This window comes from Tursiops truncatus, chromosome 16 (assembly GCF_011762595.2).
Source record: "Tursiops truncatus isolate mTurTru1 chromosome 16, mTurTru1.mat.Y, whole genome shotgun sequence".
Lineage (NCBI taxonomy): Eukaryota > Metazoa > Chordata > Mammalia > Artiodactyla > Delphinidae > Tursiops > Tursiops truncatus.
In genome coordinates, this window is record NC_047049.1 from 5,473,481 (window position 1) to 5,545,569 (window position 72,089).

General features: G+C 45.8%; 1 pseudogene; it reads right to left on the minus strand.

Moving 5' to 3' along the window:
* Positions 1-7,006: 7,006 nt before the first annotated feature.
* Positions 7,007-14,894, minus strand: LOC101336207 (zinc finger matrin-type protein 2 pseudogene; annotated as a pseudogene).
* Positions 14,895-72,089: the final 57,195 nt, after the last annotated feature.

The following is a 72,089-nucleotide window of genomic DNA, read 5'->3' on the forward strand; positions in this document are numbered from 1 at the left end:
CAATCCTCAGGCTTCCAGAACTTAGAGGACACGGGAGACCCAGGCATGGGGGCCTGGACGAGCCCACCTGCCGTCTGTGTGTCATTCTTGGTTTTGTAGTATGGCCGGCTGAGTGTGGTGCAGTGTCTTTTATGTCTACTTATTGCATTTTCACATGTGTGTAGTGCTGGGTTCCAGAGGGATATATTTCCCCCCCTTCATATAAATATGAGTTGCTTCTTTTTGAAGAGGTTTTCCTTTCATTAGACTTAGCAGGTTAATAGAATCAAATCGTCAGTGCCAAAACGATTCCAAAAAGCATATCCTTCTTTTGTCCCAGTCTTTACCTTTCCAGGTGACTCTGATTCTGTTGGACCAATGGCCTCTGGCCTCTGCCGGTTTATTCGGTATAGACAGCCTGCATCTGTCAGTGGATTGTGAATAGCATTGCACTGATGCCCATCACGGGAGAAGCACATTTTCTCTTTCAGATGTTTCACATCCAGAAGGAAGTGGGGAATTCCCATCCACTATATAGTCCAGGGCTTCCCCAGATGAAGGAATCCTTACAGGTGTAGGTGGGCAGAACATCAGGTACTGCTGAGACTTTGAAAGTCTCTGGTTTTACCCTCTAGAATAAGTAAGAGCTCCCCGCCCCTATTCCCACCCACACCTGAAGCTTCCCAGGGACCATAACTCTGTAGGATCGGATGTCTGCAAAGGGTAGGATTCTGGCAGGAGCCTCCCCAAAGCTGACCACATTGACCAGTTGATGGGAGTGGCTGGTGGGGCATCCATGCTCTCTTATGAGAGCAGTTCCTCACGTCACGCAGGGAGGAAGTGAGGAAGAAGTGAGGGGCGTGTGGGCCCCTTAAGATCCGTCCACATTCTCTCTTCTTACAAATGTTAGGACTCACAAAGTAGGGCCTTGCCGAGCTCCGTTTGCTTTTGGTGAGAGGGTCCGACTTGTTTTATGTGAATGATTTGAGAACCTAAAGCAAATTAAGCACCGAAACTATTCAATCCAGCTCCAGAGGGAGAAACCAGGGGCAATAGGAGGCTGGCCCACCCTCCCTGTCTAGACTCAAAATGGCAACAAATCGACTTACTTCTGATGCCAGTTCTACCCCCCCAGCAGTGTGTGCCTGGGAGAGTGACTGACGATTGTGAGGCCGCATCCGGGGTGAGTAGAAGCTTTGCCTTGATTGACTCAAGAGGTCTCCACGGGTCCTCAGAGGAAGTGGTGGAATGTGGTGGGTGAGACAGAAATAACCACAGGACAAAACTGTAAAATGTGCTTGGAAGAAAACTCACAGAATATCAGAGGGTTGAGAGACAGAGAGTTTGCATTGAGTTTGGGGAATCATGGAAGACTTCGTTTGAAATAAGACCTTAGTTCTTCCTTCTTGTGTTTGTAAGGGTAGCTGGTGACGGCTGTTGGGGCATCCAAAGTCAATGGCAATTTTGAATTCCCCAGCGACACCCGAACAGGCATTTCCATATCTATAGGTGTTCACTTTGAGAAGGTAGAGGATAGAAGCCCTGAAGTAAAGAAAACGTGTGGTTTATTGGGCAGAGGAAGAATGGTCCAGGTCTCAGGTGTTCACATCTGCGTGGTCTATACTGTGTTGTGTAGGACTGTTGAACCAAATGGTCTTCCCTTGGTCAGATTTCATTTGCTTCCCTGAATCCTCGGTTCTGGGTCTTCTAAGTTCATCTGCTGATATACTTCTGGGCACACAGCAGAACTCTCTAGAGGCATAAAAGTGCATGTAAATGCAGCATGGCAGGAGAAGCCACCCACCTGGCCGGGGGATCCTTTTCCTGGCAATGTCTTAAAATCTGTGAAGCAAATTTAAGCCCCCTCCTAAAATCCTGGCAGATATTAAATAGCAGTCTCTAAAATCATTAGAAAGACTTGATACATGATGAGAACGTTCCTCTCTGAGTTGTTTCTTGGATACTTTTGTTTTCCCCCAGGCTGGAAGTACAGGATCGATTAGCACAGCCCTTTGTGCCACATCCCAGCTGTGCAGTGGGAACCATCCCAAGAGTCTCACAGGCTGCTGGCTGGGCCCATCACTCAGATGCCTGATAGGTCCAGCCCCCAGACGTCCATGGACTGCTTGGCCATTAGCTATGATGGTAGTGAAAAAAGATGAGCCAGATGGTCATAACATCATTGGCTCCTGGACTCTTTGTTTCTCAGAGTTTCCAGAGCCTGAAGATTGTGTATTTGGTTGGATTAGAGTTGAAATGCCAACTGTGTGGTTTTTTTTTACCAGCTATTAAACACAAATTATTTCTAAGTAATTTTCATAGCCAATGTCTGTAAGGGATAGAGACAAAAAAAAAAGTTATGTAAATTGTTTGTTACAGTTTTCGAACATGCAGGTTACAGAGTATCTTTTTTGATTCTGTGGCTTGACAGACACTTTGTCCTGGACCTAACTTTACCCTCCTCTGAGACATCTTTTCCTCTAGGTCTTGACTTTGGCCCTTGTCCTATCTTTGGTCTGCCCAGCCCATCATAGCAATAACCCCCTACTTTTGATATCTGATCAAACTTCTCATCTCCCATTTTTGATATCTGATCACCTCGGCTTGCCTTTAGCAAGAATCCCTCTGACTCTTTATGTTTGCTATTTTTTTGACTGTACCACATGGCATGCAGGATCTTAGTTCCCCGACCAGGGATCGAACCCATGCCACCTGCAGTGGAAGCATGGAATCTTAACCACTGGACCACCAAGGAAGTCCCAAGAATCCCCCTGACTCTTGATGTCTCCTGTTAGGAATTTTCCATCCATTGAGCCCCTCACTCTGTTCCTTGGCTATAAATCCTCAACTTGCCCTTGAGCTTGGTCTCTCTCCTATTGCAATAGTCTTGAATAAATCTTCCCTACCATTGTAACAAGTGTCAGAATCATTATTATGTTTTTATTAATTAATTAATTTTATTTTTGGCTGCACGTGGGCTTTCGCTAGTTGTGGGGAGCGGGGGTTACTCTTCGTCGTGGCGCACGGGGTTCTCATTGCGGTGGCTTCTCTTGTTGCAGAACATGGGCTCTAGGCACGCAGGCTTCAGTAGTTGTGGCTCACAGGCTCTAGAGCGCAGGCTGAGTAATTGTGGCACACGGGCTTCGTTGTTCCGCAGCATGTGGGATTCTCCCAGACCAGGGCTCGAACCCGTGTCCCCTGCATTGGCAGGTGGATTCTTAACCATTAACCAAGTCTCATTATTATTTTTTTGTCCCATTATTTTTTAATAATTATTTTTAATGGGCTACTATCTAAGGTGAGTAAGGCAAACATTGCCTCTGTTTTACTAAAAAAGACACTGAAGTTCCAATTGTTCAGTCCACAGAACAAATGGCCGTGTTGGGACTAGAGCTGCAGGACCCTGACCTCTGGTTGGTGGGTCTGGCTTTGCAGATCACACACTCTGTGCTCATCCCATCAAGCCAGACATCTGAGTTTCTTTATTTGGTTTTACTCCGTGTGGACAGAAAACTCCATTCAAGATGTGCAGCGGGAAGGGACCCACCCCACAAAGGGTGCAGAGGGGAGAGAAGGGGGGAGGAGGGTACCACTTTGACCTCTGGGTCCCCCAGAGACCAGGCTTCCTAAAGCTGCTGGTTTAACCAGTTTTCACCAGTTTCTGCTTCTGCTCCTGGAAATAACCTTCAGGGTAGAGTCTTTTTTTTGCGTTATGTGGGCCTCTCACTGTTGTGGCCTCTCCCGTTGTGGAGCACAGGCTCCGGACGCGCAGGCTCAGCGGCCATGGCTCACGGGCCCAGCCGCTCCGGGGCATGTGGGATCCTCCTGGACCGGGGCACGAACCCGTGTTCCCTGCATCGGCAGGCGGACTCTCAACCACTGCGCCACCAGGGAAGCCCAGGGTAGAGTCTTTAGCTCCTATTTAAGATTATCCCCAAACGGCTTCCATTTTGAATAAATGGGCAGGACACCTCGAGCTGGCTGTGTGGTGTCAAGAGAGTTCTTAACTCCTTTATGCTTTGCTTTTCCTTGTGTTCAACCTAGAAGGCAGCCAGCACGAAAGCTAATTACAGTTACAGAACTCGGCGAGTCTAGTGTGCAAGAGCATTGATTGTGGAAAAGAGGGTGAAAGATACAGGGAGGGGAGAGAATCCAATTAGTGACAGAATTTGGAATGAGGGGTTCGGCTCCCTTTCTCACTGCTCTTTCCTCTCTACCGTCCGAGTCAGCTCACTGTGTGTTGTCGCTAAATCTGACCCCGTGGGTGGAGTGATGGCCGCAGTTGGCCCTTCTGGGATACAGGCTCAGGACCGGGAGGTTAACGTCCCCAGGAAGCTTGGCTCCTGAGCTGGTGCCTCCGCTTAGCATCATACATGATATGTGGCCTGTAGTGCATTTGCTGATGAAAGACGTTCAGATCAGCAGGGTGCTAACCCCATTTCAGGGGAGGATGGCAGGTAAATCAAGGGAGGATGCTTCTCTGGACTCTGTGTTAAACTGAATCTCTCAGGAGTGCCCCAGTCTGATTCGCGGGCCACAGGCCTCAAATTCAACAGGAGAATCGATGACCATATGCACACCTGCAACAGACACTAACTGGCTTCTTTCCTTATTTCCTGGGCCACTAGGGCACCCTCCTGGGTCTTCCATGGAAGATCTTTAATCTCATACCTATCACCGTAACAGTCATGTCGCATGCTGTGATTGTGCGCACGCCCACATCCCAGGGGATCTGAGCTCCTTCAGGCACGGATGTTGTCTTTGGGGCCCTGGTGATTAGCCCCTGGGAAGTACCTGATAATCCCCTGCTGAATGTGCTACTGCATTTCCTGGGAAAACCCCTGGACCGAGGTGGGCCGAGCAGAGTTGGAATCTCAGCCATGGGATGGGAATCGGGAAGGAGGGACCGCATCTGTGCTCTGCCCCTTCCCAGCTGTGCACCTGTGGTCTGGTTGCTTGACTTCTCTGAGACTTGGTTTCTGCACTTGCCCCAGGACCCTTATGAGAGCTAAATGAGCAACTTTTGTGTTAGTTTTAATGGAGTGTCTTACTAAGTGGGATGAGCTTTGACGGGGTGACTTTCTCCCCTAGAGGTCTAGAGGGTGGGCTCTGAGTCAGACCCAGCCCACCTCCACGTTGTGTCTTTAACCCAGGGACTCACACGTTTCATGCTTCACCTCACCCTTCACACCCACCCCTTGTGGGGATTAGATGAGCACCTTCTCTCCATTAAGCCCCCTGCTTGGCGCCTGGAATACCGATACCCAGTAAGTGTCAGTTATGCACCTAATTTATGCTCCAGGTACTTCTCATCAAATATCTGTTTGATCTCCCAGGTACCACTCTTCAGCAGTAAGAGAAATCATTTTTAAACATTTCCCTAAAATTGTTTTTAATGAAGAGTACTGCAGATTCATTGCTGAAAAGAAATGCAGCAAGAACAAGTGGCACCCCGCACAAGCAGACCACTGGTAAGACTTTATCACGTTCCCTTTGTACCGCTTTCTGTGTGTGTACAACTTTATGTTATATGATGGGTATTGAAATAATTTGCTTTCTTACCTGGAAATTTCAGTTGTTTCTTTTTTATATTATAATCAGCACCTTTGCCATTTAAAAAATATCTTTTTCCTCACTTCTGATTATTTCCTTTGGATCTCTCCTCATCAGGGCACTGGTGACACCTCAGCTAGGGATGGTGAGAGCAGTTTTGTCCTGGGTATTTTAGTCTCCTTGAATTTGTCTATGTCTAATCTACTAACCAGTATCAGCCCATGGCAGTTGCTCTAAGAATGCTCACTTATTTTTATTTAATTTTATTTTTTAATAAATTTATTTGTATATTTTTGGCTTCATTGGGTCTTCCCTGCTATGCCCGGGCTTTTTCTAGTTGCAGCGAGTGGGAGCTACTTTTCGTTGTGGTGCACGGCTTCTCATTGTGGTGGCTTCTCTTGTGGCGGAGCACGGGCTCCAGTAGTTGTGGCACGTGGGCTCAGTAGTTGTGGCGCACGGGCTTAGTTGCTCTGTGGCATGTGGGATCTTCCCGGACCAGGGCTCGAACCCGTGTCCCCTGCATTGGCAGGTGGATTCTTAACTACTGAGCCACCAGGGAAGTCCTCACTTATTGTTTTTTGAAATAGGCCCAGTCAATGCCATTTATTATACATGTTGAACAGCCTCTGAGACCCAAGAGCTCTCATATGAGGTTTTCTCCTTTTTCATTTTTGCATCAAACAGGTTCGTCCAAGAGCCTGCTTACAAGGAAGACAAAAACAGAGTAATCCTCAGTAAAATGAAACAAATAGGAAAAGCTGAACAGTTTACATATAAAGAACAAAGGTTAAAAAACTCACCAGACAAAAACCACACCGAACACTCATCCCATTTAATTTCCTGTTACATGCTCTGAGGAAGCTGAGAACACCAGGCCCCAAGGCAGCAATGCTCTTGAGGCTGTAGTTCAGGCTCCCTCTATGTGACAGTTTCATGCACACACACCCACACATACCAGTGACCCAGGCAGAAGTACACACGTGTGCACAGGTGGCCAGAGAACCACGGGGTAGGGTTGGGGGAGAATGGGGAAAGGAGGGGCCAGTCAAGGAGATGCTATCAGCTGGAAACTGGGGACCCAGAGAACCCTTCTGCTGTAGGCTAAGCAAGAGTAAAAATTAAAACAAAGGCAGAACACAGGATGAATGTATGATGCTCAGAGGAGATGGACAGATGAAAAGGAAAAGATGCAGGGGGAGTTTCGGGAAAGCAGCCTCAGAAGCAGAAGTTTTTCTTCATTGGGAACTCAGATGATCAGAGGTCCTCTGTCCCCAGTGAAATACTGAGGCTGAAGGAACATGCCACAGCACGTTCCTTTGCATCCTGTGCTCTCTCTGAAGGCAGAGGGAAACCACAAGCACCCACCCTCTAGCCCTCTCCATTGCCGCTCTTGAGGACTTTCCCCAGTACCTCCCCCAAAATGACATCCACATACACAAAGTTAGGCCTGGCAAAAAGCCAAGCATAGAAAGCCTCAGTAACTCTTCTTGGTGGAAGCAAAGCCAGAGAAGCCCATCACAGCTGCCACCTCACCTTCCTCCTCCAATGTCAAGTCCTCCTCTGCCCTTCTTTTCTTCTCCTTCTGTTTCTCTTTCTCGTAGGCTTTGGCCTTTTCCTCCTCTTCTCTGAGTTCCTTTATCCTTCCCTCCAAATCATAATCCTTCTTCTTCTTTTCCATTTTCTTCTCGTTGACTTCAAAACATTTCTTCACCTGATCCAAAGTGGAATGTTCCACACGTGTAGACATGCCCAGGTTTCACTGATGTTTCTTTCCGCTAATGTGATCCAGGAAGTTGATGGAGTCTTTCAGCACACCGTCACAGACATTGCAGTAGTATCCTCCCGTCTCAGACTGTGGGGTGGTCTTGGTAATGACAGTTGTCCTCCCGGGTTTGGATTCCAGGTCCACCTTGGAGTCCCTATGCCGGAGAAGCTCTCGCTTCCCTGGCCGCACTGGTTTTCCATCCTTCTTTTCTCTCTCTTCCGTGAGCCTCTTCTCGGCGAGCTGTTCATATTCACCTTTGTCCCACTTTCAGCAAAAATCCAAGTTTTTTGTCCCACTGCCGACGCCATCTTCACTGCCCCTCACTTATTTTTAAATCAATACTTATATCCTAATTTCAGGGTGTTTTCAGTCTCTCTGAGTCCAAGTTCATTCTTGAATCTACAGCGATTTTCTGACTCAGTTCCATAAATGCTGTAAATACATTTCTATTTTTCTAGCTCTAGATGTTCCATTTTACTTATCTGTGCATTATTTAGGAGGGGTGGTTTCTTTTGTGATACGGCTTTCTTCGAGACAATTTCTGCAACTATCCTGGCAGGCAGAGATGTTGAATACGCCTCTCTGGTTTTTGTGAGGAGAGGGTATCTCTGTTGGACTCAGAAATGCCTGCAAGATTCTCTCCAGTGACTCCAAAGTTCCGTTATCTCTTCTTTTCCTCCCTTTTCTCCCATTGTCCATTTTCCATTACACCCCACACAAAGCATGTCGGGTAACACATTGTATGTCCTTGGACTCCATTACCGTGAGACGCCTGTAAGGGGAAATAGGGAAATTTATCGAGCTCCTACTAGGGGCATCCTCCTAGGCACTTCTCTGAGGTGTTTAAAATTTAATATTTGTTCTAATCCTGTACGTGAGATAATCTCCTCCCACCCATTACTAAGTAAACTAAGCCTCCATGGTAGAGGCAGAGGGAGAGGCCAGATGGAGGATCCAGTTGTTCCCGATTCCCAGTAAGTCCTTGCCCTTCTGGCACTGTGATTCTTTGATCCATCCATGGATTCCTTGAGCCAGTGGGTTCCTCTCTTTGTCCAGCCTGGTGCAGGTGGGTTTCTGTCACTGGCAACCCCCAGAATCCTAACACACTGTATATATTTGACCTTCCACAAGACTTCCACTGTATATGTTTGACCTTCTCAAGAGCTCCTTGAGATTAGCTACTGGGTCCATTCTTACTCTCTGATCCCCAGCAGAAGAAGGAAGAACATCTTCTGAAACCAAAATGATCGATTGATTGAAAATTGAACAGAATCTTTGAAATCAGGATTATTTTGCAAATTTGGTCAAAATTTGGGCCACTTGGTCTTTTAATATAAAGTTCCTTTCAACATGAAAATTCCGTTAGTTATAACCAAGGCGTGAGTGTGTAAAAACTTGGAAATTCCCATCATGAGGACTTGAGCGTCTTCGAAGATCATTGACAGTGTTTCCCTGAAGCCCTCTCCAGAAGCCATTCATGAGTGAGCAGCTGGTGAATTCGGAAGGAAGAAGAAAGGAAGGCAGGGCAAGGGAAGCCGATGGCCTGGGAGAAGCCTCTGGTGTTGAGAAACGGGGGGTGGATGAGAGCTTCCCTGTGCCCATCCTGCAGAACCAAGTGAATCCTAGTCGGTATGACTGCTTGACTGCAAGGTACAAACGTCTGCTCGTGTAGGTGCAAGTAATGTGGGATTTGTGGTCAGAATAAAAGTGTATTCCTTGGATCCCAAATACAGTGAGGACCGGCCAGCCAGACCAGGGTGCCCTGGCAGCTCTCTCTCCCCTTTCATCTTTAGTGCCAGTCTGCTTTTTTTTGCTCTCTGCAGCCCAGCTTCTCTGGTCATCCCCTTGCACACGGTCCTGGCATGGTCAGCCTTAAACAGCAGAGTCCTCAGCTAGTTGGCTCATTCTCTTGTTCCCGATGACAAAGCTTCTCTGAGGAAATTTGATTGGCTAAGCTTGAATCGAGCTTCCACCTCTTAGCCAATCATCTGCAGTCAATGGGGTCATGTGATTTAAGGAGCTCTCTGATGGAGAGAGAAGCTCTCAGTCAGTACAGCCTGCTCAAGAAAACATTGCAGCGACTTAAACTTGGAGCAACATTTGCAAATAATTAATAGTTTAATAAGCATTGTTAACTGTAGAAAATGACTCACCACCAGTTCACTAAAAAAGAAAACAAATCTGGATCCTTTTGTGTATTTCAAGAATGACCCAATTACAGTATTCTTGACATACACTGGGTTTTCCTGGAAGACATCTGCTGTGTGTGGCGAGGTAGCCTTGAACTTCACGTTTAAGCCCTGTCATGTCTACAGTGGCTTGCTTACAAGGCTGTCAGGTGGCAGTATTTTATGCAAATGATAGCTCCCTCTTACAAGGTTGTATATTTTTCTAACTTAACACACGTGCATGTTCACGTAATCCTCGAAAGAAATAAGGTGAAAGAGCCACAGCAAGATAAATGTGGGAACATGAATCGGGATACATGAATCGGGGGTTACATGAATCGGGGAAGAATAGCTACTGTTATGCCACTTTGATTACTTTTTACATTGTGACATGATGGATAGAACAAAAGCAGGACAAGACAAGATAAAATAAAGATGGGACTTAAGCCTATTAATCAGATTAAAAATCACAGTGCAGGAAGCATCCTGTGAACACAATTGGCTGAGATATAAGAAAACATAAACATGTCCCTCTTTCCCCTAGTAGACAGGTAAGATATGAAGAAAATGAGGCAACTATGGGGAATTGAGTGAGAGTAACAGAGATGCTTGAAATCATGGCGCTCGGCCCTCCCCTTTGCTCCAAGTCAATACACAGGGTATAGTCTCTCCCTTCTGTGATTTGTCTTTTGTGGGTGGGCTTGGGTCCATGTGTGGAGAGAAGTGGTGTTGAAGTCAAAAGGATGAACAGAGACCTCAGGATGAAGGGTGGAACTCACTGGCTCCTGAGAGTGAATGGAGCACAGAAGCCATCATCCGTGTCCCACCAGAAATAGCTCCAGGTTGAGTGAAGTCCAAGGAGAATCTCTTGGTCTATCAAAGTCAGCAATAAAAATGAGGTAGGGCCACATCAACAGATGAATGGATAAAGATGATGTGGTATATGTATATATGCACATTCACACATACATACATACATGCACACAGTGGAATATTACCCAGCCATAAAAAAGCATGAAATAATGCCAATTTACAGCAACATGGATGGACCTAGAGATTATCATACTAAGTAAGTCAGACAGAGAAAGGTAAATATCATATGATATTGCTTACATGTGGAATCTAAAAAAAGATACAAACGAACTTATTTACAAAAGAGTAATAGGCTCACAGACATAAAAAACAAAATTATGGTTTTACCAGTTTTCTAATTTAACGCAGTGAATGTGTGTGGGGGAGAGATAAACTAGAAATGTGGGATGAACAGATGCACACTACTATATATAAAATAGGTGAACAACAAGGACCTACCATATAGCACAGGGAACTCTACTCAATATCTTGTAATCAACTATAATGGAAAAGAATCTGAAAAAGAATGTATGTATATGTACAGCTGAATCACTTTGCTCTTCACCTGAAACTAATACAACATTGTGAATTCACTATACTTCATTTAAAAAAATGATTAAATAAAATGAAATAGGACCAAACCAGAGAGCCCTTGTATAATTAGGATGCATTGGGTCATGAACTCAAACCGAGTTTAAACAGCGTTTGGGATTAATTTGCATGTGCAGCTGGTCAGTCTAGAGCAGGGCGGACTTCAGGGATGCTTTGATTTGGCTCCTCCGTGTCATCAGGGGCCTGATTGCTTTCTGTGCATCCACTCTGGCTTCCCTGCTGTCAGGCTCTGTCCTCAGGGACAGGGACAGAGTTCCAGACTTCACAGCCCCCTCCTCCTCCAAGGCACAAGGAGCCAGTGTCTCCCAGCCTGCCCAGACCAGGGACGAGCATCTTCCTTGGAAACCTCAGCAAATTCTCCTCCCTCCAGAGTGGAACTGGAATTTACCCAAGACAGAGGGTGGTCAGTGGCGGGGCTGCCGTAGGACACTTCTGAGGACTAGCGGGAAGAAGTCCACCCTGGACAGTGCCATCCACCCAGTCCCGGAGAAGTCTGTCACAAGTTCCTTGAGAGTGGGGCTGTAAGAAGACCAACCACAGTGGGACCTCTAATGGCAGGCTCTTATTCTGTCAGGGAGAGCCCCCCAACCCTCTCATTTTGGGGCAAGTGGGTGAGCTCGGCCCCGAGATCAGAAGTGGAGGTGACACAGCAATGGTTTTGCAAGGCTCAGCCATTCACAGTTTTGAACAGTGACAGGCAGTTCCCAGAGCAGCAGAAAAAGGTCCCCAAGGAGGGTAACACCTGAGCTCTCCTTGACCCCACTGGAGAAAGGGGAGGGGAACAGGGTCATTGTTTCTGGACCCTCAACTGCCCTTCCTAATACAAGTTTGGTGGCCTGGTGGACACAGCCCACATCCCCACTGCCACTTGTCATCGCCAACGCAACTTGATTTATGATGCTTCCCAACCCGCCGCCACCTCTACCCCACACCGAGGAAATAATTCCAGTTCTGTGAAGTTTCCTCCAGGATGGGGGTTCCAGACGACTTTCCATCATTCATCCCCACCAGTGAAGAATTTTTAGGGCACTCCTAATATAGGACAATTTTTGCCTCTGAAGTATGACCACGAGCTATTGTATTAACATGTTCTATACAGATATGGAAAACAGATGAGATAAAAGTATGTACAAATAAAAGATGTAATCTTTCCCCACCCCTGTGGACACCAGCATGTCTGTGCAAGTGCCCAGACCAGGTTTGGAGGCCATTGTCCCAGGGCCACCAGACTTCAGGAGCCTTGAGAGCAGGCAGCATGCTCGGTTTCTTTCTTAAATTATTTGTAACTGTGGTGAAGTATACATAACATAAAAGTTACCATCGTAACCATTTTATGTGTCCACTTCCGTGACATTACGTGCGCTAACATTGTTGTGCAGCCATCACCAGCATCCATCTGCAGAACTCTTTCATCTTGCACAACTGAAACTCCATAACCATTAACTAATAGCTCCCCATTCCCCTCTCCCCCAGCCCCTGACAACTCTCATTCTACTTTCCGCCTCTGTGAATCTGGCCACTCCAGGTACTGCATGTAAGTGGAGTCGTAGAGTTGTCCTTTTGTGTTTGGCTTACTTCACTTAGCATAATGTCTTCAAGATTCATCCATGTTGTAGCACGCGTCAGAACATTTTTTTTGTGTGGCTGAGTAATATTCCATCATATAGATAGACCACATTTTGTTTATCTGTTCATCCTTTAATGGACACTTGGGTTGCTTCCACTTGGCTGTTGTGAATAAGGCTGCAATGAACATAGGTGTACAAATATCTCTTTGGGACCTTGCTTTCTGTTCTTTTGGGTATGTACCCAGAAGTGGAATTGCTGGGTCACGTGAGAATCCCACGTTTAATCATTTAAGGATGCGCCATATTGTTTTCCACAGTGTCTGCACCGTTCTGCCTTCCCACCAAGGGTGCGCAGTTCAGGGACCGTGTTTCACTGAACCTTGTGTTCCTCCTGCTTGGAACTGTGCTGTTCATCAGAAAGTGTCCATGATGGAGTGAACGCCTGAGCAAGAGGCAGCCTAGTTTCACTGAAATTCTGGGAGAGTTGGCGGGGGGAGGTAAGAGCTTCAGCTCCAGCAGGGACCAGGTGGGCTGGCAGCAGGGAAGTCTGGACACCGGGCAACAGAAGGCTCCACCTAGTGGGACCTGCACTTGACTCTGAATTATTCATTTTCTAGCTAAGACGCCAAAGGGGCTGCCACCCCTTTCTTCAGAGGACTCAGGTTGTACCTTTGAAAACTATTTTAGCCTTTGCCATTGGCTGGCAGGGTGTATGCTTCATGTAAAGCTCCCCCTTCCCCAAACCAAACCCTCAGACTTTCTGTTTTCTTCTTTTTGAAAAGGGCACTGGATGGTCTGGCTCTATATTCCTGGTTCATTTCATTTCTCCAAAACAAGGCTGTTTTCTTGTTTATGAAACAGTGAATCTGGTGTTATGGTCAGTAAGCAGTTTAGAACTCTCACTGCCCCGTTAACTTAGGCTAGTATCGCATAGTATTATAATTTGTGTCTAAATTCAGATTGGGATAGAAATTACTTAAATCGTGGAGTTGCTTCTTATTTCACATTGTAATAGGAAATGTTTCTATGAATTCAGGTACCTAAGATAAAATGAATAGTTTTCTTTTTTTTTTTTTTTCTCTCCCTTTTTTGGTCATTGTTAGTATACTCAAAATTCTGATCAATGAGTTTGCATGTGATGCTGAATGACAAGCTCTTTGAACGATCCCGTTGAAAACCAGTCCCTCTTCTTTCTTCGGCCCTTTTTTGGAGAGGGTTATTTTCCCTCAGTGTCCTGTGTTATACTGACCTAAGGGAAGAACGGGTAACAGGGAGAAATAAATGTCTGTCTAGTGAAAAAAAAATAGGGCCGTCAACCAATTTGAATGTTAACTGTAGGATGAGAAGCACAGAGAAACCTTAGCAAAGGCAGAAGGCAGGAGCAAGGAAACCGAAGATGGGGAGAAGAAAGCATACAGGAAACCCGAGGAGGCGCCCTTTGTGATAAGCTCCAGGGAGGAGGGATGGAATCCGAGGTCCATCCCCTCGGATGATGGGCTGGCCAGGGACACAGGCTGGGCAATGCGGCCAAGGGTGAAGAGCCCCAAGACTGAGAACCTGGGGACATGAGAAAGGGGAGAGAGCGAATTTGCCCCTTGAGGTAGCCTCGCCCCACACCTGGGGCCCAGGCGCTGGAAGTTGGCACGGTGGACAGTGCATGCTGGACATAGACACTGGCCAGACTGGTCCAGCAGGCTTCATCTCCTGTCAGCGAGGATGCTACAGTTTGTCACCCTTGGCCTGTGGAGGCCTCTCAGACAGGTGCTGAGGAGGGCAGGGGGAGGGGGAGTCCACCAGGTGATCAAGACGGAACACACCTGGATAAACAACAAGGTCCTACTGTGTAGCACTGGGAACTATATTCAATATATCTTGTAAACAAGAATGGAAAAGAAAAAATAAAAAGGCTATTAAAGCTGAGTGTTAGAAAAAAAGAAAAAGAGGGAACACACCTGAGGAGATCGGGCAGGTGTGGGCTTCCTAACGGGCGTGAGATCACTTCAAATGCAGCTTAGAAAGGAAATCCTGTTCTAAAGAGGTGTGCAAGGGCTTCCCTGGTGGCGCAGTGGTTGAGAGTCCGCCTGCCGATGTAGGGGACGTGGGTTCATGCCCCGGTCCGGGAAGATCCCACATGCCGCGGAGCGGCTGGGCCCATGAGCCATGGCCACTGAGCCTGCGCGTCCGGAGCCTGTGCTCCGCAACGGGACAGGTCACAGCAATAAGAGTCCCGCGTACCGCAAAAAAAAAAAAAAAAAAAGAGGTGTGCACTTTGCTGAATTATATTCAAACCTCTTAATAGAAAGCTATTGCCCCAAGAGGGAGACGCCTATAACAGGGTGAGGGAGTTACCCATTCACGGACACAGATGGAGTTCGGACAAAGGCTGGAGATACCCATGCTGGCAAACTTTGGAGAAGTGGCGGGAAGAGCAGCTTTGCTGTTACGGAGTCTGTTCCTTTTGCTGGTGTCCTGACAGGGATGCCCCCGTAGGGATGCCCACTGGGGCAAAATCGGCTAGGCCTACACTTCCCTTTACTGGTTCTGAGTCAATAAGAGATAGCCTTATACTCTCTCGGCATGGGTTTCAGAATAACACCTCGGTGATACTTCCTCAGGCTTACACCCCCTTGAACACAGGTTGGAATCAGAGAAAAACCTACAGCGAGGCATTCAGCCTCTCTGTGACCTGCCTGAGTGTTTGACAATCCTTCACCCTGATTCTTCCAGAAGGTTGCTGACCCTCAAGCAGGACCATGGAAATAGCTCCTGGGCCTCTGAGTCACACCAGGTACTCTGAATGGTGATTGACTCAGCATTCTGTGAGGAAGGCTGATTCGTGGCCTCTGGCAGTCTCCTTACGCACAGGCTTCATTCCCTATTTGTCTGTGCGGATGCATTTGTGACCACACTATCACACGTAACCAATGGTTACTGGGCTTCTGTTCTGAGCAGGGCACTGAGCTAGCTGGACATTAGGAGGACCCAGCGGAGATTCTGATACTCATCCCATTGAGAGCAGAATGGGCACCACCAAAGTGCCTGGGGGACAGATTTCAAGGTCAAAGATGAGACAGGAGAGGTCCCTGAGGGACCTAGAGTTTAGGTGTCAAGGGGACACCATAGGCGATTTGGAATTGGGTCCAGCCCGGGTTCTCCTGAGAGCAGAGCCTGCAGAAGCTGACCTGGGATGTGTACCCAGGAGCGGGCATGAGTGAGGAACCAGGGGGGGAAACTGAGAAGACGGGAAGGCCGGGGAGAGGGTCTGTGGGGCAGGCACCCCGGGCAGCTGGCGCCCCGTCACCAGCCCTGTGGATAAGCCTTAGGAAGCACATCTCAGGCCTGTCCCTGGGCATCCGCCAGCCCCTGATCCCATTGACCTCGGTGGCCCTGCTGGTGGCCCTGCACAAAGCTGGCCAGAGCGGCACAGAAAGAGGAAGACGGGGTGGAGGGGACTGGATGGTGCCACAAGAGATGTGCGCTTCAGCGACCGAGGGCTCCAAGCGTGGCCTCAGGCGCAAGGTCTGCATGTAACTCCAAGCCACGCCTTTCCAGATGTTGCTGAGAATATCTAATCCCTGCAAGTCCTTCTCTTAGGGCAAACCCCCCAACATCCACATTCATAACAGCCTGGCATAACCCTATCGTTCATCCGAGCTTCAGGCAGTGGAAAGGGGGCAGCGAAGGAGGCGCATGGAGGAGGGAAGGCAGGGAGGAGGAAGCAACCTTGAGAACCACCACCAGTGGCACCGCGCCGTGCTCTCCTGGGCTTCACGTTCTTGGGGCGTGAGGGAGAGACTATAGAAAACAGTCATAAATATATATGTTGGGATAAGAAGTAACATGAAGAAGAACCGAGTAGGGCAAGGGAGGTGTTTGGCCTGGGAGCGTCCCTTCCAAAGTCGGAATCTGAGTTGGGGGCAGAGTAAAGGGAGGAGAAGCTGAGCAGATGTACAGGGACGGGGGACCAGGTGGGAGTGTGATTAGCAAGTCACAGTGGCAAGTAACTCTTCATAGAATCATCTGGGTCAGGCTCCCCTCCCCTCCCCTCTAACTCTTCCAGCACATTCCATGGGGGCAGGGGCTGTGCTGCCTTGTTCTCAGCCGTAGTCTTAGCCACAGTCAAAGCCAGAGTCTTAGGCTGGTCCGAGCCTGGTGCCCAGCACTTGGGACCGTTCACTGCAAGGTGCACACACCTGGCGGGCATACCGCCTTCCTGGGGCGCACCAAGCCCGAGCATGTACAGCAGCTGGGTTACAGGCTAGAGAAGCGGGTTTGGTCTTTGGGGCTGACTTTCCTGTTTCACTGGGGACTTCCTAGGATTGCGGATCTTAGAGGTCACGGAGAGTGGTCAGGGCCAATGGAAGAGGTTCTGCACTTCGTCTCAGTCCTGGCTCTACCGCTTACCAGCAGGGGCCTCACCTGCTCATCTGTAAAATGGGAATCAAGATCATCCTCTCGCACTCACAGTGCCGTGAGAACTAAACAGGGCAATGAGTGGGATGATGCTTGGGAAAGAGCAGAGAGTGATGGAAAATGTCATCATTGGGGGTGCCGGAGAGCTGAGCCCTGTCTCCTGGACCCCCCGCTCCATCCAATTTGAATCCGGAGATTCTGATCCAGGGGCCAGGTGGGGCCTGAGGGTACATGGTTTCACAAGCACCCAGTGCTTCTGTAGCACAGGGAGGTTCGGTAACCCTGGGCTAGTCCACCTGCCACAGTCAAAGCAGGGGTCTCCTCTCTGGCTCACGGTTACAGAGTGAGCTCACTGCCTCACCAGAGGCTCTCATTTCAGGGGGCTGCAAACCTTTTCTGTCAAGGGCCAAATAGCAAATCTTTTTGGCTTTGGAGGCCATACAGTGTGTGCTGCATTCACTCAACTCGGCCAATCTGTGAAGAGCAAAGGCACTGCAGATAACACGTACACAAATGGGCGTGGCTAGGTGCCAATAAAACTTTATTTACAAAACCGGCTGTGGGCCACATTTGGCCCACAGGCCATAGTTTACAGGCCTCTGGTCTTATTCACTGATGGACAGCTGAGGTGGCTAGAAAATTCTTATATTTATATGAAATGACCTAAAAGGTAACTTGTACCAGGCCTATTTTATTTTCAGAAAACGCACATGGACTATTACACATCTTCTGTGGATGTGTTTGTATGTGTGTTTGTGTGTGTGTGTGTGTGTGTGCATGCGCAAATACAATCATTACACGGAACTGGTTTTTATGATGTCTGGGTAACCAGGAAACTGCCCACACTGGTTGCTGGTCTTACTGTGTGAGGATGACCCGATTGGCCACCTGTGTTTCCTCCATAAAGTGGGAGAGAACCTTGGAGTTACCACTTTGGTACCCAGCAAGGGGATCCTCTGGGGGCTCAAGGAAAGCCCACCCTCTGACCAGGACAGGACAGGGGCCTGACTGCCAGTGGGTGCATGTGGAAGGCCATTCTCTGTCAGTAAGTGTCAGCTGTGGCCTGGGATGAGGCCTCACCCACACAGGTGCCTGCCACTCTGCACTGAGGGTGGGGTCTGGTTGCCTCCCAAGCAGCTGCCCGCCTGCTGTCCCCATGGGAGGGAAGGTCAGGGTTGGGAGTCCCAGAGGTTGGCAGTGGCCACACTATCTGCTGGTGCTAGGCCTGTGGTTTCCCCTGGGGCTTGGGTGTTTTCCTGATAAATATTGGATTTCAGGAATTTGTTCAACACACTCATTAATTCATACAAGCAAGGAGACATGGCAAAGAGTGACAGTCAGTGTATCTGGGAGAGGAAATCTGGGCAGAGGGGAGTCCTCTCTCGGGGCAAGGCCATAACCCCCCCTCCTCCCCCTGCCATGTTGTTCGTTGCCCTCAGCCCGGCCTGGCATCCGTTTCTCGTGGCAGGACAGTGACAAGTGGCTGACACTAAAGGTTTTCCTTTTGGGTAAAATTGACCGTGGATGTAAATACCAAATTGATTTTTTTATTTCCTTAAAGTTTCAACCACAGTCTTCACCACCCCCTCATGCTTGCCAAAATATATACTTAAAAATCAAACAGAGTTTCTAACAAAGTCATAGGTTTTCTTTATTCAAAATCTATTCAGGGGCTTCCCTGGTGGCGCAGTGGTTGAGGGTCCGCCTGCCGATGCAGGGGACACAGGTTCGTGCCCCAGTCCAGGAAGATCCCACATGCCGCGGAGCGGCTGAGCCTGTGAGCCATGGCCGCTGAGCCTGCGCGTCCGGAGCCACGGGAGAGGCCACAACAGTGAGAGGTCCGCGTACCGCAAAAAAAAACAAAAAAAAATCTATTCAGACATTGGAGAGAAAATATGAAGATACCATTTGTTGTCTTCAAATAACTCATTCCTCCCGATGAGTTTGAAGGAGGGCTGTGTGATCTCTCCCTTGTGGGTTGCTTTGGTTTTTACCAGTATTAGAAGTGGCTTTGAACGGGGAATTGGAGTAGTTGGCCTAGAGCTGAACACCCAGCGGGTGCAAAGTCAATGATTTTTGAAGGCTTGCAAAGGGGGAGAAAATGAATCTTGTGGATGAATATGGCAATGTGGTTGGTGCCACTGCTCCAGTTTTCTCGTTGGTTTTGCCACTTCCACTTGGAAAGTTAGGAGAAACATCAAATTATTGTAGTTTCCAAACATTGTATAGTGAAGCGGAAAAAAAGGTTTTTCCATTTACAGAAGAGAAAAAGTATACAGTTTTAGTGAGTAACTCCAGGGACCAATTTGGGGAAATTAAACAGGATCTGATGCTTCATGACAAAATGTGTGCATGGAAAGTGAAAAGTGAAGGTCTTCCGCTGACTTTTGTGCATGTAAGGCCAGCCATGGGAGAAAAAGTATACCATACGAGAAAAGACAGTTGATACCTTTTCATTTTATTCATCCATTGAACAAATAACTATTGAGAACCTGTCACTGATCACTGAAATGATCACCCCTTTTCCATGCATTGATGCTAAAACCCAGCACAGCTGAATGATTTGCAAGGGAATGGGGTTCATCAGGCAAACTTACATTCTCTTCCTACCTTAAAAGGTGCAGGATCCCATAATCAGCCATATTATTCCCAATTCTTTTGTTTTGTTTTAGAACCCCAGTGGGTAGGGATTAAGAGGAGGAGAAATACATTGCGTCATTTCTAATGCAGCCCGTGTGAATTTCACACTTTTTTTTTTTTTTTTTTTTTTTGCGGTACACGGGCCTCTCACCGTTGTGGCCTCTCCCGGTGCGGAGCACAGGCTCCAGACGCGCAGGCTCAGCGGCCATGGCTCACGGGCCCAGCCGCTCGGCGGCATGTGGGATCTTCCCGGTCCGGGGCACGAACCCGCGTCTCCTGCATCGGCAGGCGGACTCTCAACCACTGCGCCACCTGGGAAGCCCCACACATCTGTTTTAAAAGGATGATTGTTTAGATGCTCTCACAGCAAGCACTGTGCCTCTGAGAGGAAACTTCAGCTCCCACCTGATGAGTAAAGCACCCGTAAATAAAAATGTCATTTTCCCCAAAAGGGAAATCAGATTATGAATTCAGAAATTCATAGTCATCTGTTTTTATTGTCGCCTAATGCTTTTAGTTCTGCACAGGCCCTGCAGAAAATCAGCTCTGAAACTGCATAATTAGGATGTCTTCCATAGTCGTAAATGCTAATCTTATTGGAGAAGAGATTAAGAATTCACAGGCATAAATTCCTGGCATCAGGTACCTGTAGTTCCTTTTCTTTGTGAATAATTCATTATTTAAATACTTCATTGGATACCCTATACAACCCTACATGTTGTATCAGGGGCAAGGGAGAAAGAAGAGATTAATTTCACATATATTTCGACACTAAATACGCTCAAGGCTTATTTATGTTGATTTGGTGTCACTGAATTGCAATTGCTAACACTGGTACAGCTTTAGTTAGTTACCTCAGGGACCAATTTGGGGAAATTAAGTAGGATCTTCTGCAGGACATTAATAAGGTCAGGGACCTAACTTTTATAGATGACTGAGTATTTGGTTTAAGAAAAAAACAGCAAAAGATTCAGGTAGCTGTTTTCCAGAAAGAGTGATGATTATTTGCAGTAAATATGGCTTCAGTTAAGGCCTCCCCTTCTTGGCTGTGACACTTTATAGCAAAATGTATGCACAGAGAGTGAAAAGTGAAGGCCTACGGTTCACTTTTGTCCATGCAAGTTCAGCCATGGGGGTTTGGCAGCCCATCAGGCATCCTTCAAGATTGCAGTGTCCTTTCTTCTTGAGGGTTTCTCAGGGTCTCCATCAGCCAATGCAAACCTCCCTCGTTGGGAGCACTCCCTGTGCTCTTGCTCTGGGGACCTGCTTGTCAGGCGTCTGTCCCACTGCTGGACGGTGAGCCCTTTGTGGAAGCAAAGTGTCCCTTTCATCTGCGTGTCTCTGCTGCCTGTACAGCGCCCGGCACCGAGAAGCACGTCACGTGTGTTTGTTTAATAAAATAATGGATTTTCAAGGACGAGCCCAGACTCTGTTGGGTGCAAGTGACAGAAACTCAAATAGTTTAAGCCAAAGGAGAAAGTAGTAGAAAGACACTAAGAGAAAGTATAATTTTCTAAATATATAGTTTATTTATTCAGGTGCACAGTAAATTGATTCAGGTATACATATACAGGTATCCATTCTTTTCCAAATTCTTTGCCCATATAGGTCATTACAGAATACGGCGCAGAGTTCCCTGTGCTACACAGTAGGTCCTTGTTGGTTATCTACTTTAAATATAGTGGCGTGTGTATGTCAGTCCCAAAGTTTCACATACACTGACTACCTGACACAATGTTCACACCAAACTGCTCGGCGGGGAGGCTATCTCTGTTTTGCATTTGGGGAAGTCGTCAAGGCTGTCCTGCCCTGGTTCCGGTCACCACTGCATGGTGGAGGGAGTCCTAGAATTGGGCTCTTATGATGTCCCTCCCGTTCAGTCCATTTCTCTTTAACCATCTTCTTACTTATTATTCAAATAATATGTCTGGCAATTTACCACTTTGAAAATCTTTGCCTTTTGAGGGTGACTGCAGCTGGGGTCTGTGGAGCACACGCCCAGTGCCAGGCTGCCCCAAGCCCTTTACCCGTGCCAGCCCTCCATCTCCGCAGAAGCACAAGGAGGGAGGCACTACGGTGACCCTATGAAACAGATGGGGAGACCGAGGCAACGGTAGTTTGCAGTTCACCCGAGGTTGCAGGGCCAGTGCTGGGAGCCCCAGAGAGAGCCGAGTCTTCTGACTCAGAGACTGTGCTTCCCGATGGGGCAGTGATGGGGCTGTGGAGATGGTGGCCCCGCTGGGAGTGAGAGTGCTAGTTCCAGGGCTGTTGGAAGGACCTGAGCCCCTTCCTCAGCCGCCCAGCCAGGAGGAGGCTCTCTCTGCAGGGGGCCTGCTGCCTCCCCTGGGGTGGGGGACGGCCCTGGGCTGGAAGCCGCTCTCTGCTGTGTCCACGCACGGCCTGGATAGACCCACTCTTACATTCAGGGGTGTCAGAGCTGCTAGGGGCTGGTTGATAACTGAACTGAAGCGCAGGGGAGGGGCTTGTCTGTAAGTCATCACACGCTACTGTGTTTGGGGCCCCATCCCCCGACTCTGCCCTTTCCATCCCGCTGACTCTCCACCAAGCGTCGCCCCCTCCGGGCCTCTGTCCTCTTCCTATGATGAGGGACCAAGTCCGACAGTCCTGAGGTTTCCGACCAGTCTTACTGACCAAGAATTCCCGAGACCTGCTGAAGGTCACACTGACACCGAGGCCCCCTAGAACCCAGTTCCTCTGCCGGGTTTCCGATTAACCTCTCTTCCGATTCTCCTCAAACGTGAGGTGTATCCGAGAAAAGCGGGGGGATCGTACTGGGCGGAGCGGGCGCGCAGCTGCCAGCGCTCAGCTGTTACCTGGAGACCCTGAGCTTGGGACCAGAGCCGGGGGTCAGAGGTCGCGCTCCGCCATCAGGGTCGGACAGTGACCGTGGTCTTCGCGGCAGAGAGTGAGGCAAGAGGTGGTGGCGGCCTTCTCCCCGGGGCCCTCCAGGCCCTCCAGCCTCGGGCTGGCGGGTGAGCTGGGGGCCCGGGGACTGGCAGGGGGCCGGGCCCAGCCCTTGAGGCGGCCGCGAAACTCTCCCCATCCCCGCCTCCGAGACCTCATGGGGGCGGCCGTGGTCTCCACGGGTCGTGGTTCTTGGGGCCCGGCCCCCTGTTTGGGCGGCCTGAGGGCCGGCGGGGTCCTGGGCGCCTGGCTCCCTCGGTGATGATGGCTGGGCAGGGTCTGGGGACCTGGCCCTGAGGGCGCCGCCAGCTGGGAGCGGCCTCTTCAGCCGGGCCTGGGCATTGGCGGGAGGACCCGGACTGGGTGCTGGACGAGGGCTCCCGGGGAGGAGGGGGTGTAACCGGCCCCCGCAGGCACCCCTTCCTCTTAGCCAGGCCTGGCCCTCAGAGTGTGAAAGTCGAGCCTTGGGACCTTCCCTCTCTTGTCAGAACAGAGAATCACATTTGTTTTGGCGGAGATTTACAGGAGCATCCTGACGGACCTCAAGAACAAAGGATCTGACCCCAAGCAGTTTGCAGCTAACCACGCCCCTCCCTCACCTCTCCTCTAAAAGGACTTTGCTGAAAGCTTTCCAGGAGCTTTGGGTTTTAAAGGCATGAGCCACCCGTCTCCTTCTGGGGCCCTGCAACAAAACTCTCTCTGCGCCACACTCCGACGCTTGGGCATCCTTTGGCTTCACTGTGCATCGGGCACACGGACTTGCATTTGGTAACAACGTGACTGCTTTCTCTGGTGGCCGCAAAGGCTGGTTAAAGCCCAGCCCTGTCTGTGGTCAAGGGAAGAGAAAGTCAGCCGTGACGATCTTAGGAGCCTCCGTAGCCACTGCTGGCTGACACGGCCTATGACAGGTGGCTCTCACCAGCGGCCAGCACCCCTCAGCCAACCTCTCATTGCTAGTCAAAGCAGTTGGATGGGCAGTGCACTGGCCTCTATGTTGCCCAGGGTCCTTTGGTGTGCTGTGGTGACAGGAGAGACTTGGCCTTTTTTTTTTTCTTTTTTTAACCAGGTTTGCAGGAGCTCCTGGTTGGGAACAGATGGGTACCAGCAAAAGCTGGTTCAGATGGTCACTGTGGGGTCTCAGGAATGGGCTTCACAGCCCCCAAAGAGCCAAGTGGTACCCTCTTCCTTTGCTGTCCCTGTTTAATTTTAATTTGTTTATTGATTGAATGTCTTCCCTGGCTTTTTCTGGAAGCTTCCAAATCTAAGATGGCACCCCCATGCAGCTCCCTGGGGCATGTCCAGCCTGCCTCCTGGGCATCAATCTCGGTTGTGCTGTGTTTTCATTGGAAACATGACTGCCATCAGTTGGTCTTGACCTTCTCACTGACCTCCTTGGGAGAACCACAGGCAGATCCGGACAGTATTCTGTTTAAGGAATAGGGAACTCCACTGTGTGGTCTTGGGTTGGCATTTAATCTCTCGGGGTCTGTTGTCTTAACACTCAAATGAGAACGTTGGCGTAAATTACCTCTGAAGTCTTCTCTATCTCCTACTCTGTTTTCGTTCTCGGCTTCAACATTCCCATTGCCTCCGAAGGGGCAAGCTTAACATTCCACCCTCCAAGTCCCAGCACCGCTGAGTGTGATTGGCTGAGCTCCCACCTGCTGCAGGAAGGGTTCGGTTCTGGGCCGGGGACTGATGCTCTGTTTTCAGGAAAGTCATTTGGAATCATGTCTTCATCCAGTCTACCCCACGGCTTTCCGTGTGGAGAGGGAGAACTCTTCAAGGCGCGTATTTGCCAAAAGCTGAGAGGAGGCTGCCTGCAGAAGAGAGTCCTGTGTGGGCTCAGAGCACAGCCCGGGTGCTTGTCACCTGCCCTCTCCTGGCCCAGACCCCTGATCCAAGGCTTGTAATTCCCACTTCTCAATGACTGCGTTAACAGAAATGGTACCAAAACGTGAAATGAAGTGAAAAGGAGTATATCATCGGCATTTCTGAATGATCTGAAATTCAGAATCCAATAATTTTCAGCATCCTTTAAATCTCCACTATAGTAAGTCCTCTACATATGAATGAGTTCCGTTCCGAGAGCACGTTCATAAGTCCAATCTGTTTGTAAGTCCAACACAGCCTAGGTACCCAACTAACACAATCAGCTATATAGTACTGTATTATAATAGGTTTATAATACTTTTCACACGAATAATACATAAAAAACAAAAAATAAAGAAAACATTTTAAATCTTACAGTACAGTACCTTGAAAAGCACAGTACAGTACCAGCTACATCCTTGCTGCTTTCACCCTTGCTTCCGGACATCCTGAGCTTGAAATAAAGATACTGTACTATTGGACTCTATGCAGTACTGTAAAGTACACAAAAGCACAACCACTTGTTGAGGATGCATGCACGTGACAATGAACGCCAGGCATGTGAACTAACTTACGTGATTGGACATGCGAACGCACGTGTGCATTTTTGAAAGTTTGCAACTTGAAGGGTTGTATGTAGGGGACTTACTGTATATTATATGTGTAGAGAGAATGTTACTGAGTCCAAGCTCCTACTGCTTGCAGCAGGACAGGCTGATAAATTGAGAGAGGAGTTGTTTCACCAACAAATAGCAACTTTATTCCAAAGAACCACCTTCCCCAAGGTAGAATTCAGGCTTCTTTTATACTAGAAGGGGAGGGGGTGTGGTTGGTTGGTACAGATTTCTTGGTGTCAGAATCCTTTGTTCTTACAGCTGTCCACTGAGGTCTGGTCACAATGTTCCTATAAACCTCGAAGACAAAGGTTAGTCTCTGTTCTGCAACATTTTGCAACTTTTAATCTCTATATGAATGGAAAAGTGTTACACCCATAAAGGTCAGAGCCTTGAGAATGGGCTCTCTGTATATTTCAGGCTCTAGGCAACATTCTTAACTTGTAGCAAAAACAATAGAATTCAAAGGTTAATGTAAAAGAAACAGAGCTGATTCAGAGGCGGATTTGTTCTTCCCTATGAGGAGAACTGTGTTCAGCCTAATTTGGGCAGAAAAAAGGCAACTGTTCTTTGGAAATGATGCCTTATGCGACTCTATTACATGCTATTTGCTCACCATTTCTCTCACCTGATCCTCCTAACAACGCTGTGAGCGGCAGGCATTATTATTCCAAGTTTCCTCATGGGGAAACTGAGGCTCTGGGTGGTGAGGGGATTCCCAGGGTTGGCTGGGGACCAGAGCCCTCAGCTAAGCCAGGGCACTCCCCCAAGTGGCAACCAGGACATCCTACCCGAGCTCTGTGTCTCTGATGCCAGCTTGTACCCATCACTGCCTCTGTGCTCGACTTTTCTTTTTCACTTGAATGTGTTTCTTATCTTCTCCAGGGCTGAGGTCACCCTTTGTGTCAGTAGCAGTCTGTTCTTGTTCCTTTCAGTCCTGGCAAGAAAAAGCAGGAATTCTAAAAAGCCGCAATTATCACTCCTGGTTCCTTTGTACAGCACCCCGTGAATAATTTATTTGGATTCGAGGGGCTGGAGACTGAAAAACATATTGGACCTCGCGGTAACCAGGTGGATCTTGTGTTCAGAACTTGAATGCAGCGGGAAAGAGAAATGTGCCTTTGAAATCAGAGAAGATTTTGAGCACCTGAGAACACAGGTGGAAGTGCTGGAGCCGGGCAGACAGCAACCAGAAGGAGTATTTTTATAGCGCATAAAGGTCACCCTCGAGGTTCCCACGTGCAAATCCTATATTCTTTGCAGCTGGGGTTTGAGAACAACTAGGTCTGGAGCTGGAAAACTCCGGGAGAGGTCGAGCCCAGGCACTTCCCAAGTGCCTCCTGCTGCACTCGATACCTGGATTAAACAAAGAAAATTGTGTTTGCCAGGCGCGCTCGCTGAAGTCACAGGATTCCCGTATCATGCAGCAGTCTGGAATTTCTACAAAAACTCTTCAGAAGGGGTATGCTGCCCGCCACGCGGAAACAGCCGTCCACCGGACTTTTCAGATCAAAACGTTTAGTACAGAGTTGAAAAACCATGTGATGGTCATGGATTTTGTGAAGAGGAACTGGTTTCCCTCCCAGAGAAGAGCCAAAGTTTGTATCATCCATATGTATCAAGGCCTGAAGACAGCTGAGCAGACAGCCAGCAGATACGAGGTAAGGTTGAATTTGGGCACACACCTCGCTCAGAGAAACGGAGCGTTGCGTTATCAAACGGACAGGTCAGATGTTCTATCTGGTCTGATAAATCGTCGGTTTGTAGTTTTTCCCGAGGTGTTTGGAAAAGACTTTCTCATCTCTTAATTTACTTCAGTTTTTGAAATATGAGGGGGCGGGAGCATAGTGGATAACTAATTTACACGTGATACACGTCTGCATTTACAACATTTAATAGTGCGCCAAACAGTTGGATAATTTGTATCCACCTTTAGAAACTGTGGTACATTTCTGGGAGTTAAATATTCTTAGCTCTGTAAATGTGCAGTCATCTCTTTTTAAAAACAAATTCCTGTTTGTTTCCTGATGGGTTTTGCAGGAGAATATCTATGCCTTGCCTCGATGAAGTTAAAGTAGAATGATTTAAGTTACACCAGTAAGAAAGGGCTTTTATTTTTTTGAGGGTGAGCTCTTATTTTCAAGCAGAAATGACTTTTTCTGGGAGAAAAAGGAGAACTTGGGAGATTTAGAATGTCAAAGTGAGATAAACACATTGCTCTGAAACATTCTTGTATTCTGAAACTAGAAGAAGCCACAGGCAGTTATCCTTCAGAAGGTAAACACACATGAAATCTGATCAGTGCTTTATAGTACATGTACTAAATTATGAATGACATTGTAATTGATTCCCATAGAGCTCACTTGCCCATCCCTTTTGATAAATGTAACATGCGAATTGCTAATGTTTTATGGAAAGGCAACCTTTCTGAATACTTATGCTGTTATTAGGAAAGGCTTCCCATGAATATGCTGGCAAAAACTCCAGGTCTTTCGTTCCCCACACTGGGCTTCCTTATTCCAGAGCAATGTCAGAACCTGTTCTGCAGGGTTCAAGGCTGGCTTCTCCCGGTGCCAGCCCTGGGATTGTGAATTTCCACGTTCACCACAGAGATATAAAGGCCATGGAAATAATGGTGTTAATTAAATTCAGTAATAGTTGTTCATTGGTTCATTGCTTAATCGACCAGAGCAAGAGGTGTGCAATTAGAATATAATTGAAGGAAACCAGAGATGTTATTATTCACAAGGAATTAATCAGATGGGGCAGAATTTTATCATTGTATCATTTTCACTGAGGTTAGTTTTCAGTCCTCCAGAGAGAGAGAAAAACTTGTTGAATTATATCAGCTTGCATTTTTTTTTTTTTGCGGTACGCCGGCCTCTCACCGTTGTGGCCTCTCCCGTTGCGGAGCACAGGCTCCAGACGTGCAGGCTCAGCGGCCATGGCTCACGGGCCCAGCCGCTCCGCGGCATGTGGGATTTTCCCGGACCGGGGCACGAACCCGTGTCCCCTGCATCGGCAGGCGGACTCTCAACCGCTGCGCCACCAGGGAAGCCCTCAGCTTGCATTTTAAAAAAGTGTTCATGGCTCCATTTTACACCTTCAATGGCAAAGAGCGGCTCTTGTGTTCCTTTTTTTTTTTCCTTTGGTATGCATAAAGCTTTGTTTATTCCTATAGCAACATTGAAGGTAACAGTGTGGAAAAGTGCACCTTTGTAGGAGATTGTATAAAACATCTATTATACTGACAGTTGCAGCTACAGCATTTTTTTGTGTGACTCAACTCCCCCCCAAGCCACATTTCCAAATACAGCCAACAATTGAGGCTGTGTGCCTGCTGCTTGCGTGTAACCTGGAGTCTAAAGTCTTATGTTCAGGTGAGTCTGAGACCCACAGCAATCAGGCTGGTCAGCTGGACAGTCCTCACTATGTCTGTGATTTGAAAGGCGGTCCAGGCAGGGCCTGCTTCCTCCACTCAAGGGCAGGCCAAGTTTGAAAGCTCAGATAGGATCTGTGCCTCTGATCCCTCTGAATTCCGAGCTCTGTTCTTTTGGTAGCAAAAACATTTCACTTTAAAATATTCCACGTCCATTGAATTGTTCATGTTATTCCCACTGGGGCATGTCAGCCATTTAGGTGAGGAAACCCAGCAAGAAGGCAGCTTTCTTGCTCAGTTTCCAAGCTGAACTGACGAGAGCCCAATTAACAGCCTCTGGGTCCTGTTACACTTGGCCCAGTGACCCCTTCTCTCTCTCTCTCGAAGACTCCAAGGCCATTGGTTCATCTGCCAGGGCTTTAACCATAAAGTACCTGATGGGGTGAAAAATGAGCACGGTCACTGGGGTGAACTCTCAACGCACAAAGGTGCTGGATTAAAGGAACTGGCTGGTTCTCCAGGAAGAGTGAGTTTGAGAGATTTTGTTTCTGTAAAAACCTTATGGATTTCAAGTCCTCCTCAGGAAGACATACAGATGTATTTGAGTTGAGTTTAAAGTCTAAAACTGTGACCTGACTCCTGAGCTGTGTTAATGCTTGGAGATGCTGCCTCTCATCTGGGATGGACCTAACTCTGGCCCAGGGATGGTCCAGCCATACTCATTCCCTTGCTTAAACTGCCTTGTAATAGGGATGACAAGCGTATGTACTGTCACGTCTGAAAGGCGGCGGGGATTGGAAGCAGGTGGCGGTGAGGGGGCTAAAGGTCATGCTCTGCATGTTTGCAAAGCCTTGATCCCTGCTGACTCCAACATGCCCCAAACTATTAAAGCCACAGTATGTTCAGAGCCTTTCTCCTCCTGCAGACATACCTGATAAATTTCGGACATCAAAATAACCATAACTGGGCAAGGAGATGGATTTTTATTTGAGCTCTGGTCGCTGTCAACATTGCAAGCCTGGCCACCTTCTGAGATTCCCTGTGAAGCAGGGTGTGGACAGTTTCCCTGATGTTAGAAGGGAAGCCACGCAGAATTCAGAGACGTGCTCACATCTCCCAGAGTGGGAATGTGAGTGGGCATCTGTTAATTGATCGAGGAGACCATTCTGATGATAGGCGTGGGCTGGGGCACGCCAGCCAAGTCTCACCCATCTGTCTTCATGTAGATGACAGTTCCTAATACATTTAATCATTAGACGGACCAGGGAAAGTTTCTGTATTTGGTGATCACCATTTAGCCATGCTTCCCAACATTTCCCCAAACCTCTATCATTTCCATCTCCCCTTCCTACTCATCCTTTTTTTTTTTTTTTGGACTTGGCTGTGGTGCTCAATTCTGGCTGAATAGAAGAATCATGGCAAACTTTTATTTTTTTATATTTATCTATTTTTTGATAATGTCTACCCTCTGAGGAGTTTAGACATATGCATGCACCCATAGTACCATCACCACAATCAAGGTACTAAACATATCCATCACTGCTGAAAATTTCCTTGTGTTCTTTTGCGTGTTGCTTTTTTTTTGCTGGTAAAAACACCATGAGATCTGTCTTCTTAACATATTTTGAAGTAACAGTACCACATTGTTAAGCGTAGGCTGTATGTGGTATAGGAAAGCTCTAGGGCTTATTCCTCTCACATAACTGAAGACTTATACCCATCGAGTAGCAACTCCCCCCTCCCCCTCTCCCTCCCCCAGCCCCTGCAACCACCATTTTATCTTCTGCTTCGATGAATTTGCTTAGTTGTTATACTTCATATAAGTGGAGTCATGCAGGACAAATCATGCCATTTGTCCTTCTGTAACTGGTTAATTTCACTTAGCATAATGTCCTCTAGTTTCATTCGTGTTGTCACAGATGGTAGGGTTTCCTTCTTTTTTAAGGCTGAATGATATTCCAGTATGTGTATATTACATTCTCTTTATCCGTTCATCTGCAGGTGGACATTTGGGTTGTTTTCTCATGGTGACCTTTACAAACTACATATGCCTGTGGCCCAGAGCGGGTGTTTGCTTTTGCTGTGTTCCTTTAAAGAGCATTGAACTTGGTTCTGGCATGAGGTTACGTTCCTTGAAAACACTTTGATCCTTTCGAGCCTGACTTCTCGGCAGATTTTAGTCAAGGGCAGTGCCTCTCAATCATGGGGGATTTCGCCCTCCACCCACACCCCACGGGATGTTTGGTAATGTCTGCGGACATTTTTGGTTGTGACAACTCAGGAAAGATGCTACTGGTACCTACTGGGTAGAGGCCAGGGATGCTTCTAAATATCCTGCAGTGCCCGGGACAGTCCCCTGCACCCAGAACAAAGATCTGCTCAGCCTGCGATGTCCACAGTGTGGAGGCTGAGGAAGCCTGATCTCGTGCTCATTCAGGCCCAGTAATTTTAAAAATTTATTTTATTCAAGTATAGTTGATTTACAATCTTGTGTTAACTTCTGCTGTACAAAAAAGTGATTCAGTTATACATATATATACATCCTTTTTCATATTCTTTTCCATCATGGTTTATCACAGAATATTGAGAATAGGTGCCTGTGCGCTACAGCAGGACCTTGTTGTTTATCCATTCTACATATAATAGTTTGCATCTGCTAACCCCAAACTCCCCTTCCATCCCTTCCCCAGCCTCCTTCCCCCTTAGCAGCCACAAGTCTGTTCTCTATGTCTGTGAGTCTGTTTCTGTTTCGTAGGTAGGTTCACTTGTCTCATATTTTAGATTCCACATATAAGTGATATCATATGGTATTTGTATTTCTTTTTCTGACTTCCTTCACTTAGTATGGTAATCTCTAGGTCCATCCATGTTGCTGCAGATGGCGTTATTTCATTCTTTTTTTATGGCTGAGTAGTATTCCATTGTATATATGTACCACATATATATATTCATCTGTCGATGGACGTTTAGGTTGCTTCCGTGTCTTGGCTATTGTGAATAGTGCTGCTGTGAACATAGGGCTGCATATATCTTTTCGAATTATAGTTTTGTCTGGATATATGCTCAGGAGTGGAATTGCTGAATCCTATGGTAGCTCTATTTTTAGTTTTTTGAGGAACCTCCATACTGTTTTCCATAGTTCAGCCCCACTATTAAGGCATGATCCTTGTGAGGACTCAACTTAATGTCCCATGTACGTGAGATCTTTCCACCAGGGCCAGTGGAAACACAAGCGGTTTCCAGCTCTGGGTGAGGCCCTGGGAATGTCCAGCTTACTACTGTCTGGCAGTTCTTCTCCTGGATTCAGGCACTTTTCCCTTAAGCATGTGCAAGTGAGTATTTGGCTGAAGACTGGTGGGCCCCCTGGCAGCTTGCTAGAAACTCTCTTTCCTTGCTGTTCCTTGGTACGTGGCTGCACAAATTCTAGCTACCTCAGCCTCTCTGAATCCGCACCCCTGCCCTGTCCACTCAGTGAGACCCCAGGGTCTCTCGAGCGTCCCCTTCCCAATACACAGCCTGGAAACTGCTTCTAGGTGGGGACGATTGTAGGGCTCACCTCTCTGGTTACCCCTCGTAGCCCCGCATTTCTTGTGCCCAGTGTCTGGAAACAGTTGCTTCACAGCTTTTGTCTGGTTCCTCCATCATGGCCGGAAGTAGGTGTGTCTGCCCGGGTGGTTCTGATGCCCCACTGGAGTTGAGAAATGCCACTCTGGGCTTTGATGGATGTTTTCCGGTGGTTGAAGTGAAGCCTTAGGTAGTATGAAATAAAAGCACTCAAGGTTTAAGTGCTTGGGCTTCAAGATTACTTTATTCAGGGAATAAAGAAGTCACTGAGGCCAAACAGAAGGTGACACAAACATTCCCTTTCTTCTCACAATGATCAGAAGGTGCAAAACAATTTACCTATTTCCCAACCAAGCTGAAGAGACTTAGCGAGATCAGAGTCTTCTGAGTTTCACTTTTCTTTCTGAAGACTTGGCCTCCGAGTGGGATTTTCCCTGGGATATGCTGGTGGCTCTGGCTACACAGAAGGCACGGAGCCCTCCAGAGTCAGGACTGAGAAAACGACATTTCGCAAAGGACAATAAATATTTCAATTAGCTTTGCCACCCAATGACCAGGTCAGAAACCTCTGCCTCGTGTGCAAGACCTAAGAGTGTACTTGGTGATCCTCCTAGAAGCTCCTAGAAGCTGCAACACTCATCCATTGACAATGGCTGGTAGCCTCTGTCCAGATGCAGGAGGAGGGAATCCAAGAGGCAAAAGATGGAGCGACCACCCTTGGGAATCAGTGCTGCCCATTTGCCACACCAGCCCCTCCCTGCTCCTGCCAATGGGAGGCTGGCCGTCAGGGGGCGAGGTCCTGAAGAGGCACGAGAGATCAGAGGTCTGAGATGAGTTTTGATGTGTCAGGAAGCACACCTGGTGACTGAGGTCTCCAGATTAACTGCACTGTGAATGTCTGTGAAAGATGAAGTGCAAGTTGATCTGGAATATTTACAGCCAAGCCTCCTAAGACCTATCTGACATCATTTTGGCCAACTTCCATCAGGAAATTGTGCATGGGTGGGGGGACTACATCCACATTTCCGCCAAACCAAGGCAGGAGAGATGGTAGATGAAAGGGGGCATTGGATGGAGTCTTTCTGGGGTCTTTTTTTTTTTTTTTTTTGCAGTACGCAGGCCTCTCCCCGCTGTGGCCTCTCCCGTTGCGGAGCACAGGCTCCGGACGCGCAGGCTCAGCGGCCATGGCTCACGGGCCCAGCCGCTCCGCGGCATGTGGGATCTTCCCGGACCGGGGCATGAACCCGTGTCCCCTGCATCGGCAGGCGGACTCTCAACCACTGCGCCACCAGGGAAGCCCTCTTTCTGGGGTCTTGATAGCTGAGTGACCTTGGCAAGTTTCCTGACCTCTCTGAGCCTTAGTTTCCTCATCTGTGTTCATGGGAACCATGGTGACATCTGCCGTATAGGATTGCTGGGAGGAATAAGGGAGATGCTTATATAAAGGCTGAGCCTTGGGCCTGGCACGGAGGCAGCATTCTGTAGAAGTGAGTCGTTGTTGGTGTTCAAGTTCCAATGTGCCTTTTTCTGTCATCCCCAACTTTGAAGCAAAGCCATGGCATGAAGACATGGCCCCTGGACCCAAGCTAATTGTGACCAGTGCTTTGAGGATGCTGCCCCTGTGCCAGAAGTCCTGTTTCAACTGGGTGAACATCCCCTTCCTAGCTTCTCCTCACTGAAAGTGCCAGGTGACAGGGACTTGTGACCTCCTCTACCCTTGACTCTGTTCCCCGAGCAATTCAGAGATTAGTCACTAATTTGTCCTTGAGCTGAATGCACAGTTTCTACTCAGAACCCACCCAGTCCTGTGGTCAGCTGCAAATTCCATCTGACAACAGATTATTGAGAATGTGTGTTCACACACATCTGATTCCTGCCTGGTAAAGCCAGAGTTAAGTCAGGGCATTTTTTCATGTAAGTTATACCCTCTCTTGAAGACCTACCAGGATCTGAATGGGGTTTGTCACCTCATAAAGCATTGAATTGCCCTCATACTTTAGTGTCCTTCAGAATCCTCAAGAGACCTTTCTAAGAATGTAGACCCCTGGGCTCTGGGAAAGGGTGGGGTCCAGAAATCTCTGGTTCTTTTTTTTTTTTCTTTGAAGCTTTTAGATTTTATTTTAAGTACATTGGGAAATCATTGGAGAGTTTTAAGCAGAGGAGTGACATGTTCTCATTTTTAAAATTGAATTATAGTTGATTTACAATGTTGTGTTAGCTTCAGGTATACAGTGAAGTGATTCAGTTATGCATATATATATATATATTCTTTTTTGTATCCTTTTCCATTATAGGTTATTATAAGATATTGAATATGGTTCCCTATATTCAATATATAGCTATGCAGTAGGACCTTATTGTTTATCTGTTTTACATATAATAGTTTGTATCTGCTAATCCCAAACTCCTAATTTATCCCTACCCCCCCCTTCCCCTTTGGTAACCATAAATTTGTTTTCTATGTCTGTGAGTCTGTTTCTGTTTTGCAAATAAGTTCATTTGTATCATTTTTTTAAGGTTCAGCATATAAGTGATATCATATGATACTTGTCTTTGTCTGACTTGCTTACTTAGTATGACAATCTCTAAGTCCATCCATATTACTGCAAGTGACATTATGTCATCTTTTTTATGGCTGAGTACAAAAATCTCTGTTTTTAACATAAAAACCAGGTGATTCTGATACAGGTCTGAAACCTTGATCTGGAAGTTTCAGACCGATATTTTCCAACCGCATGAACCAAAGAGAAAATGACAAAGAGACCTGTGCCAATTGCCTGTGTTGAGAAAGCCGGTGTGAAGGGGCATGGCGGGGGGGCGGTGGGGGAAGATATGATCAGAGAGCGGAGTGGCTGGACCACTCTGTGCAAGGAGAGTTGAGATGGGGATGGAACAAAGGGGACTGTGTTGGTTGGTCCCTGAATTGCCTCATTGATCCTCACCACAGCTGTGCGAGGCACATGAGCCCTGTTTTTCCAAAGAGAAAATTCTGCGAGGCCCAGATAGATGATGCAGGCTGCACAGAGACACGGTTAGGAGCGGCAGAAGGGAGCTTCTACCTTAGTGACATCCTCCTCTGCGGTTGTGTTTCTTGCAAGGTGTTCGGGGAGAAGAGAGGGAAGCAGCCTTTGTCCTGACAGCAATAGCTGGGGACCTAGGGGACTTCAGAGTTGGTCCTAGAGAAAGTAAACCATGCCAGAATCAGGTGGGAAGAGGCAGTAGAGAGCCCACTGACTCTCTCCTTCTGCTTCAGGCATCTTTCCTTCCTGTGGCTTTTTCATTAAGCACCTTCTTCTGGTTTATAAGTCCCACATGGGTTCTCAGTGCCCTCTGTTTTTGCTGTCCCAGGTTCTTTTCCCTTTCTAGTGGAGCATATGGACAAAAGAGGAAAGATTGGGCTGGATCATTTTTTAAAAAGTATCAAGGACCTACTATGTGCCAGGAACTGTGCTTGGTGCCGGGGACACAGAGTTGCAAAAGGCAGGGTTCCGGCCCCTTCTCATCATCTGGTCAGGGAGGCAGCCAATGAATGCCAAGTCAGGGGGTCTACAGAGAGCTGTAGACCCAGAGAACTCAGCGAGACTGCATAGGGGAGGAGACCTCTGGGCATGTGCTTCGTGGGAGATTGGGAGTTTCCCAGGACCAGCAGGGAGGGTGAGAATGTGGGGTAAGAATGGAGAAGGGGAAGACATTTCAGACAGCTGGAATGGCAACTTCTCGGTGGTGCACAGGCAGGCAGAACCTAAACAGAACTCAGTAATCTCTAGAGCTGCGGCTAGAATTCACAGGATGTAGTTCCTGAGAGGAGGGAGCCAGGCAGAGAAAGAGCTCCAGACATTTCCTTCACGCTCCCTTGAGGCTGCAGATGAAGACCAACCTGTGCCGCGAAACTTCACGAGGCCAAAGAACAACTAGCAAGGGAAGAACGGTTACTGGGAAGCTCTCAGATGAACAATTCTCAGTGCTCACTTAGGGCCACGGATCACTGAAGTTCCCCACCATCCAGAATGTAGAGGCCTCATTGAATGTATGGTAACTTCAGTAGAGATTCTAGAACGGTTCTGCCTTGGGAGTCTGCTAAACCAGCCCTAGATTAAAGGCTGCCTTAGGTCCATCCTATAGCAATTTAAAACACAATTCTTGAAGAACCAGGCCGTTTCACAAGTAGTTTAACTGCCGGACAGAACAAAGTTGAACATTCCTTAAAAGATTACGACAAAATCCATCAAAAGCAATAATAAAAAATTTAAAATATCTGGCATCCAGGTAAAGCTTGCTAGGTATTTGACAAAACAGGAAAGTATGATTTTAACCGGGAGGAATTACGATTAATAGAAGCAGATCCTTAAATAGGAGAGATGATGGAATAGCAAGCAAGGGCTTTTTAAAAAGCTCTTATAAATATTATAAATATATTGCTTTCCCCTTACAGTCGAGGATTTAAGGGAAGATATTACCACAATGGGAAGAGAAGAAATTGATAGAAAAATAAACCAAATAGAACTTATAGAGAAGAAAACAATGATTCTTTAATACTCTCTGAAATGGAGGTTTCACTAGATGGGATTAACAGGAAATTGGATGCTATAGAAGAAAAGATCAGTGAAATTTCTAACTGAAGAGAGAAAAAAAGAGAGGGAGCGATCTCAAGACATCCAAGACACATATAGTTAGAATCTCTGAAAGAGTGGGGATGGGGTGAGGGCAGAAAAAATATTTGAAGAAATAATGGCTAAAATTTTTCCTAATTTAGTGGAACTTATGTCAAAGCATTGCTTGTCAAGTATATTTTATAATTTATATACCAAGTATGCTTGGCAGAGGCCAGATCATCAAGATTGGGCCACGTCGCATTGAACAGTATATATTTCAGTGTTTCCCAACATGGTGGTCCACAGCATTATCAATCAGCATCCTGCAGTCCAAGGAATATGTTTGTTTCCTTGTGCTCCCTCTGTATAAATTAACTGAGGCAACTTGTTTATTTACTTATGACTGAGATAATATCAGTTTAGTGCAGCATCATACATAGTTTCAGCTCTGATTGGCTATTAGAAAAAAACAAAACAGTCTGGCAGATACTATCTGTGTTATTCTGCTACTGCTGCAAAACAAATGATCATATACTTAGTAGCTTAAAACAAGACCTATTTATTATTTCACAGTTTTGGCCTCTCTGCTTAGGGTCTTTCCAGGCTGAATCAAGGTGTCAGATGTGGCTGTGATCTCATCTGCAGCTCAGAGTCCTCTTCCAAGATCCCGGGTCATCGTCAGCGTTCAGTTCCTCGTGGCTGTAGGACTGAAGTCCCCATTGTCATGGTGGCTCTTGACTGACATGCTCAGCTCCTAGAGGCTGTCCTCAGGTTCTTGTCGTGTGGCTCCGGCCGTAGGCAGTTCACAGCATGTTTGTTTGCTTCCTCAAGGCCAGCAGGACAATCTCTGCTGCTTTGAATCCCTCTGATTGCTTTACAAAACACACCTGATTAGGCCAGCCCCCGCTGGTATGATCTACCTTGGATTAACTCCACATCAACTGATTAACAACCTTAACTGAATCTGCAAAACCCTTTGGCGTGTAACACGAGTTAATTGTAGAAGTGATAGCCCATTGTATTCACAGGTTCTGCTCACACTGAAAGGAAAGAGGACATAGGATACATGTGAGTATTCTGCTTACGATACTGTATTTAAAATTCTGTATCTGTGCAAAAAGGGAAATAATAGGAGCCCTTGGAATTGAAGGCACATAAGTGTGAACCTCTGTCTAGCAGCTTCATAAGGAAAGGGGCCCCTAATCTGTTCTAGCTCACGACTGTGTCCCTAGCACCAGGTCAGCCTTCAAGAAACATTGTGGGGTACGTGTATGAATGAACAAATGAACAAAAGGGCGTGAAGTGTGTTTTGGGTGAAAACCTGAGGCCGGAGTGAGTGACCGTTGATGACTTTGGGCATGGAAGAGAGCGTCCTCTGATTTGATACGTTAGGCTCACTTCCAGATTCACTCATTTCTTAGTGATTGACAGACAGACATCAGCTCTAGATTGCCAAAATGAAGCTCCAAAATAGAGGTCATTCCATTTGCTCCCCTTTTCATTAATCAAATTCCTAATAGAGACATTGTTTAATTTCCTCCCTGTGAGGCTAATTTATATCCTTTCTCCATCCGGAAAAGACTTGGAGACAGCTCCAAAAAGGAGTATCTTGGAAAACATCCAGGATTTAGGAATAGTCATGTTTCAGAGAAACAAACAGGGCTGAAGGCAAAATGGGGGCATGATCTTCTTAAAGCACACAGCAACTTGCTTGCCATTTTGTATCGAGAGCAAGAAGCCTCTTCCCAGCAAAGCCACTGCAACCAGGGCCGAGAGGGTGGGCCCTCAAGCGGCTACCCTGTGGGGGGCTCAGAGCCTCTGATCCAGCCCTGCATTTACAGAAACTTCACAAAACTCATTATTTTAGCTACAAGTGTGCTCAGCTCCTCACTAATGAGTTCTGAACACTGCTGGCTTCTCCAGCTTAGCTGCTTTCAGTGGCGCTGGGTTAGGCCAGGTGTGTGAAAGGGACTGGGTCTCGGTTGATGGACATGCAGAGGGCCCCGCGGTGCATGGGAGATGCGGAGGGCTCAGATCCACACTGTTTGCTCCTCGCTGTTGATGTAATATCCAGGGACAAATGCCTGGATATTTGTTCCAAATGCTCCAAATGCCTGTGTGCCGCTGTGCGAGCTCTCAGACACAGGGAGCAAGGATGCGATGACTTGCCATGCAGCAGTTCTGCAGTAAATGGCCACTCACTCAGGCTTGGCTGTGTCATTTGCGGGGACCAGAACAAAATGAACATGTGGTCCTCGTGTTAAAAAAACACAGGAATAATAGTCATTTAAGGTTCTAACATATAAGCCTTTTTCCTTTCCTCCATGGTCTTCCTCTTGATTTGTCATGATGGTTTTTATTTGCTATTTAGTTGGTGTAAGTAAAGGAAAACTAAAAATTTAAATTATGACCATGAATTTTACTGTTCATCTTTATATTGTGTGACCTCAGTTTTAACACAAATATTAAAACATTTAACTCATCTGTGGAATTATTGAAATGATACAATTTTTATTTTTAATCTCATCCATGCATATATTTTCCTTTTTTAAAAATTTTTTTGACGTAAATTTACAATGTTGTGTTAGTTTCAAGTGTACATCAAAGTGATTCAGTTATATACATATATATATTCTTTTTCAGATTTTTTTCCATTATAGGTTACTACAAGATATTGAGTAGTTTCCTGTGCTCTACAGTAGGTCCTTTTCATTTACCTATTTTATATATAGTAGTGTGGATATGTTAATCCCAAACTCTTAATTTATCTTACCCCGCTTTGGTAACCATAAATTTGTTTTCTATATTTGTGAGTCCATTTCTGTTTTGTAAATAAGTTCATTTGTATCTTTTCTTTGATTCCACATATAAGCGATATCATATGATATTTGTCTTTCTCTGACTCATTTCACTTGATATGATATCCTCTTGGTCCATCCATGTTGCTGCAAATGGCATTATTTCATTCTTTTTTATGGCTAAGGAATATTCTATTATATATATATATACCACATCTTCTTTATCCATTCATCTGTTGATGGACATTTAATTTGCTTCCATGTCTTGGCTATTGTAAATAGTGCTGCTATGAACATCAGGCTGTATGTATCTTTTTGAATTAGAGTTTTCTCCGGATATATGCCACGAGTGGTATTGCTGGATCATATGGTAGCTCTATTTTTAGTTTTAATTAATTAATTAATTTATGGCTGCGTTGGGTCTTTGTTGTTGCGCACCGGCTTTCTCTAGTTGTGGCGAGCGGGGCTACTGTTTGTTGCAGTGCGTGGGCTTCTCATTGTGGTGGCTTCTCTTGATGCAGAGCACGGGCTCTAGAACACAGGCTCAGTAGTTGTGGCGCACGGGCTTAGTTGCTCCGCGGCATGTGGGATCTTCCTGGACTAGGGATCGAACCCGTGTCCCCTGCATTGGCAGGCGGATTCTTAACCACTGCGCCACCAGGGAAGTCCCTATTTTTAGTTTTTTAAGGAGTCTCCGTACTGTTCTCCATAGTGGCTGCACCAATTTACATTTCCACCCACAGTGTAGGAGGGTTTATTATTTGTAGACTTTTAAATGATGGCCATTCTGACCAGTGTGAGATGATACCTCATCGTAATTTTGGTTTGCATTTCTCTTAGTGATGTTGAGCATCTTTTCATGTGCCTGCTGGCCATCTGTATGTCTTCTTTGGAGAAATGTCTCATATATCTATTCTTATTAGAACAACGGAAACACTGCAAAAACCAATTCAGATTTTAATTTCATTCCTTGGTATAATCATATTTTACCAACACTCTCTACCTTTAGTTTACTGATGAGTAAGGAAGAACCAAAAGGAAAGGGGACTGTGGTTGCCCATCTCTCCTTTCCTTCTATGCTATTATTTTCAGCGTAAGCGGTTGGCTAACACAGGGATGTAAGAGGAGTAAGAACAGATATGATGGGGTTACCAACCAGGGTTCTTAGCCTCCGTAATCAGTTGAAATTGATAAGAGGCCAGACAAGAAATTCAGGCAAGGCTTTATTGGGGCCCCTGCTTCAGCAGGAGGGTAGTGAGAACAAGTAACAGGTTCCCTTGCTCGGTCCCTAAGGGGGGTCGAGCTGGTTCCTTATGTGGAGTGAGGGAAGGGGTGTGTCCAGAGGTCAGGCTGGAGTAGTGGCGTAGGTGGTCTGCCCCCCACTTTGGTGGTGTTGAGTGCAGCGGGCATGCGCAGAACCCTGCTTTTGCCCCCAACACCCTGCTTTTGCTCCCGGCTCTTCAGAAATGGCCGTTGGGTTTTTGGTCTTTTTGTATCTTGTCCATAATTTGCCCCAACTGTGCATGCACGCAGTTATTTTTAGTCCCTTATGGTTTCTTTGTATTTTGTTGCTTGAGAAGGTGTCTGTTCAGGTGCAAGCACTGCAGCAAAGGGTCCCAGATCCCAGGCCCCAGTCTGTCTCAGTAGAGTTACTCAGGCATTTGTGTTTTTCAGAAATCTATAGCCTTCTTCCTACATTTGAAGCAAATCTGGTTCCAGTGGAAAGCATGGCCTCTCGGCGCTGTCATCCTTCTGTTTAGTTGATCTTGGGGTAATTTGCTTAACTTTTATTCACTTTGAATCTCTCTAAACTCCCATGCATTGTAGGTTCACCCAAATTCTGTGATCAGGGATCACCAGAGCACCTTCTGTGAATGGGGCAGCAAGGAAATCAACAAACACACACATGGCATACGTCTTTCTGCCCACATGCATGCTCATCCCATGGGGTTTATACACAAAACACAAGTTCACAGATAAAATTATTAAAAAATCTAAGATGGCAATACCAAAAGCACAGGCCATGAAAGAAAAGATGGATAAGTTGGGCTGCATCAGCGTGAAAAACTGTGTGTGTCCAAGGACCCTGTCAACAGAGGAAAAGGCAGCCCACCTGCACTGTGGCTGAACCTCGAGGACCTTGTGCTGACTGAGACAAGCCAAGCACAGAAGGACATTATGTTGTTTGACTTCATTCTTCTGAGGTGCCTGGAATAGTTAAATTTCACAGAGACGGAAAGTGGAATGGTGGCTGCCAGGGGCTGGGTGGAGGAGGGGAATGGAGAACCATGGTTTAATGGGGACAGAGTTTCAGTTTGGGAAGATGAAAAAGCTCTGGAGATGGAGAATGGTGATGGCGGCTCAACATGGTCTATGTACGTAATCTCATGGAATTGGACACTTGCAATGGTAAATTTTATTGACTTTGTAATAGGCATATAATTAACATGCCTGTTAATATGGTGTTATTTTCCCCCCACCCCTGACGTTGGCATAAAAGTCTCCAGTCAAGTGTTTCGTCATTGCTGCTCCCATTTGTGCCTGTAAACAGACAGGGGCTGAAGTCACTGGTGGGGAAATGAAGCGTGAACTCTCCCAAGATCAATTCTCATTAGGCAGCCAGGGGAGGCCTTCCTCTGTGAGTCTCACAGGAGGAGGAATGATTGAAATGATCTATCCTCTTTACATCCTGATTTGTCTCATTTTCAAACCAGAACCCCAGCAGACACCACCCTTGAAAACCAAAGTGAAGGAGAAGCAGGGAGAGACACAGAGATTGAACCGTAGCATCTTTTTTCAGATCCTAACAAGGGAACAGTCCCACCATTTGCAGTCAGATAAGGGATATTATCTTGGTAATAAAAGGCAATTGGGAATCTAAATGGAAAATATAATGCTTTTCATGCTGATCTATTTTAGATTAGAAAAAGCTAAATCAGATGTAAACATGAGGAGATGAAGCATGAAGATGGAATTGTGGCGGAGTGATAAATCTCAGCTTTGAATTACTATCGGTGCAGGGTTGCATTAACCAGAAAATGCACTGTTGATCCATAAACTGCTCTGACATGAATTATTGTTGCAGAAGGGAGTTCAGAAGATTGAATACAAACACGGAACACTGGCAGAGATCAATCATGCTTCTAGATTAGCCGTGGAGAGTGCCTTCCAGACCCCAAAGAGGCTGTGTTAACCCATCGGCGGTCCAGTCTGGAACCATCCACACCTTGTGCTTGTTATTTGCCCTTTAGTGGTACCTCTAGCATCCCCAGGAGAAGGCACTGGGATGCTGAGAAAAAATGGCCCTCTTTCCTGTTCTTCTGTTGGCAGACTCCAAGCAGTGTCTGCCATTACCCTAAAAAGAAGACCCTGCCAGCCAAAATCCACTCTTGGGCGTTGACAACTTGGGATATAAGTAGTTTCAGAATCTCTCCTCTGTTTTCTCTGCCAACCAGACAGGTGTCCAGAAGAGGCAAAGTGGAGGTAGGGTTCTATGTAGGCCTGGAAATTCCTGTTTTCTCCTCTCTCTTATTTCCTGGGGTATATGAAGTTTCAGTCTCTGTTTTTTTTTTTTCTTTTTTCTTTGCGGTATGCAGGCCTCTCACTGCTGTGGCCTCTCCTGTTGCGGAGCACAGGCTCTGGACGCGCAGGCTCAGCGGCCCAGCCACTCTGCAGCATGTGGGATCTTCCCGGACCGGGGCACGAACCCGTGTCCCCTGCATCGTTAGGTGGACTCTCAACCACTGCGCCACCAGGGAAGCCCTCAGTCTCTGTTTTACTTGCTTATGCTTTAAAAATCCCATAAGCCATCTCTACTACCTCCCCTCTCCCCCCAACACACACAGACACACACACACACACACACACACACACACACACACACACACACACTCTCTAGTATGGGGAATGCTGAGAACATGATGTTCTAGTTGTTCTGGCTCTGGCATTAAGTAGCTCTGTGAAACAGAAGAAATTAGAGAATCTCTCCACACCCCAGTGTTTGTATCTATAAGCAGAGATAACGTCTGTCTTGTGGGGACTGCATGAGGGGTATTTGGAAAACACTAACCCAGGGGCTGGTAAGTTCATTAAATATTTGTGGTATCCATCCACAGTTCTCCATCCAGAACTCTTGGGGCCAAATGTAATTCAACGGTGACTTTTAAATTTTATTTCAGAAAGGTGATCCTGCGTAACATTCCCAGGGGGGATCTGAGTAGCACCCTGTAATTAATCTCACTGATGTTTTGGCAATAAAATATATGAATATTCACATTAAATGGAATAAATTAATGTTATAAATAGCCCCAGGTTAGTTCAGGTAAGGTTTTGCTGTCAGATTAGTTTTCTACAAGCTCAGAGAGAAAACGCTCATATTTCAGAGCTTCATGAAGTTTAGAATTGTACATAAGGGATTATGGGTCCATAGCGAGCACTCAGATATCTTGAAGGGAGAGTCAGTAAACAAAAAATCCAGCAAAAGACAATAAGACATTTGCTCATTAGAGCACAGCTGTTATGGCAGGACTTGGAAGGACCGAGTGAGAAAATGTGGAAGTTGTTTTGTAGAGTATTTAGTCTTATACAAATGGAAGGTTCCAGTATTATTGTACCCACAGTGTTCAAATCAGCTTCTGGCTCCTGATGGAGTTCATAGCTCAACGTGTCAATGTGATCAATATCCTAGCTGGTGTCGTGTTTGACCCCAAAATTTCTGCTGGTAGGTTGCACTCTGTAAGGAGGCAGGTGGTAAGGTGATGTGGAAGAACCCCAGACCAGGCTCAGGAGGGCTGGTGTAGGTGCCAGAGCCACCGTTGTATTGTTCTTGGGCATTTATGTCTCTTACCCTCTGTGGGTCTTGTTTTCTTTGCATAAAAAACCTCTGTGTTTTCTTGGCCACCTCTCAGGGACTTCGGAGAATCCAAATGAGGTGATGTATAACAAAGAACTTAGCAAACTGGAGCATTTCTTATGATTGTTGGGTGTCATGATTCTTTAAATGTGCTTGATCCTAGTCATCGTTTTTACTCCCAAGGAGTCATCCTAATTGCCTGGGTTCCAGTCTGGGCCAGTTCACTTTCTTACTAGGCGTGTGTGACTTTGGGCAATTTACTTACCCTTTCTGTGCCTTAATTTCCACCTCTGTAAAATGGAAATAATAAATATATTTCTCTCCCTGAGCTGTCTTAGGATTCAATGAGGTAATTGCCTGGCATGCGATGAGCCCTCAGTGCTATAACTCCTGGTGTGGCCCCAGGCTTGAAGCAGGCCCAGGCTCAGCAGCCTCTGGGAACACATGTGGCAAAGAGATCTTGAATCTTTCCTCCTGTTGTGTGGCTTTGGTAAATTACTGTTGCTGTTCACTAAATAACGCGACAGAGACCTAAGGGAGATAAAGTCTCGAATGGGCTGAATGAGGAGTCACTTAATGATCACTCTTGTTGGATCCTTATCTGACACCATGTACAAAAATTAACTCAAGGGCTTCCCTGGTGGCGCAGTGGTTGAGAGTCCGCCTGCCGATGCAGCGCGTGCCCCGGTCCGGGAAGATCCCACGAGCCGCGGAGCGGCTGGGCCCGTGAGCCATGGCCGCTGAGCCTGCGCGTCCGGAGCCTGTGCTCCGCAATGGGAGAGGCCACAACAGTGAGAGGCCCGCGTACCGCAAAAAACAGCAACAACAACAAAAATTAACTCAAAATGGATCAAAGACCTAAAACTACAAAACTCTTAGAAGAAAATGTAGTGTAAAACCTTCAAGACGTGGGATTTGGCAGTGATTTCTCGGACATGACTCAAAAAGCACAGGCAGCAAAAGAGAAAAATAGGCAAATTGGGTTTTATGAAGAGTTTAAAATTTTGTGCATCAAAAGACGATATCAGCAGAGTAAAAGGGCACCCCACAGAATGGGAGAAAATATTTGCGAGTCGTATGTCTGATAAGAGAATAATATCCAGAATATGTAGAAAACTCCTAAAACTCAAGAACAAATAAACGAGTCAATTCGAAAACGGGCAAAGGACTTGAATAAACCTTTCTCCGAAGAAGAAATACAAATGGCCAATAAGCACATGAAAAGATGCTCAGCATCACTGATAGTTAGGGAAAATGCAAATGAAAACTACAGTGAGATAACTACCCCACCCCTATTAGAATGGTTACTATGAAGAAAAACCACCCCAGAATATAACAAGTGTTGGTGAGGGGGTGGGACACAGAACACTTGTGCACGGTTGGTGGGAATGCAAATGGTACAGCCTCTGAATAACAGTATGTTGGTTCCTCAAAAAATTAAAAATAGAATTGTCGTATGATTCAGCAATTCCACTCCTGGGTACATATCCAAAAATATTGAAAGCAAGATCTCAAAGAGGTATTTGTACAGCATTACTCACAATAGGTTAAAACATGGAAGCAACTTAAGTGTGTCTGTAGACAGATGAATGAATAAGCAAAATGTGGTGTATACGTATGATGGCGTATTATTCAGTCTTAAAAAAGGACAAACTTATGGTTACCAAGTGGGAAAGGAGGGGAGGGATAAATTGGGAGATAGGGATTGACATATACACATTACTATATATAAAATAGATAACTAACAAGAACCTACTGTATAGCACAGGGAACTCTACTCAATACTCTGTAATGACCTATATGGGAAAAGAATGTAAAAAAGAGTGGATATATGTATATGTATAACCGATTCACTTTGCTGTACAGCAGAAACTAACACGACATTGTAAATCAACTATACTCCAATAAAAATTAATTAAAAAAAGGAAATTCTGACATAGGGTACAACGTGGATGAACCTTAAGGACATTATGCTAAGTAAGATGAGTTACCAAAAGACAAACACTGTATGATTCCACTTGTGTGAGGTACTTAGACTAGTCAGAATCACAGAGACAGAAAGTAGAATGGTGGTTGCCACAGGCTGGGGAGTGGGGGAAGGGAGAGCTATTGTTTAATGGGTATAGAGTTTCAGCTTTACAAGATTAAAAGAATTATGGACATGGACGTTGGTGATGGTTGTATAATCATGTGAAAGTATTTAACACCAGTGAACCATACACTTAAAAATGGTTACGGTGCTAAATTTTATGTGAACTATATTTAACCACAATAAAGAGAATTAAAATTTAAAAAGTAAACATATCACACGTTAGGCTTTGTAAAATATAGTTGCAAAACGTTGCATCTTACACAGGCAGCAGCTAATTTCAGCTCATGAGTCAAGGCTCCAGAGACAAGGCTGTGATCTAACGTGTACACAGGACTAAGCTTTAACACATAACTGAACATCAGGCACTGACTTGCCTTGTTCGGAAATCACCAGAGCTTCCCCGTCACTTAGGAAATAATATCACGTTGGCGTAGCGTTCAAGGCTGCCGTGGTACGTCGTTATGTCCGCAGATGTGGAGGCTCTCGAGTGGACCATGGGCACTGTTACCATGTTAATGGACGCAGTAACACATGTGCTCTGACCTACAGAGCCAGTCCCTGCTGTAGCGTATTTTGGACACTTCCAGTGTTTTGTCATAACGAATCAGACTGCAGAAATGTCTTTTGTGCGTATGACTTTAGCTATAGATACATATTTTTAAATTTTTATTGAAATATAGTTGATTTACAATGTTTGTGTTAGTTTCAGGTGTACAGCAAAGTGACTCAGTTATACATACACATATAAGTATATATATTCTTTTTTGTATTCTCTTCCATTATAGGTTATTATAAGATACTGAGTATAGTTGCCTGTGCTGTACAGTAGGTCCTTGTTGGTTTTCTATTTTACATATAGTGGTGTGTATGTGTTAATCCCAAACTCCTTATTTATCCCTCTCCCACCCCCGCTTAACTATATTTTGAATTAGTTAGAAATCCAAGGGTTTTAAGCTGGGGAGGGACACAATCAGATTTGCTTTAGAGAAACATGACTGGTGATGCTGTGGAGGGAGGAGGCTGCTGGAATGTGTGGTCTTGGCAGGAATTCTGAGGCCCTCCATGGAAGCCGTGGGGAGAAGGAGGCGGAGATGCAATGCGGAGATATTTAGGGAACGAAACCCACCGGCGCTGTTGGTACAGCACATCCACTGGAGCCGGCTGGTGAGTGGGGCCGGGAGAGCACAGCGAGAATAGCGAGAAGAATTTCCGTGTCGTAGGTCAGAGTGGCTCAGTCGAGGCTGTGCTACACTGAGGCCTGGTGGGGCACGAGGCAGAGGGACAGAGAGTGGCCAACAAGGGTTGGGGCCAGTGGGAAGGTGAAAGGTGGAAGGCACCGTGTGTTTGTGGAGGGATTTTTTTGGTTTCATTTTTAAGCTAAGAAAGATTTTGGTGGCATCTGAAATATGATTCAAATGAACTAATTTACAAAACAGAAACAGACTCACAGACATAGAAAATGAACTTACGGTCACCAAAGGGGAAGGGAGTGGGGGAGGGATAAATTAGGAGTTTGGGATTCGCAGATACACACTACTGTACATAAAAGAGATAAACAACAAGGCCCTACTGTAGAGCACAGGGAACTATATCCAATATCCTGTAATAAACCATAATGCAAAAGAATATGATGAAAGAATATATATACACACACATACCTACACACACGTATAACTGCATCACTGTGCTGTACACCTGAAACTAACACAACCTTGTAAATCAACTAGACTTCAATTAAAAAAAATAAAATAGAAAAGAAAGGTTTGGACACAGAAACATTGAGGAGGACAAAGTTGAAGACGGAGAGGAGCGGGGGACCCTTGATGGTGCACGGTCTCCGAGGAGATGGGATAGTGGATTCTAAAGGCCCCTGTGCAACTTGGGGAGGAAGCTTTGCTTTTGTTAATTAATTGCTTGGTTAATTCTTCCATCCTTTTTTAAACAAATATTTATTGAAAGCCTACTATGCGTCTAGCCCTATTAGGAGCCAGGATATGTTGGCAAGTGAGGCGAACATAATTTTATTCTCAGAGGGGTTAGAGTGTAGGGGAGAAGCAGACATCGGTCGTAGATTCACACAAGTCAATGCGTGCTTACAGGTGAGTGCTCTGAAGGGAAAAAATGCTCCTGTGAGAGCTTAGAAATCAGAAACCGAGTTTTGAGAGCGGTGTATGGAGGGACACACGAGCAGGTCATGTGAGCGGGGTCAGAGGAGGACCAGGGAAAGAACACGCTGTGCAGATGAAACAGCAGGTGCAAAGGCCCTGTGGTAGGGGGTAGAATTCGATTCAAGGGGATGAGGGAAGCTCACACAGCACATGTGGCCAAGAGAGGGGTGCCCAGTGATGCCCAGAGATCAGCGGGGGCAGACTACACAGGGCTCTTCTGATGCTCTGTCCTAAGGGCAATGGAAAGTATTGTCTTCTGCATGAAGGGATTTCAGTTAGCAACCCACAGAAAGTAGAGCCAAAGCCACATGTCTCCAGGACGTCGCTGGTGGACTGAGATCCGGGGTCAGATGATGTCTGAGGTTCCTGAATCGCCCTGTTGTTGGGAATTCTGGGTTTCTGTAACACCCAGAACCTGTACCAGACGGTTCCAGGCTTCGGAGAAGCCAGGCATTTATAGAGGGCTGCGGGGCTGAGTCAGTTTGTTATCTACTGGGACCCGAGAGAGAGAAAAATTGTCCTCGGTTGGAACCAGTACACTTTAGTGCTTGTAACTTCACACACTCTGGGGCTGGGCTCTCTATCAGCGTTGCGTGATACACAGGGGAATTGCTGGGCAGTCCTGATTCTGAGTCAGGTCCCAGGTCACCTGACTTGTGAGGCTTGATGGAGTTCCTTTAAAATTCACTGTGAGGTCTCAGAGGCCAGGCTCCTGCTTGGAACAGAAGAATTGTTTGCTTGTAGCTTCCTCTCTGCTACCCCTAAACTGGTTGCCCAGATGCTAGGGATGTGAAGGGGCCAAAAACGAGATGTGAGCAACGAAAAGCTTAACTCCCCCCTGGGACTAAGCAGTTTCCTGGGGTTCAGAGTTAGAGGCTGGCTCCAGCTCCATGACTGTGTAGCCTCTTCAAATCAGGATAAGATCACTACTAGGGGCTCCAAAGAGTTCTTCTTCCGCTTTGGGGAAAGGTCATGGGATATTCAGAGGGATGGTGGGCATGCAGGGAGACCCCATGAGGAATGGGTTCTCTGGAGTCAGATTAGAAGTTGATAAATCAGAACCGAAAGACTCACCCACAGCGAACTGCTTTTAGAATAAACTTATAAACCTTTGTTGTTTGGCAGAGAAAGTCAGTATCCTGATCACGCTCGCAGACGGCAGAACACGTTTGTATACATTAGTCTCATTTTCATGGGACCTTGAAGGTTAATTTTTGAAATTTGATGGCTCATGATTAATCAATTTATCAATATTTATCGAATGTCCAATTTTAGCTCAACACCCATTCAGCACTTTGCTGGGAGAGAAAAGAAATATGAGATGTGGTTCTTTGATCTACTAGCAAAATTTATGGCAAAATCCATGTTCACTGATTAGTTCTTCTCCCTCCCTGCTTCCTTCTTGTGCATTTTGCAGTCATCAGAAAGAGACCCTTTACAAATGAACTTATTCACAAAACAGAAAGAGACTCACAGACATAGAAAACAAGCTTATGCTTACCAAAGGGGGAAGGGCGGGGAGGGGTAAATGAAGAGGTTGGGATTAACACACACGCACTACTGTATATAAAATAGATAACCAGCAAGGACCTACTGTATAGCACAGGGAATTCTACTCAGTATTTTGTAATAACCTATAAGGGAAAAGAATCTGAAAAAGAATAGATATGAGTGTGTGTGTGTGTGTGTGTGTGTGTGTATGTGTGTGTATATATATGTGTATATATACACACACATACACACACACACACACACACACACACACACACACACATAGCTGAATCACTGTGCTGTGCACCTGAAACTAACACGATATTGTAAATCAACTAGACTTCTATAAAAATAATAATACTTTTCTCCAATACCCAGAAAAGCCACAAGCAGAAAAAAAAAAAAAAAAGGAAAAAGATAACCACCTTTTATTCATTGGCAGAGTTAACACAGGAGAAATGGAAATAAATATATTCATTACAATCTGCAGTCCTTTCTCAGGAGAAAGGAGAGATTCTAGGGACATTTCTTGATTTTTTTTTAAAGCCAGTAACACACATTACTGAAGATTATATATCTGGCAAATAAGAATATAAAACTGGGAAGGTTTCTATTTATCTTCCAGATCCACAGTCGGCTTTTCTCATCCCCCAAAGATCACTCTGCCTGGGAAAGAAATGAGGGTCTTTCAAATGCAGGTAAAGAACGCATCGCTGACCGGGTGGCACTCCCTCCAAGCCTTTATTTAGTCCCTCTCTCCTTTATTTTTATTAACAGTGAAAATGTGCTTTGGAGACTAGTCTTCCCCCAAACGTGAAATGAGAGCTCAGTGACTCCGACAAGATTTGAAGCTGATTTGAATTTCCAAACACACAGGCCTTTAGGCTGGTAGTCTCTGAAAAAACAAACAACGCAGAAGAAATATTGGTTGCCTTAGGTAATGCCTGCAGAAGCCAAGATTACCCCAGATCACCGAGCACGTGGGGGTTAGGCCCGCGTGGAGCAGGGACAAATGTGGAATCTTCTCAGAGCTGGAGCCAGTGCAATTGAAATATAGGCACGGTATCTGTGCGTTCATAAATCACTTTTTATGAAGCTTCAATTCATAGGCGCTCAACTGTAGAAACGCTAGGTGAAATGGTTCCAGTCCCTAACTTTGTTAAGTTTGTTAATGTAGATGGCATGAAGCCAAGCTTTTTTACCCCCTTTCATGAGAGAATCACATGGGTGTAGGTCAATCTGACGGTCTTGTAATAAGATTGCTGGGTTAATAGAATATTTCTATTCAGAGACTGTAGCAAAAATTCTGAAAGAATTGTTTTTCACATAGCAAATTCGATTTTTTAATCTCCATTTGAATTTAAGTTTGTAAATGTGACTGATGCGTTGGTATCAGTGTGTGTGTGTATGTGATTACACACACACACACACACACACACACACATTTGTAGCCTCTCTTTTCATTACCCCTCACCACCTGCCTGCCTATATCAAAGGTATCAGGGATCTGAAATCCTTTCCTTAATTGACACAGTCAACTCAAGACAAAAATATCATTTGAAAGGAGCTTTCCTAGTTAATCCTTTCCTAGTTAATCCTTTCCTAGTTAATCCTTTCCTAGTTAATCCTTTGTGGGACCACCACAGCAAGGTTTATAAGCTTATTCTTTAGTAGTGGCAGCTTCTCAGTGTGGATCCTTTAAAAACCTAGCCCAGAAATTGCTTGTAGTAAGAATATGAATCCACAGATAGAAGTTTCTGGTAGTGTGGGCAGCCAGCTCAGGAAGCACACTGGCCACCGGCACCCCACGGGGAGTTTGGGGACATTGGGAAGAATGCCCCGTTTCCTTGGGGCGCTCGGAGGTGCCTGGGAGAACAGTCAGGCCCAGGTGACCTCACGTGGATGTGTCTGTCTTCTTTCCCTGAGGGCTAGGTCAGCTAAGGTGGGCCTCCTCCAGCTCTTCCGACAGGGATGCCTGCTCACGTGGTAGTTAGCAGTTTAATGGTGGCCCTGAGACCAGAGGTTAAAGGTGCAGCTGCAGGGAATGTGTCCAAGCAACCCTGGGTGAGCGGGAAGACACATATCCCCTGGATTTCTTTCTTTCCTTTGAGATCTATCTATATTTTCAAAGTTCTCATTCTGGAAGAACACTTTTGAGGCAGTCTTAAAACTTGGGTATTCAGGCTGAAGGCAAGGAGTTGCTAAAGAATCATTCACGACACTTGTTAGGGTAAAAGGCAGATTTGATTCAGAGGGACGCAACAGTGGGGTCTTACAGGAGGGGAGAGAGATTGGACTCAACTCCAAATACAAGGAAAAATGGGAGTTTATAGCCAAGGAGCAGGGGAAGGGGTCAGTGGATGGAAGATTTCTAAGAGGAAACATCAGGGGTAAGGGGAATTTTGGCTAAAGTGACTTGACAGGTGGGGGATGAGGAATTTGATCAGATATCAAGGACGGGGGATTTCCTCTAAATTGACCCAGCAGGATTCTTGCTAAAATCGGGCTACACGGGCCAAGGACAGAACCCAAGAGCGTGGCCTTGTCGAAAAGAGTTCTCAGAGGAGACTGACTCAGGTCGAGAATGGTCTCTGTTGGAGTCGGTGCGTGTGTGGGCACCATGCTTCCGTGGGGGGCTGACTCCTTGAGGAGACATTTATGGCCTCCGCATCTTCCCACAAGGTCATCCGCACCTGTTAAAGGGAAATTGCACTGGACACTGGTTGAAAGCTGCAAGACAGGTTTTATTTGAGCTGCTGCAGTAGGGGAGAGATTCCAGGGCAGCACCGAGCTCAGCTCTGAGTACGGCAGGCATCTGGGGACCTACAGCTGATGGGGGGAGTGAACGACGCAGCGGGTGGAGAGTTACCGAGAAAAACCTGATTAGATATCACGGGTCAGGGAGATTCTTGTGAAACCAGCTTAGCAGGATTTGAATAAAACTGGACTCAGTGGGATTCTTGGGCCTGACAGGCCAAGGCAGCAGGCCTAGACGATGCCTGGTCAGGAAGAGGGCTCAGAGGAGTCTGACTAGAGTTTGGTCCGGGAGGGAGACCTGTCACACCTCTTCTATGAAAACTGGCCTGAGCTGTCACCTGTGTCCTTTGAACTCTCTATGGTCCAACGTGCTCCCTCAGGAAAGAACAAGGAAGTTTGGTTCAGGAATTAGACTTCCTGTACCCACACTCCTGAGGAGGGCTCAGTGCAAGAATGAGATCTCTCTCAGCCCCCTGGGCTTTGGGAAACCCAGAGAGCAGAGTTTTAGGTCAGGCTTGGGGTTGCAAGGACCAGAAACACACTATTGACGACAAAAGAAAAACGGTTGTAAGGAAACCAGTGAACTTTGCAGGAGAACAGGCCACTGGGTTGCACAAAGTACAGGAACCATGGGGGCTCCGTGGGACCCAGTAGCAAGAGTGTGGCCCTTCACTTAGAGCCGCGGTAACAGGATCTGTGCCTGACTCTTGCAGCCCATGTCTTTCAGTTAACCTTCTCAGGCTCCATCCTGAGTCAGTCATCCCGGGTTAGGAGGCAAGGTCAGAAGTTAGAAACCTGGCTTCTGGGCATCCAACCTTATGGGTGCCTGGCTAACAGGGCAGTTCTCCCAGAAGGAGTCCACAGGCCAAGCTGATGTCCCAAAGGCATAAGTAGGCCCATGGAATCTCAAGTTTGAGAGGGGCCATGGAGGTCGCTTTGTCCAGTTTCTTCCTGATGCCTGACGTCTGAAACCCCTCCACCTCCTGCCCTCGCAGGAGTGAGGAAGCCTCTGTAAGCCCCAAGGCCAGGGGACCCACTCTATCTGAAGGCAGCTCATCACTTGCTCACACAGCTGCAGTTGTTAGAAAGCTTTTCTATTGTGTTGAGCCGAAATGAATAACCTTCTTTATTTTTAATCTGTACTGAGTAGGCAGAGACCCATTAAATATTTTTAAGTTGCTGGAATATGTGGTCTGATCTGTGTTCTAGGAAGACAACTGTATTGTGATATTCTAGGAAGGCGATGACATAGGGTTTAGGCCAGGGCAGGGGCAGGGGATGCTGGGACCGTTGGAGCACTGGGAAATGGCAAAATTATTTACAAGCGGTTGCATAAGGGAGGAGTTAAAGATGTTTCTGGGCGAATAGCGCTACCATCCATGGGGAAGGAAATTCGGGATTCAAGGGCTGGTGCTGGTGGGGGCACCCTGAATTTGTGGGGTTTGGATGCTCTGCATCTGAGGGACCATCTGTCCTAGATGTCTGTGAAGCAGCTGGAAATTTGGTGTCGAGATCCAGGGAAAGGTCAGGTTGTCGATCTCGATGTGACCATCATTTACAGGTGGGTGATGTGAGAAACGAGGAGAACAGGTGAGATGAGTGCAGGAGCCAGTGTGTGAAGTGGGAAGAGAGTGGGCTACAAAGCCTAAGGTACCCACGGGCATGGGGTGGGAAGAGCTGTAACTTGAGGTCCGGTGCCAGTGTTGACCTTGCCCTCAATTTGTCCTTTAGTTTTGGAAATGTCTCTCCACTTCCTCAGGTCTCAGACAACGGTGGTTTGGGCTTCGCCCGTGTCCGGGGGCGGCTCTAAAACTCAGTGATGTGGGTGGCAGTCTCTGTTACAGAAGCTACATCGGAGATATTTGGTCCAGTTGGAGTTCCGAGTGCTCGTGCAGGGAATCTGAAGTGAACGTCAGCTCTGAATTTTCATTTTTGTTTCCTTCATTTGCCCAATGCAACTATTCACTGCCTCGGTCATTGGAAATTCCAGAACTGGGAAGGGCAGAGAGTTGATTTCTTATGGTAAAATTGTCCTCTTGTCCAGACCTTTGAAACCTCTTGGCCAGCGTAAAATTTCAGTTTACTATGATTAATAGGCTCCTAACACTAAGGGAGAAAAAAAATTGTAGGAAGGATGACTATTTTTTTTATGTTTATTATTTATTTATTTATTTATTCTTATTAGTCATCCGTTTTATACACATCAGTGTATACATGTCAATCCCAATCTCCCAATTCATCACACCCCCACCCCCACCCCACTGCCGCTTTCCCCACTTGGTGTCCATACATTTTTTTCTCTACTTCTGTGTCTCAATTTCTGCTCTGCAAACCGGTTCATCTGTACCATTTTCTAGGTTCCACATATACGCGTTAATATACGATATTTGTTTTTCTCTTTCTGACTTACTTCACTCTGTATGACAGTCTCTAGATCCATCCACGTCTCTACAAATGACCCAATTTCGTTCCTTTTTATGGCTGAGTAATATTCCATTGTATATATGTGCCACATCTTCTTTATCCATTCGTCTGTCGATGGGCATTTAGGTTGCTTCCATGACCTGGCTATTGTAAATAGCGCTGCAATGAACATCGAGGTGCATGCGTCTTTTTGAATTATGGTTTTCTCTGAGTATATGCCCAGTAGTGGGATTGCTGGATCATATGGTAATTCTATTTTTCGTTTTTTAAGGAACCTCCATACTGTTCTCCATAGTGGCTGTATCAATTTACATTCCCACCAACAGTGCAAGAGGGTTCCCTTTTCTCCACACCCTCTCCAGCATTTGTTGTTTGTAGATTTTCTGATGATGCCCATTCTAACTGGTGTGAGGTGATAACTCATTGTAGTTTTGACTTGCATTTCTCTAATAATTAGTGATATTGAGCAGCTTTTCATGTGCCTCTTGGCCATCTGTATGTCTTCTTTGGAGAAATGTCTATTTAGGTCTTCTGCCCATTTTGGGATTGGGTTGTTTGTTTTTTTAATATTGAGCTGCATGAGCTGTTTATATACTTTGGAGATTAATCCTTTCTCTGATGATTCTTTTGCAAATATTTTCTCCCATTCTGATGGTTGTCTTTTTGTCTTGTTTATGGTTTCCTTTGCTGTGCAAAAGCTTTGAAGTTTCATTAGGTCCCATTTGTTTATTTTTGTTTTTATTTCCATTACTCTAGGAGGTGGATCAAAAAAGATCTTGCTGTGATTTATATCAAAGAGCGTTCTTCCTATGTTTTCCTCTAAGGGTTTTACAGTGCCCAGTCTTATATTTAGGTCTCGAATCCATTTTGAGTTTATTTTTGTGTATGGTGTTAGGGAGTGTTCTAATTTCATTCTTTTACATGTAGCTGTCCAGTTTTCCCAGCACCACTTATTGAAGAGACTGTCTTTTCTCCATTGTATATCCTTGCCTCCTTTGTCATAGATTAGTTGACCATAGGTGCATGGGTTTATCTCTGGGCTTTCTATCCTGTTCCATTGATCTGTATTTCTGTTTTTGTGCCAGTACCATACTGTCTTGATTACTGTAGCTTCATAGTATAGTCTGAAGCCAGGGAGTCTGATTCCTCCAGCTCTGTTTTTTTCCCTCAAGACTGCTTTGGCTATTTGGGGTCTTTTGTGTCTCCATACAAATTTTAAGATTCTTTGTTCTAGTTCTGTAAAAAATGCCATTGGTAATTTGATAGGGATTGCATTCAATCTGTAGATTGCTTTGGGTAGTAGAGTCATTTTCACAATATTGATTCTTCCAATCCAAGAACATGGTATATCTCTCCATCTGTTGGTATCATCTTTAATTTCTTTCATCAGTGTCTTATAGTTTTCTGCATACAGGTCTTTTGTCTCCCTTGGTAGGTTTATTCCTAGGTATTTTATTAATTTTGTTGTAATGGTAAATGGGAGTGTTTCCTTAATTTCTCTTTCAGACTTTTCATCATTAGTGTATAGGAATGCAAGAGATTTCTGTGCATTAATTTTGTATCCTGCAACTTTACCAGATTCATTGATTAGCTCTCGTAGTTTTCTGGTGGCATCTTTAGGATTCTCTATGTATAGTATCATGCCATCTGCAAACAGTAACAGTTTTACTTCTTCTTTTCCAGTTTGTATTCCTTTTATTTCTTTTTCTTCTCTGACTGCCGTGGCTAGGGCTTCCATAGCTATGTTGAATAATAATGGTGAGAGAGGAAATCCTTGTCTTGTTCCTGATCTTAGAGGCAATGCTTTCGGTTTTTCAATGTGAGAATGATGTTTGCTGTGGGTTTGTCGTATATGGCCTTTATTATGTTGAAGTAGGTTCCCTCTATGCCCGCTTTTTGGAGAGTTGTTATCATAAGTGGGTGTTGAATTTTGTTGAAAGCTTTTTCTGCATCTATTGAGATGATCATTTGGTTTTCATTCTTCAGTTTGTTAATATGGTATATCACATTGATTTATGTATATTGAAGAATCCTTGCATCCCTGGGATAAATCCCACTTGATCATGGTGTATGATCCTTTTAATGTGTTGTTGGATTCTGTTTTCTAGTATTTTGTTGAGGATTTTTGCATCTCTATTCATCAGTAATATTGGTCTGTAATTTTTTTTTTTTTTGTAGTCTTTTTGTCTGGTTTTGGTATCAGGGTGATGGTGGCCTCATAGAATGAGTTTGGGAGTTTTCTCTGCAATATTTTGTAGGAGTTTGAGAAGGATGGGTGTTAGCTCTTTTCTAACTGTTTGATAGAATTTACCTGTGAAGCCATCTGGTCCTGGACTTTTGTTTGTTGGAAGGTTTTTAATCACAGTTTCAATTTCATTACTTGTGATTGGTCTGTTCATATTTTCTATTTCTTCCTGGTTCTGTCTTGGAAGGTTATACCTTTCTAAGAATCTGTCCATTTCTTCCAGGTTGTCCATTTTATTGGCATAGAGTTGCTTGTAGTAGTCACTTAGGATGCTTTGTATTTCTGCGGTGTGTGTTGTAACTTCTCCATTTTCATTTCTAATTTTATTGATTTGAGTCCTCTCCCTCTTTTTCTTGATGAGTCTGACTAATCGTTTATCAATTTTGTTTATCTTCTCAAAGAACCAGCGTTTCATTTTATTGATCTTTGCTATTGTTTTCTTTGTTTCTATTTCATTTATTTCTGCGCTGCTCTTTATGATTTCTTTCCTTCTGCTAACTTTGGGTTTTGTTTGTCCTTCTTTCTCTAGTTCCTTTAGGTGTAAGGTTAGATTGTTTATTTGAGATTTTTCTTGTTTCTTGAGATAGGCTTGTATGGCTATAAACTTCCCTCTTAGAAATGCTTTTGCTGCATCCCATAGGTTTTGGATTGTCTTGTTTTCATTGTCATTTGTCTCTAGGTATTTTTTGATTTCCTCTTTGATTTCTTCAGTGATCTCTTGGTTATTTAGTAACGTATTATTTAGCCTCCATGTGTTTGTGTTTTTTACGTTTTTTTTCCCTGTAATTGATTTATAATCTCATAGCATTGTGGTCAGAAAAGATGCTTGATATGATTTCAATTTTCTTAAATTTACTGAGGCTTGATTTGTGACCCAAGATGTGATCTATCCTGGAGAATGTTCCATGTGCACTTGAGAAGAAAGTGTAGTCTGCTCTTTTTGGATGGAATGTCCTATAAATATCAATTAAATCTATCTGGTCTGTTGTGTCATTTAAAGTTTGTGTTTCATTATTAATTTTCTGTTTGGATGATCTGTCCATTGGTGTAAGTGAGGTGTTAAAGTCCCCCCTATTATTGTGTTACTGTCGATTTCCTCTTTTAGAGCTGTTAGCAGTTGCCTTATATATTGAGGTGCTGCTATGTTGGGTGCATATATATTTATAATTGTATCTTCTTCTTGGATTGATGCCTTGATCATTACATAGTGTCCTTCCTTGTCTCTTGTAACATTCTTTATTTTAAAGTCTATTTATCTGATATGAGTATTAATACTCCAGCTTTCTTTTGATTTCCATTTGCCTGGAATATCTTTTTCCATCCCCTCACTTTCAGTCTGTATGTGTCCCTAGGTCTGAAGTGGGTCCCTTGTAGACAGCATATATATGAGTCTTGTTTTTGTATCCATTTAGGAAGCCTGTGTCTTTTGGTTGGAGCATTTAATCGGTTCACGTTTAAGGTAATTATTGATGTGTATGTTCCTATGACCAGTTTCTTAATTGTTTTGGGTTTGTTTTTGTAGGTCCTTTTCTTCTCTTGTGTTTCCCACTTAGAGAAGTTCCTTTAGCATTTGCTATAGAGCTGGTTTGGTGGTGCTGAATTCTCTTAGCTTTTGCTTGTCTGTAAGGCTTTTGATTTCTCCATCGAATCTGAATGAGATCCTTGCTGGGTAGAATAATCTTGGTTGTAGGTTCTTCCCTTTCATCACTTGAAGTATATCATGCCACTCCCTTCTGGCTTGCAGAGTTTCTGCTGAGAAATCAGCTGTTAACCTTATGGGAGTTCCCTTGTATGTTATTTGTTGTTTTTCCCTTGCTGCTTTCAATAGTTTTTCATTGTCATAATTTTTGCCAATTTGATTACTATGTGTCTCAGCGTGTTTCTCCTTGGGTTTGTCCTGTATAGGACTCTGCGCTTCCTGGACTTGGGTGGCTATTTCCTTTCCCATGTTATGGAAGTTTTTGACTATAATCTCTTCAAATATTTTCTTGGGTCCTTTCTCTGTTCTCCTTCTGGGACCCCTGTGATGCGAATGTTGTTCTGTTTAATGTTGTCCCAGAGGTCTTTTAGGGTGTCTTCATTTCTTTTCATTCTTTTTTCTTAATTCTGTTCCACAGCAGTGAATTCCACCATTCTGTCTTCCAGGTCACTTATCATAAGTTCTTCTGCCTCAGTTATTCTGCTATTGATTCTTTCTAGTGTATTTTTCATTTCAGTTATTGTGTTGTTCATCTCTGTTTGTTTGTTCTTTAATTCTTCTAGGTCTTTGTTAAACATTTCTTGCATCTTCTCTGTCTTGCCTCCATTCTTTTTCCGAGGTCCTGGATCATCTTCACTATCATTGTTCTGAATTCTTTTTTTGTAAGATTGCCAACCTCCATTTCATTTAGTTGTTTTTCTGGGGTTTTATCTTGTTCCTTCATCTGGTACATGGCCCTCTGCCTTTTCATGTTGTCTGTCTTTCTATGAATGTGGTTTTTGTTCCACAGTCTGCAGGATTGTCATTCTTCTTGCTTCTGCAGTCTGCCCTTTAGGATGACTATTTCTGCCCAGACTTACATATGTTTTCAAAATCAGTGAGAGGTAGGAAGTCTCTTTCAAATTTCCATTCTCCGTGTTATAAAATGATTCCGTTTACAGTTTCCCCATCACCATGCTACCTGTCTGCCTATGAGACTGCTTGCTCTAAGGATTTAGAAAGGATTGGGAGAATCAGGCACACATTTAAGCCATTTCTGGGGAAATCACTTGTAGGAAAAGTATGTAAAGGGGATTGACGAAGGTCACTGTTTCAATTAGTAATTCGCAGGTAAAGAAGAAGGTGGGACAGCATGAAATTGTCTCCCTCCTGATCAGTTAAGCCCGACCTTTACAAATGGCAGTTCTTGAAGGGTGGGTCTTTGATTGATGAGTGGGATGAAGTGATTGTATTTCCACTTAAAACTTGAGGATAATTGTGCCTTTATACCAGCTTTTATAAGAACAGTGATTTGCTTCTGTCATAATCATAGTTTCAATTTTATTTCATAGAGTCAGACAGTCAGTTGCCCCAATAAAACACGGACCGTTGACCACGCTTTGAGGAAGGGTTGTTCTGTTATACCTTAAAAACCACCCTGGATCTGATGTGAATTGTGTTTCTTTTCTCTTCTGGAAGTTATTTGTAATGCAGTTTCTCTACGAATGAGGTATAGAAGGGACCAAACTTTTATTTATTTATTTATTTAAATCGAACTATAGTTGATTTACACTGTTGCCTTAGTTTCAGGTGTACAGTAAAGTGATTCAGTTATACATATATATAAATATATATACTCTTTTTTTATATTCTCTTCCATTATAGGTTATTACAAGGTATTGAGTATAGTTCCCTGTGCTATACAGTAGGTTCTTGTTGGTTATCTATTTTATACATAGTAATGTGTATCTGTTAATCCCAAACTCTTAATTTATTCCTCCCCCATCCCCTTTACCCCTTTGGTAACCATAAGTTTGTTTTCTATGTCTGTGAATCTATTTCTGTTTCATAAATAAGTCTACTTGAGGGACACCAAGTTTATCTGTTTGTTTTCCCTGAAAAAACTGTTTTTTAAATTAAGGCTCTAATTGTTGGAGTAGAACGATGTGGATACTTTTTGTACAGAGCTGTTTTGATCACACTGTGCTTATCTGCCTTATTATAGATTCCTCCCTGCCCATGGGGAGGATTCCTCTCTTGAGCAATGTTTAAGAGTGTCTTTTTAAAAAAATTATTATTATTAGTTAATTAATTAACATATTTACTTTTGGCTGTCTTGGGTTTTCGTTGCTGCGCGCAGGCTTTCTCTAGTTGTGGCGAGCGGGGGCTACTCTTCAGTGTGGTGCATGGGTTTCTCATTGTGGTGGCTTCTCTTGTTGCGGAGCACACGGGCTCTAGGCACGTGGGCTTCAGTAGTTGTGGCACGCAGGCTCACTAGTTGTGGCTCGCGGGCTCTAAAGCGCAGGCTCAGTAGTTGTGGCGCACAGGCTTAGTTGCTCCACGGCCTGTGGGATCTTCCCAGGCCAGGGCTCGAACCCGTGTCCCCTGCATTGGCAGGCGGATTCTTAACCACTGTGCCACCAGGGAAGCCCATTATTATTATTATATTTTAAGAGTGTCTTTAATCAAAACAATTTCTTTGGTCAGAAATCACATCAGTCCTCAGAGAGCAAAGTATAAACTCCTTGGCCCAGCATTCCTTTCCCCCCTGACTGTAGTCCATTCTTCTAGATTTTTCTCCAGTTGGGTAGCCTTGCAGCACCTGTGCTCAACACTTGCTTATGTCTCTCCTTGGCCATGGTGAGACTCTCCTGAAACTGACTTCTATGTATTTCTGTTGAGAAAATCCTTCCTTTTTCAGATTAATTCCCTGAATCAACCTGCCCCACCCCTAGTCTCCCAAGAGCATTTTGTTTTTTCAGCAATCAGTTCTTCCAGTGTTTTCTTGTTTCCTTTGTAGATTTGTCCGTTTTTTCCCCTTAAAGACTGTGGGCTCGGAGAGCAGGGACCTTGTCCCACTCATCTCCATGATCCCAAGTTCAGGGACTGGCCCATGAACTTGGGCCAGTTGTTCACTAGATTGAATGGCATTATTAGTATGAAGGATTGACGTGGAGCCCACTGCATCCAGGAATCCAACCTGCCCCTCCCAGTAAGCCCACAGAGCAGGCTGGGAATTGGATCCTGTGACGGCTGCTGAGACCCTGACAGGGAAAGCATTTGTCTTTGGATTTTTTTTTTTTTTTTTTTTTTTTGCGGTATGCGGGCCTCTCACTGTTGCGGCCTCTCCCATTGCGGAGCACAGGCTCCGGATGCGCAGGCTCAGTGGCCATGGCTCACGGGCCCAGCTGCTCCGCGGCATGTGGAATCCTCCCGAAGCGGGGCACGAACTCGTGTCCCCTGCATCGGCAGGCGGACTCGCAACCACTGTGCCACCAGGGAAGTCCTGGATTTTTTTTTTAATTAATTAATTTATTTTTGGCTGCATTGGGTCTTTGTTGCTGCACGTGGGCTTTTCTCTAGTTGCATCGAGCGGGAACTACTTTTTGTTGTGGTATGTGGGCTTCTCATTTTGGTGGCTTCTCTTGTTGCGGAGCACAGGCTCTAGGTGTGTGGGCTTCAGTTGTTGTGGCACACGGGTTCAGTAGTTGTGGCTCACGGGCTCTAGAGTGCAGGCTCAGCAGTTGTGGTGCACAGGCTAAGTTGCTCCGCGGCATGTGGAATCTTCCCGGACCAGGGCTTGAACCCATGTCCCCCGCACTGGCGGGCAGATTCTTAACCACTGCTCCACCAGGGATGTCCTCGTCTTTGGATTTTCCCAAGATTCTTTCAAGGGCTTTGTATGACAGGCACCTGTCCTCTGACTCAGCTTCCTTTGTTGAGAGGGACAGCCTTCCACTGAGCGTCTCCTTTCTGCTTTATCCACCCAGCCTCCACCCTGTTCTGCAAGAGGGAGGTGGGAAAAAGCAGCCCAACTCCTGGTCCCCGGAGAAGAAAGGACATTTATTCCTGCTTTCTGAGCAAGACATAAAGAGACATGTTTGGGTCAGTTATGCCAACTTGTATAGGACATTATTGGAAAGAAAATAGACCAAGTTGCTTTTGTCACAGGGACATGTGATGGTCCCTGTTTGTTCTCTGATGAATAACCGTTCTGCTCACATCCTCTCCTGACTTCTGCTTAGAGGCTGCCTGGGTCTTGACCCTCAGTTTTGCTGCAATCACCAATCAATAGTGCAATAAGCAATTTTTCCCCCTATACGAGTTTCTGCCTCTAGCTTCATCTTTGCCCATCACCTGGTGCATAATCTCATTTTAAAAATAATTGGTGAAATAATGTACTAAACAAAGAGCTCAGCTGAAGATTATCCAGTTGTGTAGCTTTGTGTTAGAGAGAACTGCATCCAGGCGGATTTAACTGCTTCCTCTCAGAGGCATGGACACTTAGTTACCGCCTCCTGTGTACTGAGGAGCAAAACCACCTCATCCAGATCCGAGGAAGTCGGATGCTGGGGTGGACGTGACAGGGACAGTCCCTGAGGGCCACTGTGTCCTATTCTTAGAAAGGGGGAATGAGTTTCAATTCATTTCTCCCCAGAGGGTATGAGCCCTTCATCCACTGTGCAGCCTCTCTAAGCTCAGGATTGCTGTCCCATCTCAGAGATGGTACCACCATCCATCTGGTCGGCCAAGCTGGAACCCAAGGAGTCTTTCTGTGTCTCTCACACTCCCACATCCAATCCCTGACTACATTCTTGTGATTTACCTCCTAATCATCTCTGGCATCCACCCTCTTCTCTCCATCCCTGCTGCCGTGTTGGTTGGACTCCTGCACTAGTCCATGCTTTCTGCCTAGTCTCCACCTATACACAGAATGAGCTGTTGAGGCCATGTTGCTCCCCACTTAAAAATCTTTCCATTCCTTTCAGTTGCTCTTAGAATAAAGAAAGTTCTTAGTTTCTTTCATCATCAGCATCTTATAGTTGTCAAAGTACGGGTCTTTTGCCTCCTTAGGTAGGTTCATTCGTAGGTATTTTATTCTTTCTTATGTGATGATAAATGGGATTATTTCCTTAATTTTGCTTTCTGATTGTTCATTGTTAGTGTATAAACATGCAACAGACTTCTGTGTATTAATTTCGTATCCTGTGAATTTACCGAATTCATTGATGAGCTCTAGTAGTTTTCTGATAGCATTTTTAGGATTTTCTATGTATAGTATCATGTCATCTGCGAACAGTGACAGTTTTACTTCTTCTTTTCCAATTTGGATACCTTTTATTTCTTTTTCTTCTCTTACTGCTGTGGCTAGGACTTCCAATACTATGTTGAATAAAAGTGGCAAGAGTGGGCATCCTTGTTTTTTCCTGATCTTAGAGGAAATGCTTTCAGTTTTTCACCATTGAGTATGATGTTAGCTGTGGGTTTGTCATATATGGCCTTTATAATGTTGAGGTATGTTCCCTCTATGCCCACTTTCTGGAGAGTTTTGATCATAAATGGATGTTGAATTTTATTAAAAAAAAAAAAAAAAAAGAAAGTTCTTGCTGTGGTCTCAAAGGCCCTGGGGGCCCTGGCCCCTGAGCTCCACCACCTCCACCTTCCTCTCTCTAATCCACTCGTGCTCTCCATGAGCCTTCTGCTGTGGGATCCTTGTATTAATATTGTACGAGCTGGTCCTCTGGCTTGAGCTATGCCACTCATTCCCTTCTCCCTAAGTGACCTTGACTCATCCTACAGATCCTCGCCCGTGCGTCCTAGGGAAGCCATTCCTGATCTCAAGACCAACCCCACCTCAGGTACCTGGAGTCCACCTTCCTCTCCTTTGCTGCCCTTATCACAGTCACGTGATGTTTATTTGTATTTGATGAATATCTGTCCCCTCGTCCAGACTGTAAGCTGCACAAGAGCTTAGATTTTGCTTGCCAGCCCCCATGCCAAGCCCAGGTGCTCCGTAAACACCTGTTTGGGGGATGAGCTGGCTGGCTTCAGGAAGGAGAGCCTGGAGAGCTGTGCGGACAGGGAATCAGACACATCACCGTGGCTGACATCGGAAGGACTCTGAGGTGCCATGCTGAGACGTTATGTCTAGTTCCCTTCCTGCTTTCTCTTCTTCCACGCTCTGAATTGATCCCACCCTCTCTCCTGACCCCCGTCTTCTCAGTCTCCTTCCTCTGACGTCATCACCCTCTCTCCTCCCAGTGTTGCCTGGCCCCAGAGCCACGAACCCCAGCCTGTGCAGACGCTTGTATGGGGCTCAGACATTGTTATTGGTGCGACTTCAGGCTGCTTTAAATTAGAAAGGTTTATTGGTTTCTACTTCCTTATTAATTGTTAGTTGTAGATCAAGAGCCCCCCAAGAGAAAAATAACACTTACGAATAATTGTCGGAAGTCACACACTCCTTCCGAGGGTTGTATATTATTGGGGAAAGACTGCAAATAGAAGGCACTTTCCCAAACGCTTGTGGGCCCCGCTGTGCGGAATGCTGCTTGTTTCGGTGAAATATTGTTAATAGGGCGTGGAGAGAATAGACTTGGTTAAAAGCTAAAGTGGTATTTTTTTTTGGGGGGGGGGGTAGCTTTTGCAATTGAAAGCGACACATGGAATTAAATGTATTTTTGAAGCTTATTGTGTTTTTAATATCATGATCGTGTTAGTGTCGAGCTTTCCAGCACAAAAGGAATTTTTATCTGGCAGCTGTAATGTGATGGAGGCAGAAGGCCCGAGGATCTGACGAAAGCGTCTTCCCAACAAAACAGAACTGTCTACCCTCATCGCTTATTTTATGTCTTGGTAAAAATACCAGTGCTGGCCATAAGCTCATTGTTTTTTTTTTTTTTTTTTTTAAGTAATCAACAAGATTTAATTCACATCTATAGAATATTTCATTCAATAACAACAGAATACATTCTTCTCAAGCTCACATGAAACATTCACCAAATTAGACAACATTCTGGGCAATAAAACATACTTTAACATATTAAAAAGAATAGAAATTATACAATGTCTGCTTTCAGACCACAAAGGAATTAAACTAGTAATCAATAACAGAAAGATAGCTGGAAAATCCCCCACTACTTTATTGGAGTATAATTGCTTTACAATGGTGTGTCAGTTTCTGCTGTATAACAAAGTGAATCAGTTATACATATACATATGTTCCCATATCTCTTCCCTCTTGCATCTCCCTCCCTCCCACACTCCCTATCCCACCCCTCTAGGTGGTCACAAAGCACCGAGCTGATCTCCCTGGGCTATGCTGCTGCTTCCCACTAGCTATCTGTTTTACGTTTGGTAGTGTATATATGTCCATGCCTCTCTCTCTGTCACAGCTTGCCCTTCCCCCTCCCCGTGTCCTCAAGTCGATTCTCTAGTAGGTCTGTGTCTTTATTCCCGTCTTACCCCTAGTTTCTTCATAATTCAAAAAGAGTCATGTTCCAAAATGTTCATTGCCCCTCTATTTACAATAGCAAGGACATGGAAGCAGCCTAAGTGTCCATCATCAGATGAATGGATAAAGAAGATGTGGCACATATACACAATGGAATATTACTCAGCCATAAAACGAAACGAAATTGAGATATTTGTAGTGAGGTGGATGGACCTAGAGTCTGTCATACAGAGTGAAGTAAGTCAGAACGAGAAAGACAAATACCGTATGCTAACACATATATATGGAACATAAGCTCATTCTTGTAAAGCATTGATTTGTGAACAGATGACTGAAACTGCTTCCTTCTCTCTCTCTCTCTGGGTGGGGTCGCTGGCTGACAGCTTGCGCTTAGCTCAGGTGGTGAAATGCAGTAGGCAGGGAGGACCTGCCTGGCTGAGAGAGAGCTCGTTATGAGCGGGCATCATCGCCAGGAAAGGAAAATTAGGGTCGACACCCCTTTCCAGCTTCAGAGGGAAGGCAGACTCTCATCTCCTGGTGCAAACCATATTCCTGGGTTCGAGCAGGAGGCAGGTGAGATCTGCTCCTCGTTCGAAGGTGCCATTGTTCTTTGAAGGGCCTTGGCTTCACGTCACGAGCCTGCGCTGGCACCTGAGGAGCCCTTCTGTTTATAAAAGTTTCCAGAACATTCTCCCCTTAGGCTGGTATTTGACAACGCTGCTGTCTGACCTCTGTGCCGAGGGCAGAGCTCCTGAATCTTATTTGAAGAGCTTCAGCTGTGAAGTTTCTGTTCTTCACAAACTACCTGGACCACGGGGGCGCTGAGTTTCCTTCAAGTGGTGTATGTGGGTTTTTTTAAATGGAACTCTTTCTGAAAATGGAATCTTAGGGGAAGCCAGTTTGTCAAACAGAAACACAGGAGCTCTGGCTGAAGGCGGGCAGTGGGCACACATGCCCAGGTGGGCCCTTTCCCCTGAGATGTTCTGGAAGTCTGCTGGTGTGTGGGAGCCTGATTCGAAAGCGATCGTCGGCAGAGGCCTGGGAGGAGAGCACAGACCATTTCTATAGAAGTGGATTGTTTTCTCTTTGAATGTTGAGACGTCACACAGTTAACCTGCAGCCCTGTGGAATGAGCAGGTTTATCGCTGCGGGCAGTCCGTTTTAACCTGCTTTCCTCATTGATCTGCACTGGAGTTCTTAAATCCCTCTTCACTTAATGGCTCTCAGGATCGTGATTATCTTAGTGCCTTAGGGCTGGACCTGATGCTGTAGGTGCTTCCGGGCGGAGGGCTGTTGCTTGTGGCATCCCGTGAAGGGAGAAGAGGTGCAAATGTGCTCTGGGTTTTAACTGGAAGACGGGATGCAGCAAGAGTCTATAATAGGACGGTGCTTTTAAAATTCCCTTCCTTTTCCGGTATTGAATAGCTTCCCTTTAATGACCCTCAGCTCAGAGCTTCTCTTAGATCCTTCATACCGGCCCTGGCAGGCCCCCAGCTACTTACTCAACTCCAAATGGAGCTTTCTCTAAGGCCTGGCGTGTGCTTAAGTTTGATTTGTCCTTTTTATGGGACTGAGGAACCCTGTATGAGGGCGATGGAACATCGAGACAGGCAGCCCGGGGAAGATGGCCAAGCCTGGTTCCTGGGCGGCTTTGAGAGCCAGCCATGCGGGGGGGCGGGACTCCCTTCCAGAAAGCTGTGCACATGAGCAGGTGGGGGAACGTGGATTCTGAGCTGGGGATGGCCTGAGCATGAATTAAAATTGGGGTCAAAGGATAATGTTTCTGCCTTCCGAGACAAGCTTGGAATCCAAGTTCTGGGGTGAAACTAAGAGGCTTTGGAAAATGCCAACTCTTTTACTGTTCATTCTTGGACATGGGATGAGTGAGTGACCTCAGCTTCACAACTGGTAAAGTGGGAATGATAAGACCTCCCTTGGACTGTTGTTCTGAGGAGTAGTTATAATACGTATAAAACACTAATCCTGAAGATTAAAACAATTTTATTGTGGTAAAAACACTTAACATGAGATCTACCCTCGTAACAAATGTTTTAAAGTGTTCAGTGCAGTGTTGTTGACTGTTGATACAATGTTGTTCGGTAGATCTCTAGGGCATATTCATCCTGCTTAACTGAAGTTTTATGCCGTTGATTAGAAATTCCCCAGCTCCCCTCCCTCAGCCCATGGCCATCACCCTTCCAGACTCTGATTCTATGAATTTGACCGTTTTAGAAACTTCATATAAGTGGACTCATGCAGTATTTGTCTTTCTGTGATTGGTTTATTTCACTTAGCATAATGACCTCAGGATTCTTCCATGTTGTCATATATTGCAGGATTTCTTTCTTTTTTAGGGCTGAATAATATTCCATTGTATGTACAGACCACCTTTTTCTTTATCCATTCATCTGTTGACGGACATGTAGATAGTTTCCCCATATTGGCTCTTATGAATAATGCTGAAATGAACGCAGGAGCACTGATATCTCTTCAGGATCCTGATTTCAGTTCTTTGGATCATACCCAGAAGTGGGATTGCTGGATCATAGGGTAGCTTTAGTTTTAATTTTCCGAGGAACGTGCACATTGTTGCCCATAGTGGCTACACCATTTTGCATTCTCAGTAACAGTTCAAAAGTTTCAGTTTCTCTGCATCCTTGCCAATACTTGTTGTCTTTTCCTTTTTTTTTTTTTTAAATAAGAGCCATCCTAACAGATGTGAGGCGATACCCCATTGTGGTTTTGATTTGCGTTTCTCTGATGACTAGTGATTGATCCTAATCATTGATTTAAAAATTAGCTTTCAGGATATCAACCTTCTGTATAGGTGCTCACAGGCTATATTTCTTTTGCTGAAGCATCCTGTTTGAGCTGTGTGTTGGGGGAAGGAGAGAGATGGTGAGTTGCCGTGGGGCACGTGGACAGAAGGACCACCTGTGGTCTGTGATCTGTGGATTCCACGTCAGCCACACCAGGAAACCATGGGCACATCCAGTGGGTCACCAAGCTCAGCCCATCCCCATGCCTGCCTTCCTTTTTATCCCTGCAGCTTTGTCCCATCCTGTCCCAGGATGGATCAGACCTGTGCCCCTGGCCTGGGCTTCCTAAGCACTTCAGTGGGTGTCTGGTGACCTCCTTGCCCTGTGTGCTGCCCCATCTCAGGCAGACACTGCCGTGCCCTCTCCTGGCCCTGGAACATCCTACATCTCCTTCACACCATTTCTTGCCTGTCGGCAAAATTTCTACCTTGTGGGTCTCTGGGAAATCAGCAGAGAGATGATGAAAAATGCCCCAGGAGCCTGGACGCTGCAACCTCGCAGGCAGGGTGGTAGCAAGTGGGTGGCGGCAGGCAGGGGCAACGTCTGAATGGTGACAGCAGACCTCAGAGTCAGATGGGGCTCCACGCAGATCCAGAAGTGCCACTTTGTCAGAGGACTCAGAGGGGGACGAGGGATGAACAACAGTAATGGAATTCATGTATCTGTTGCCATGGTAATGCCGAAAACCTCACCATCCCCAAGACTCAGTGGCTCCTAGAATGAGAATTTCTTCAGCTCTGGAGCCTCAAGTTGGTGACTTTGGCTGATGGTTCTGGTCTCTTCTGGGCCTGCTTGTGTGTTTGGGGTTGGCAGGCTGTCAGCTGGGGCAACAGCTCCACTCAGCCAGGTCACCTGGGGTGAAGGCTGGGGGCAAGAGCAGAAACAGGAAACAGAAGTGCAGAAACACGTGCTCAAGCTGAAGTAAGTCACATGGCAGAACTCGGAATATAGACGTGGAAAAATAGACCCCACGCTTGACAGAAGGAGCGGCAAAGCCCATTGGAAAGGGTGGGGTCCGAGGGGGTGGAGAACTGGGCAGCTCCTAATGCTGTCCACCTACCAGTCTGCTGGGCGTGAGCAGGGTTTGTGTGGCTTTTCACAACCACTCCAAGAGGAAGGGACACATATGTCCATTTGATACATAAGAATATTGAGCTTCAGAAACGGTCCCTAACTTATGCGGTTGCTGGGTTGCTCGTCTCTAAGATGAGGGTCATGTTTTCTACCCCGAGTTCTGTGATGGGGGTGAACACACTGGGGCCGTATCTTCGGCATCTGTGCCTGGCACACAGTGAATCCTCATAGATGCCAGCTGCCCATGGACCTGAAACCACACACGCCCAGGGACCACATGTGTCCCCGAGTCAATGCAGCCCCAGTGCCTGGCTCAGAGAACAGGACCCGATAAATAACTGTTCAATGGCTGCATGACAACGCAGAGGGTCTTGGAAAGGCAACACCTCAAGGTCAGGCGGATCTGGGTCTGAGTCTGATTAGTCATTCATTAGCTGTGAGGTCTCTGGGTTTTGGAGTCATGGTATCCTTTAAGGTCACTCTTAAAGGCTTCCAATCTCATCTCTTCCGTATGAATGTTGCCAGTTGATATGTCTTGGAATTCTGTTCCCTGGGGCCACTGTTTTCCAGCTCTCCTGGGGCACCCATGGCTCCATAAATGCGGACAGTGTCTCGTCCCCCTTTAACACCTGCCCCGTCTGTTTTTGCCACTTCTGCAGTGGCTTGGTCCTTGACCCGTCAAGTTGGGAAGATGCACCCATGCTCCTAAGGATGGTTTCATCATCCAAGGATCTGCTCCTTAGGTCGTGCTGTTTACATCACCAGTCCTCGATTTTGATCATCCACTCTTCAAGTCCCTGCCATCAAGGAAGTTTGGAGATCTCAAAGGCCTGGGAGGTAGAGGTTGTGAATCAGAATGGCAGCCCCCCTTTTACTGAGCACTTACTGTGTGCCAGGAACTGTGATGGGTGCTGAGTATGCCGTGTTGAACTTGACATCAGTGGAACTTGCCCTCCTGAAATTTATATTCTAGAGGTTCAAGATGGACAAAAATCAAGGAAACAGACAAACAAGCAACATTAGTGAGACCAGGAGATGAGAGATAAAAGGAGGAACACCTACTTCAGGTCAGGACGGTTAAAAAGGAGTGTGTGCTATGCCAGGCGCCAGGGTCGGGGATGCTTCAGGAAGAGGAAGCAGGATGTACAAAGGTTCTGAGGAAGGGAGGAGCCTGGTGCATTCAGGGAGCTGAAAGGAGACCCGGTGTGGCTTGATCATACGGAGGAGGGGAGAAGTGATAGGAGGGGTCTTCGGAGGGGTGAACAGGAGGTGGATCAGGCAGTCTGGAGGGCTGTGCTAACAGGGGTGAGCTTTCTGTTTAATGCAGAAGCAACTAAAGCATTTGAAAAGAGGAAGCTTTGGGACTCATTCTGCTTTGTGACAAGACCACTTATGCAAGCTGGAGCAGATTCAGGTGTTTTGTTTGTTTGTGGTTTTTTTTTTTTTTTCTTTCTGTGGTACGCAGGCCTCTCACTGTTGTGGCCTCTCCCGCTGCGGAGCACAAGCTCTGGACGCGCAGGCTCAGCGGCCATGGCTCACGGGCCCAGCCACTCCGCGGCATGCGGGATCTTCCCGGAGCGGGGCACGAACCCGTGTCCCCTGCATCGGCAGGCGGACTCTCAACCACTGCGCCACCAGGGAAGCCCAGATTCAGGTGTTTTGAGGCCTAAAGCCTATATAATTTGGGCAAACTTGTTTAAGAAATAGCATACAAAATGGCAAGTACAAAAGTGCAGGGCCCTGATAGAGGCTGGGAAAGGCGTCCCTGTGGGTGAGGGTCTGGAAGCTCCCCCTGGATCGCACTGGGTCCCCCTTGATGTATGAATGAAGGGGGGAAGGAGTGAATGCAGGAGGATGAGTTCAAGGCGTGTAGCAGCCGTCCAGACAAGAGAGAGTGGTGACCAGGGTGCTGGCCTTGGAGAGCTAGATGCACTCAGACAGGCGTTGGGAATAGAATCCAA